The sequence below is a fragment of the Acomys minous genome (assembly GCF_964271855.1).
Source record: "Acomys minous genome assembly, chromosome: 17".
NCBI classification, from domain to species: Eukaryota; Metazoa; Chordata; class Mammalia; order Rodentia; family Muridae; genus Acomys; species Acomys minous.
The window spans coordinates 819,138-891,037 of NC_140500.1; the positions used below are offsets into that span (position 1 = coordinate 819,138).

Genomic DNA, 71,900 nt, shown 5'->3' on the forward strand with positions numbered 1-71,900 from the left:
GAGAAAGTTGCTGAAAAAAACTACCTTGCTTTCTTACAACTTTGTTAATCCATAACAGGTTGCTTAGTTACAAATATATGTGGGTTATTGGGAATAAATTGTTAATCCGTAACAGGTTGCTTAGTTACAAATGTATGTGGGTTATTAGGAATAATTTGTTCTTCACATTTGTTTTCTTTACCTGTAATATGTTTTTCATGTAAAGGTATTGGGGAACATACTGTTTATTCACAATCATTCACTAAAAGAAAAACAGGATAATTACTTTGTGATTTTTATATTGCTTGAAATATTTTTCTGGGATATATAAGCTCTGGGAGGAAAAAAGTTGTTGGACCTTGTCGAAGCTTGCTTCATCCATCAACTCTGTTGTGTGTGTGTGTGCGTGTGTGTGTGTGTGTGTGTGTGTGCGCGCGCACGCGCGTGCGATCATACAATGCTGAAGATCAAAAGACAACTCCATGGAGTTGGTTTTCTCCTTCCACCTTTACTGGGCTCCAGGGATTGAACTCAGGTCATTATGCTTAAAAGTAAGTGAGATACCAGAAGAACTAAAATTGGATTGCTGGGTAATTGGGGCAAAGATTAAGAAATAGGCCTACAGGAGATAATCTGGCCAGCTGCAAAGAGCAGCCCCCACTAGAGATAGCAATGCCTAGTGACTGACCCGAAGGGTCCCACCGGAGATAGAGCTGATAACAGCCCCAGTTTTATGGCCACATTCCTTCCTGCCCACCAGAGATAGCGTTACCTAGCAACCGACCCATCCCATTGGGGAGAAAAGAAGTTAAGCCATGGGTGGACTTGGCGCCCTTTTCTGCTTAAAGGACGTCCAGAGGATAAAAGGACCTCAGATCACGAGCTCGAGGTCACTCCCGAGACCTAGCATTTGGGGAATTGGGTGCAACCCAGTTCAGAGCTGAATTAAAGATTCCTCTTGCATTTTAGAGTGGTTTTGTGTGTTTTCTGGTTCTTTTTTGAGGATCGGTCTGGGCGCAACAGTAAGCACCCTTACCCAATGAACCATCCCCTTCGTCCCCTTATTTTCACTGTTAATAAGACTTCTCTCCTTCCGCTTTAAGCTCTCTTTGGGACTTTTAGTATACTGTACCATTTTCTACCAAATGTTCTCTTTCCCTTGGTCATGGCCCTGAGGCCCCTTCTTATAACAAACCCCATTTCTGAAGGAAAGTCAGCTTCCTTTCCATAACAACCACTGCTGAACTTCTTTTATCTAACGCTCTGTGATGGAAATGGCTCCACCGACCTGTCATTTGACCTTAAGGGAGCAATAAGCAGAGAACTCCCTAATGTCTCAAGAACCTCAGCTTGGCTTGGTCCCTACTGTTCATATTATTGACTCTGATTTCTCATCTGCCCATTAATTTGTTTGGACTCAGTCCTGACCTTTGCCTCTGTAACTTTGACTGTTGGTTAGCTCAAAGCTTGTGATTGGACCAACATGACTCCATCTTAAGATTGGAAGCCATCTTGTTACAAGGTCAAATTAAATTCATTTCTGCTTCCTGTAAAACTTAAATTTCTGGATTATGTCATGTTCCACACCCTTAGTTAGGGTTCCTATTGCTGTAATGAGACACCATAACCATGGCAACTCTTATCAGGAAAACATTTAATTGGGGCTGGCTTACAGTTAGGTCAGAGGTTTAGTTCATTACATTAAGCCAGAGGTTTTGGGACAGAGGCAGGATAGCCTGGTCCAAGAGGCCCCTGCCCTTCTCTTCTGACCAGGAGCCAGTGTTTTCAAAAGCCTGCACAAAACACTGGGCAAAGCCAGCTCCTAGTTCCAGATTCTAAAGTGACCACTGGACCAAGACTCACCTACAGAGCCCTGAACTCACCAAATAAGGCTATAACCCTAGTACCTCGCCTTTACAGCACAGCTCCCCCAATCAGCCCAACCTTTCACCTTCACTATGCTCTCCTGTGCGGTCGGTGAACCTGCCCAAGAGCTGCCCCAATAAACCTTCCTTTTTACTATGAATTCGGGTCAGTTTGATTTAGTATGTCAGTGGAGACGCCATTCAATCATCATAGAGGAAAGCGTAGCGGCGTGCAAGCAGACATGATTCTGGAGAGGTACCTGAGAGTTCTACATCTAAATCGGCAGGCAGCGGGAAGAGAGTGACACTGCTCCTGAGACCTCAAAGATTACTTGCTCTGGCCAGGCTACACTTCCAATAGTGGCAATCCCTGTGACTCTATAGGGGCCATTTTTATTCAAACAACCACAGTCCACTCCCTGGCCCCTAGGCTTGTAGCCATGTCTTTTTCTTTCTTTCTTTCTTTCTTTCTTTCTTTCTTTCTTTCTTTCTTTCTTTTTTGTAGCCATATCGTAATACAAAATGCATTTAATACAACTTCAAAAACCCATAGTCTTTAACAGGCTCAACTTTGTTTTAAAAGCCCAAAATTCTCTTCAGAGACTCATCGCAGTCTCATAACTATAAGCCCAACTGTAAAATCAAAATAAAGCAGATCACACATTTCCAAGATACAATGGTACAGAATATGCATTACCATTGGAACAGGGAGGAAACAGCACAGTGAGGAAAAAATGGACCAAAGCAAGACCTAAACCTAGCAGGGCAAACTCCAAGCTCTGCATCTCCACGTCTGATGCCAAAGCATTCTTCAGGTCTCGACCTCCTTTCAGCTTTGTTGACTGCAACACACTTCTCTCCTGAGCTGGTTCCACTCCATAACGACTTTCCTCAGCAGGTCTTCCATGGTTCCGGCATCTCCAACATTTTGAGGTCTCTGAAGAAACCAGATGAGGCCTAAGACCCTCCATTAAAGCTAGGTAGGCCAAAGTCTGTAAAATTCCAATGCTACAGACTGCCCCACCTGCCCCTCCCTACAAGAAACTAAGATGGTTAAAAACAGCCTCACATATCCCTCCGGTAGCCTCACCTGCTCCTCTCTGCCAGGAAAAACCACAAATGTTAACAGCCCAGGCCACCTGTCAAGGTGCAAAGTCCCAAGTCAAAAACAAAAACAAAAACACTGTGGCACTCACCTGTTCTGAATTTACCAACCAGTTTAAAGGTCTACTTTGTCCCGCCAATCCTGAAGTGTGTAACTGCTGTTGTCTAAGCTGCCGAGTCCGGATGTATAAAAACCCGCCAAATTTGCTGTTTGGCACCGCCTCCCCTCAGGTGCAGCGCATTGGATCAATCAAGCCTCTTTTGCGTCGAACTGGTCTCCGTGTCTCTCAGTTGGAACCTCCCACTAGGAGTATCCTTCCTCGGGTCTACAGTCTCCAAGACAACACAAGCTTCACACAGTGGCCTCTCTGGGCCTTCATGCAGGGACTCCCCTGCCACATGCCTGGCCTCAGAGGCTTTCCTTAGCCATGGAGGAAGACTCCACAACTCTAAAGCCAGAACCATGTGGGCAAAGCTGCTAAATCCTGATGCTTGTTGGGGCTAGGACATGGTGCCTTGTTTAATTACATCTTCGTCAGCTTTCTGTGTTCGATGGTTTCCTTCACTTCCTAATCTTGGCTGCCTTGGAACTTGATCTATAGACCAGGCTGTCCACAACTCAGAGAGATGCCTACCTCTACCTCCTGAGTTCTGGGATTAAAGGCCTTTACCACCACGACCCCCTTAAAAAAACCTAAGCTTAATCCCTTTTCACAAGTTGGAAGTTTAGTTAGGTGGGGTCTTGTCCCATGGTCACCACTCTTGGTTCCACTCGGCATCAGGTTCTTTTTAGCCCATTTATCTCCTTGTGAAAGAGAGAATTTTTAATTAGCATTAAAACAACCAGAACAGCAGAGCTCTCAGTTCTCTGACTCATTAAGAGTGCAGGTCAGCAGGTATGCAAGCCCAAGGCTCCAGATGATAAGTCACAAAGAATGCAGAACTAGGAGACAAAGGCCTATTGAGTGTTCCAGGGACCGGCTGGCTGTAAAAGATAGGGAGGATACACAAGGACAAATTCCTGAGAGAAACAGGTACCTGACATTGTCGAGTGAGTAATGAGCCAAGACCCCTCATCCGATCTTATGGTGTTTGCCTAATTCCCCCTTTAGGCCTGCACACAATGTTCCTGGTTTGAGTTTAACCAGACATTTTGTTAGCTCAGATAAACATCCGCCCTCGGGGTTCTGAGAGAAACAGGAACCAAGGACTGTTCCCGTGAGATTAAGTCTGACCTTACCCCAGATCTGCTTACACAATTTGCTGATGTTCGAAACAACCAATCATGTGTGGCCGCGCCAAAACTTCCCGCTCCACCACTCCACCCCACCCCCCGACCTTTGCCCACATAAACCCCAAGCCCCTGGGCTTCTTGGTCGACCCCTCTGTCCCCTGCGTGAGATACGTGTCGACCCGGAGCTCCGCCAATAAACTGCCTCAGGTGTTTACAGCAAGATGGTCGTTTGTGTGTCTTTGGGTGCGCGTCATCCCGAGGCTTGAGTGAGGGTCTCCCTTCCGGGGTCTTTCACTTGAATACAGGACTTAGCTCCATTCCACTTCCTGGTGCCCCCTTTTTCCTCAAATTGTACATTATGTACTTATTCTTGTTCAGCTTGCTCCTTTCCATTGCAGACCTACGTAAGAGTCAACACTAGTAACCATGTGACAAGCATGGCAGCAAGCAGGCAGTCATGGTTCTGGATTGGCAGGCAGCAAGAAGAGTGACACTGGGCCTGGCTTGACCTTCTGAAACCCCAAAGCCCACCTAACCCTGTGACTTACTTCCTCCAGCCAGGAATGTCACTCCCTATGAGTCGGTGGGGGCCATCTTCATTCAGACCACCACACAAGGCCTTGACCCATTTTGCGAAATTTGACATATCCCGCACCCCATTAATTTGACTCACATTCTGACCTTACCCTTATAAGATACTTGGTAAAGAAATCTTAAGTTGTTATCAGCTTCTGTATTTTTACTTAACAAATTCTTACATTGCCAAGTTCCTTTGAAAATCCAACCTTCAGTTGGGAACTAACAGCCAGACCCTGGTACACACACCATGGCTTCCTGTAGACTTCTGGCAGGGTTAGTTATGTAACTCTCATACACACAAGATACAATATCAAGATTCTTTTGTGGGTACTGGAGAGATGACTCAGTGGTTAAGGGCACTGACTGCTCTTCCAAAGGACCCGGGTTCAATTCCCAGCACAACCACCTGGCAGCTCACAACTGCCTGTAACTGCAAGATCTGGCACGCTCACATAGGCATACATGCAGACAAAACACCAATGCACATAAAAAAAGGTAAATAAATTTTTTTTATTTTCTTTTGCATGCCTGTTAAGTTTACCAACTGCCTCTGGGCCTTGATACAATTCCTTTAGACTTTAAATCCTTGGTAGCCTGAAAACTCATATTTATAGCTGTAGCCAGTGCTGAGCTAGAACTTAGTGAACTCCTGTCACGTGACTCCCAGGGCAACCAGCTCTATTCACCCCAGTAACACAGCAAAGAAAGGACACTATGCGAGCCCAGCTGTCAGGGAGCACAGGCGACTCAGTGACAAGCTATACATAGAGGGGTCTCCTCCCAGCAAGGATTCGTCACCTGTATGTCCTCAGAGGGGGGCAGCCTCACGAGCCTGCCTCTTGTTCCAGGTGGGAATGTTAAGAGGCCCAGCGTAGATAGTAACACATGTGACGCTTCAAGATGACATCAACCACGCCCAACCCAGAGAAAGGGGCCTAACAGCAGCTATAGAAGCAGAGTCTAGGCAGAATTGGAGTAGCCTAGCCACATTCTAAGTACCTGGCAAGTTCCTAAAACATGCTTTATGTTTTAAAAACTCGTGTGTGTGTAGTTGTTTGAGTTTCAGTTGTTCTCTTTAGCTTTTTTCTGTGTCAAGGTGTCTGTGTCCTGGGCACTACATTTAGGCGTCACATCCATGCACATATACACGGAGACCATAGGCGGTTGGTGTATCAGCCTCCACATTTTTGGTTAAGACATGGCCTCTCATTGAACCTGAAGCTCATCATTTTTCCTTGAACTACCAGAATATGCCATCTCCACCCCTCAACAATGGGTTAGAGGCACATGCAGCCATGCTGTCTTTTATTTGGGCACTAGGGGTTTGAACCCAGGTCCTCTTGCTTTCTTACCAAGCTCCCCTCTTGCCACGAAGGCGCCTCCTCAGCCCCTTTCTCCTTTGTTTTATCATACAGACAGCCATGTAACCAAAGCTGGCCTCAAACTCAAGATCTTGTTTCAGACTGAGCTACACAACAGTGTATCTAGTTTTTTCTCCCCCCAACTTTCAACAACTACAAATTGACACTGTGCAGAAAGGCAAAAAAACAACAACAGTAAATGACTAGCAGATCATGAGAAAAGGCCAGATGTTATGAAATATATATATATATGATATATATAGTCCCAGCACTCAGAATGCTTAAGCAAGAGGACTGTCAGTTCAAAAAAAAAAAAAAAAAAAAAAAAAAAAAAAAAAAAAGCAAAACTAGTTGTTTTGGAGGTTTTAGCTGTTCTTTTTAGCTTTTTTTTTTTTTCTTTTTTTTGAGTCGGGGTGTATTTCCTATGTACTCCACAAACAGAAGCCAAAGCCATGGCTCAGGGGATAATGGCACTTGAAGCCAACTCTGACAACCTTAGCACTCACACAGTAGGAGAACAAACTCCCTAACCCTGTGCTCTGAGCTCCGTAGGCCATCACACGGGTGGGTGCATGCACATAAGCTCCGTAGGCCATCACACGGGTGGGTACATGCACATAAACTCCGTAGGCCATCACACGGGTGGGTACATGCACATAAGCGCAACATTTCTTAAGGCAAACAAACATTTTAAAAAAGGAGCAACCAGACATAAAGAGTTAAAGATGAGCTACACAGTTAGTTCCAGGTCAGCAAGGTCTGAGTGAAACTCTGAAGGAAAGAGGGAGGCAGGGAGGAATAAGAGGAGGAAATGAGTGCATAATGGTGAAAGAACTGTTTTCTTTTCCACGTTTAAGATAGTGACACCTACATGTTGAGGTTAAATGAAACAAGGACCAAGCAATAAATTGACATAGCACTTGACAAACTAAATCAAGCCAAAAATCCCCACAAACACTGAACATTTCTTTTATCCTATAGCTAATGGAGCCCTTTTGTGGTGGTGGTGCTGTGGTTAGAACCCATGGCTTTACACACACTAGGCAAGCGCTTTGTCTATGACCCAAATCCTCGGGCCACTTGAGCACTTCTTTATGTACTTACTGGCCCATGTTGTCCCGGTTAGTAGTCACCAAGACAGAACATGGACTCCTAATGTCCAGATCACAGAACAGGGTCAGATATGACTCAGTTGTAACTACATATTTCAAAAGTTTGCTTCCAACAGCTTCAGGAGCTTCGGGGCCCAAAAGCCTGAGAGTGGAAGGAAATCGGACACAACTTTACTTTCCAAGGATATGTGTTCCAACATGGGGATAGGCTCACTTACTGAACACTCACAACGTTAACTCACTTAACAAATTCCAGGTTGGCTAGGGCTACACAGTGAGACACTGTCTTAACAAGACAATCACACACAAAAACAAAAAGATTAACTCCCCCTCCCCAACTTTATGTGCAGAAGCAAAGGAGGGATTAGGCATATTAGAGCCCTAACAGGCCACTTACCGTGGCACTCACTACTCATGAACCTAACCTAGGAACCCTTAGCAGGTGAGAAAAATGTAACAATGAAGATTTCGGGGGTGGGGTGCTTGAGACAGGGTCTCTCTGTGTAGCCTTGGCTGTCCTGGACTCACTTTGTAGACCAGGCTGGCCTCAAACTCACAGCCATCCTCCTGCCTCTGCCTCCCAAGGGCTGGGATTAAAGGCATGTGCCACCACACCAGGCCTACAATGAAGATGAAAACCCGGCCAACTGCAACAAAATGATGGAACCAGAATGTTTAATGAGTTAAGCCAGGCACTTAAACAAGTAGCACATGTGCAAAGTTCTAAAAAGCCAAACAATATTCTTAGAATAGCAATTGCTTAAGACTGCTTGACGGGAGGAAGATGGATTTGATCAGTACGCATGTGGAATATCTCAGCATAGCCAAAATGCAGATTCATCTTAATATTTTAACATTTTCTCTTTTCCCTATAAATTTCAACATGTTTTTGTTTTGCTAAGAATCTGTCAGGGGCAGGAGAGATGGCTCAGAGGTTAAGAGCACTGATTGCTCTTCTAGAGGTCCTGAGTTCAATTCCCAGCAACCACATGGTGGCTCACAACCATCTATGAGATCTGATGCCCTCTTCCGGCCTGCAGGTGTACATGCAGGCAGAGCACTGTATATGTAATAAAATAATACATTTTAAAAAGATCTGTCATATTAGAGAAGGAATATTCTAAATAACTACTGCCCAGAATTGCAAACATGGGAATTAACAGATCTCTTACTAATAGTCAACACAAGAATTATTCTCTTTCATTTTTTCTTGAAATTGCTTCAAACTTCAATTTGCTACAAAAACATCCATTGGCACTTAACAAATCAGGTTCTAAACTTAACATGTAAAAGTCACTTTTAAAATATTAACAATTAAACAACAATGCTAACAACAGCAATGTAACTGTTAAAAACAGGATTTTAAAAATTAACCTTATGGAGAAATGGCTCTACAGTTAAGAGCACTTGCTGTCAGGGGACCCAACTTCAGGTCCCAGGACCCACACCTGGCATCTCACAGCTGCCTATAATTCCAGGTCTAAGGGAGTCTAATCATCCTCTGACCTCTGCAGGGACTGGCAAACACGTGCACATTCACAAGTGGCCACATAGTTGGCTCAGCAGTTAAGAATCTTTGTTGCTGTTGCAGAAGGCCCAGGTTCAACTTACAGCACCCACCTAGCAACTCAGAACCCCCAGCTGACTGCAGACCCAGGGGCTCTAAAACCTCTTACAACCGCAAGTACCAGGGATCTACATGGCGCCCTTACATACATGCAAAAGTAACACGGTTAAGACTGAGGAATGGTGGAGAATGTTTTGCTTCTGCATCTCTTCAGGGCTAATAACTTATTTACTACAGCTGTGCTCATGTCTGCTTGTCCAGTCTTTCTGTGGCTGCTGTACATTAAGAACGTTTGGCTTCATACGCACCTCTTTCTCTTGACTGGAGCAGGATCTTACTCCCTAGTCCAGACTATCTTTGAAGCAGGAGTGATCTTCCTGCCTCTGCCTTCCAGATACATACTTTTTCCAAAGAGAAAAAGTGTATTAGCATTTTCAGATAATCATGTATATGCCTTGCATAAAAAGCTGGTATATAAAGAAAAAAGCTGGTATGCAGGTATTTCCTACAAGATTGGTGGCAATATGGAAGATGAATGTACAAGGAATTTTCTGCATAATTCTATTAAACTACCTTCCACTTTCAATGTATTTCTTAAGTAAAATTTATGTACACAACATTAGGACTTAAAAAAAAAAAAGAACCAGGACTAGGGGTGTGGTTAAGTAGCAGAGCACTTAGCATGCGTAAGGTCTAGAATTCCATTTCCACGACTGCAAGAGAGAAGAGTTTTCTAAAAATAACCAGTGCTCTCCCAGAAGTAAACGCTGTGTCCCCTGCAGCTCAGGGCCTTAACATTCCTTAGAGTGTGCCATCGTGCCTAACATACCCACACGTCTATTAGTGAGAGTAAGAAACCAAAGAGAAATGGAACCACGAAGATTTAAGCTGTAGTTCTTTAAAAAATAAATGTTTATTTCAAGTATGAAAAGTAATGTCAAGACATCTTCCAAAAACTCCATTCAGTTTAACAAAAGTATAAAACAAGACTTCTGAGAAAACCCTTTACAGCAAGGTACAAAATACTTAGGAATATACTTTGACATTCACAGTGGACATTTTCTGAAAAATAAATTTTGCTAATGTGCTTAAAAACAAAAATATATTTACAGCCCCAGTCCTTAGCTAATGAAGAGTTACCTCAGGACAGCAGCTTCTCAAAGAAAGACTTAAATAAGCCACCTCATGGTTTTCAGTTGCTGCTGCTGTTTTGTTCTTCGAGAGAGAGTTTGATGTCGCCTAAACTGACCTCACTGGACTCACTCTGCTGCCAAAAGTGACCTTGATTCTTGATCCTCTTGTCCGTCTGTCATATGTGAGGATAACATGTGCACCACTGTGCCAGCAAGACTTAAAACAGCAACCATGTTCCAACAATGTAGCACACACTTTGCACTTCCCAGAGAAAGGCAACCTGTTTCTTTTGCCTGCTCACCAGTAGCTAATCCAGCATTTCAGTCAGACAGTATCAGTGAAAGATATAACATAAGCTGTAACTGAACTCCTTGGCTGAGAAATCCAAATGTAATAGTCCTGAGATGCTTCCAGCAAGGGAGCCTGAGAAGAAAACGCTAGGGGTTTCCTGGTGGCAGACGCAGGGCACTGTACCCTTCGACTATTTAACTGGGCTGCTGCCCAGGCTGCGGCTTCTCTTCTCCAGGTACATCTTTTTGTAGGTCCGGAACATGACGTCTGAGTCCTTCACCGGGTTTTGTAGTGTTTCAAACTCACTGGCACTCAAGCTTCTCTTAGAGAGTCTGGAATCAGCACGATCTAAGAAAACAAAAACGACACTTAATGTGCAATACAACAAATACATAATCAAACTGAGACGGGAAATGTACAGGATTTATTCGTGGGGACGGAAAGCAGAGCTAGACAGCTGTAACAGCAGCAGCGCCCACAATCTCCGCACGTTCAAGGACGAGGAACTTCAGCTCAAGGCCAGTCTGAGTTACAGGGCAACAGCTTGGCTGGAGGAGCTGGAGACAGAGTTCGGTGGTGGCCACCTGAGGCAGGTGGATCTGAGTTTGAGGCCAGCCTAGTTAACAAAGGAATCCATCCATACCAGCCAAGACAACACAGTGAGACCTTGTGTCAAAAAAAAAAAAAAAAACCCAAAAAACAAACAAAAAAAAAAAGGTGGGGGGGGGGGAGAGCAAGAGATAAGTTAGGTTCCCAGCACCTACACTGTGACACTGCACCCATATGCACAGAGCACAATTAAAAACAAAAACAAGCTGGGCGGTGGTGGCACACGCCTTTAATCCCAGCACTTGGGAGACAGAGGCAGGGTGATCTCTGTGAGCTTGAGGTCAGCCTGGTCTACAGAGTTCCAGGACAGCCAGGGCTACACAGAGAAATCCCATCTCAGAAAACAATCAAATACATGCATGCACCCACACATATACATACAAACAAATAAAACCAAACAAAGTGGAGAAAATACAGAAAGGTGGCGAGGGTACATGACCATAGCCTAGCACTTAAAAGGTGAAGATAAGATGATCAAGAGTTCAAGGCCAGCCTGGGCTATTTAAGACACCATCTTTAAGAAAAAAACAAAAAGTAAGCAATAAAGGCTATGGCCATTTCCAAACAGTGACTGGGAGCTTTGCGTCTCCAGCTGCCCGGCATTTAGAGGCCTTCTCCCTCCTCCCGTCACCACACTGTCTGAGCCTGCTTTAGCCATTCCTTTAACTGGCTGGCACTGGTGCCAAACCCACAACGTCGAGAATGTGAACCAAGCACTAGACCTCCTGGGCTATATATCCAGCCCATTTTATGTTCCTTCTTTGAGACAGGACTTTGTTCTATAACCCAGGCTGGTCTCTCTATAATCCTCCTGCCTCATCCCCTCAAGTACAGGGGGTTACTAGCAGGTGGATCTCTATGAATTCGAGGCCAGCCTGGTCTACAAAGCAAGTTGGAGGACAGCCAGGGCTACACACAGAGAAACCTTGTCTACAAAATAACCAAACAAATAAACAAAAAACTCATTCTGGAGCTAGAGATGACTCAGTGATTGAGAGTGCAAACCACTTTTGTAGTGGACACAAGATCTATTCCCAGCACCCATGTTGGTGGCTCAAAACTATCTATAAATCCAGCTCCAAGGGATCTCACACCTCTGATGGCACTCATGTGTATAGACCCAGAGACCCACTAATTTAAAATAATACACTAATTAAAAATCTTTTAAATCTAAGTATCTTTTTAAAAATATCCTATCGTTGCTCCTGGTAAAGCTGTTTGTTTCCAATTTCAAGACTCTGAAACTATCTTTGCCTTTTAAACTAAGACACAGCTCCTCCTCTCTACCTTCTAACTGTCAATGCAGAAGCCAAGATGGGGCTCACGCATGCACTGTGGTTATGCAGACAGTGAAGTCCGGTTCACATGGTCCCTGCCAACATGCACAGAACTCTGTGTTCTACTCTCAGCAGCACAAACCGTCAAGAAGTGGGCACAAAAGTAAGAGTGTGAGAACTTCATGGTGAGTACGTGCTAGCCCAACCTCACCATGAGGTCAGCTGCTGAGCCCAAGCACCAGCAAACAAACCAAAGCTTCCAGCATAACTAGCTTTTTGTCCTTGAAAATACCTCGCTATCCTCAGGGAAACCGAAGGAAGAGAGCAGGTTCAAGACCCTCGTCTAGTAATGTAATAAGCCAGACGACAAGTGGGAATGTCCTTGCCTACCTTGCTTAGGGAACTGAATGAAGGAGCCTGCAAATCACCAAACGGAGGCTGGCAGGATTACGCGAGGCCATTGCAGCCTGCCCCAGATCCCAGGAAAGGGCTTACCCACAATTACATATACTATTCTTATTTACATGTCACTTGATAGAATGTCAAAGTTGAGATCAGCTCAGATCCAGAAAATTCAATACTTTTATCTGTCCCTACTCGGGGAAAAGACTCCCTTACCTAATGCACTGTGGTAGTATTACTTTCCTGTTAAAAGGAACTAGACCCTGGCTTCCTACTCCATTCTAAAAGAGAAAACAGACAAACACTAAGTGGCTAAAAAAAAGAATATGAACAAACCATGCCTTGTGATAATATTGTAATTATACCCATGTTATATACAAGCTGGCAACTTAAAAGACAAAACAAAAAAGGAAACAAATGGTGTTTACCTGTTTCTTGACTTGATTCAAGCATCTTTGTCCTTGTAGGGGTGCATTTTAACCAGTCTTCTTTTGTACTTTTTATTCCTGAAACTGTTTAAATATTTGTTTTCAGATATATAGCCTCTATTTCTCCTCTTTTAGCATAATGAGAAAAATTTATATAATACAAGTCATGGGGTAGCTTATATGATACACCCTCTGTATATAACCGTCTTTATTACAAGGGCTTAAGGAAGTTGAATATTTTACAATCTTTTAGGTTTTAGTTTTATTGTTTTAAGACAGGGTCTCATTATGTAATTCTAGCAGGCCTGGAGCTTACTATGTAAACCAAGCTGGTGTGAAATTCACAGAGAGCCTCTGCCTCCCAAGTATTGGAGTTAAAAGTGTGTGCCACTGCCAGGCGTGGTGGTGCACACCTCTAATCCTAGCACTAGGGAAGAAAAGGCAGGCGGCTCTCGGTGAGTTCAAGGCCAGCCTGGTATACAGAGCAAGTCCAAGACAGCCAGGTCTACAAGAGAAACCCTATCTTGAGGAAGAAAGAAAAAAAGAAAGAAAAAGAATAAAGAAAGTGTGTGTCACCATGGGTAGCCTTGTAATCAGACATTTTAAACAAAATGTTCACATTCTATACCTAACACCTTACACAAAGAAACACCATTTGAGGGCTAGAGAAGTGGCTCAGAAGAGCATAGTCTGCTCTTCCAAAGGTCCTGAGTTCAATTCTCAGCAACCACATGGTGTCTCACAACCATCTATAATGAGATCTGGGGGCTGGAGACATGGCTCAGAGGTTAAGTGTACTGACTGCACCTCCGAAGGTCCTGAGTTCAATTCCCAGCAACCACATGGTGGCTCACAAGCATCTATAACATGATCTCATGCCCTCTTCTGGCCTGTAGGTGTACATGCAGGCAGAGCATTGTATGCATAATAAATAAATATTATAATGAGATCTGGTGCCCTTTTCTGGCCTGCTATCACACATGCAGGCAGAATACTGTATAAATAAATAAATAAATATTTTTTTAAATTAAAAAAAAAAGAAACACCATTTATGATAGAGCTTCATTCACCTCAAAAGATAAACAAAAAGTCACATAAACTAAAACTTCAACTAAAATTCTATGTTTTTCCACTCTGTATTAGCTGTGGTACCCACAACCTCCAACCTTCTCTTGTGACCACAGCTGCTCATCCATTTTCCCCTTTAGTTGCCACCCATGACTCACAATTGCTACTCTGGCTTTTTTTTTTTTTTTTTTTTTTTAAAGTTACTGATTTTAGTTTTTGAGAGGAGGTAGCATAGCCATGTCTGGCCTTTAACGCCCTGGACTCTTCTGCCTCCAGCATTCCACATGTACTACTGTCTAGTCATCATTCAGACTTTCATGACTAATTTGAGATTAATTTGTCCCAAGTAATTAGAGCTTCCACGGGCCTTCTATTTTATAGGTAGATTAGATGTTACCATTTTAACTTTGGGGTTAACACCTTCATCCTCAGTTTCAAAAATGGAAACAAACTAACCAGACATTAACAAGTACATTACCTCCCAACATTTGGAACAAAGTTTCACATGCAGGTTGCTTTGAAATTACAGCTGGGCGGTGGTGGTAGCCCACGCCTTTAATCCCAGCACTTGGGAGGCAGAGACAGGAGGATCTCTGTGAGTTTGAGGCTAGCCTGGTCTACAGAAGGACTTCCAGGACAGCTAGAGCTATTATACAGAGAAACCCTGTCTCAAAAAGCAAAACAAAACAATACAAGGAGCTGGAGAGATGGCTCAGAGTTTAAGAACACTGTTCTTTCAGAGGTCCTGAGTTCAATTCCTAGCACCCACATGGTGGCTCCCAACCATCTAGAATGTGATCTAATGCCATTTTCTATCATGGAGGCAGAGCACTGTATACATAATAAGTCAATCAATGTTAAAAAGAAAAAGAAAAGAAATTACAAGTACAAAGGGAAACTAAAACCAAGACTACGGCTGCAGCCAAGGTTCTGTGGTAAAGTGACCATCAATACCACAAGACCCAAAACTTCTTGAAATAAATTACACAGGACACTCTTAAAACTTTTACCAAAAGAAATGCTTTTCACCATGTAGTTTCTTAGGGACTAGATAGTTGTATTCAGGAAATAGTCAGTTTAGTTACTTGCCAGTACTAATTTATTAAATTTAAAACAAAGGGCAACGAACATCAAACAAATGCTACCCAACGAACACTGACCCGCTGTCATCCCAAGCCATCCCACTCACCCACGCCCAGGGTTACACCTCTGCAGCGCTTCCCATCCCACTCACCCACGCCCAGGGTTACACCTCTGCAGCGCTTCCCATCCCACTCACCCACGCCCAGGGCTACACCTCTGCAACGCTTCCCATCCCACTCACCCACGCCCAGGGCTACACCTCTGCAGCGCTTCTCATCCCACTCACCCACGCCCAGGGCTACACCTCTGCAGCGCTTCCCATCCCACTCACCCACGCCCAGGGCTACACCTCTGCAGCGCTTCCCATCCCACTCACCCACGCCCAGGGTTACACCTCTGCAGCGCTTCCCATCCCACTCACCCACGCCCAGGGCTACACCTCTGCAGCGCTTCCCATCCCACTCACCCACGCCCAGGGTTACACCTCTGCAGCGCTTCCCATCCCACTCACCCACGCCCAGGGTTACACCTCTGCAGCGCTTCCCATCCCACTCACCCACGCCCAGGGCTACACCTCTGCAGCGCTTCCCATCCCACTCACCCACGCTCAGGGCTACACCTCTGCAGCGCTTCCCGCGGAACTATGGCGCCTGTGCCTACTGCTCTACTACTTGGGAGAGGGAGGACAAAAGGATCGGTTAAAACCAAGCATAACGACAAAGTGGTTTAACGCCAACCTGGACCATGTGTGACTGTGCCCCCCCCCCCCCCACACACACACACCAAAAAGGAAGAAAACCATACTGGACCTTGCAGAGGTGCTTGCTCCTTCCCAGGCCCAGGCTTTGGTGCATCCTGCTTGTCAACAGAGCTTGTATTCCTCAGTATCACATCCGGACATAACTTAAACTCCAACATACTGGGCTTGTCTGTGTCTTTCGTCCTGGGAACACATGCCGTACTCTTCTTTCCCTCTTTACTAAGCTTCTTGAATCCGCCATCCAACTTGGTGAGGCATATGCTTTCCCGTTCTATACATTTGAACGCAACTCGATTCAGGTACTGTTTCTTTTGTTCCTTTGCCTGGCTGGACTCACTACTTATCGAGCTTTCTAACTTTTTTTTATCGATACAGGTTTTGTCAGACTTCTTCCAACCAAGTTTCCCTTTACTTGACACAGCATGTGTCCTGGACTCCTCAGCATGGTGGGTCTTCACACTTCTACCATGGCTGGTGGAACTGTGCTCTGGTTCTTTTGAGGCCTCTGCACTGACTCTCTGGCCCTCAACTACCTTGACGGAGCTTGCTGGTGCCGAATGCTTACTGGACTTCAAGTGTTCGGAGTCACCTGGCACATTTTCTACACACGTGTTTTTGGAAGCCTTATTCCCGGGTACATGTTTGTCTTTCTTGCGTTGTAAATACTCCTGCACAGTTATAACTCTAGCACTCTTGGAGCAGCTACCCTTTGAGTCTAAGGGCTCAGAACTCGGCACTGTCTTTTCTTTAACACTGGCTCTTTCCTTTGGGTCTTCTGTCAGAGTACTACACAACTTGAGTGTGCCCCCAGCATTTCTGTCCTGCTCCTGTTTCTCGTATTTCTTCTTTTTTATATACATATCTGGACTAATCACGTGGTCCCTCTTTCTTTTTTCAAAATATTTCAGCCTAGAGCCACCTGCTTTGAATTTGAATTTCTTCTTTTCTGGTGACACTGACTGTGTTAGAGAGTTATTCCTCCTGCACGGATCTTTATTTGGCAAAAGTCTTACATGTGCTTTTACTGGACCTGAGTCTTGAGACATGTGTTTTTTCTGTTGGCTTTCCTGAGACACTTGTTTAGAAAATGACGGCGTATTTTTATCAGAGTTGGAAGTTATCACATGAAATATTTTGGGGGTTGCTGTTTTATTGCTTTTTGAGGGATTTGGTGTGTCACATTTAGGTGAAACATTTGTTAGCTTTTGCTCCGTTTTCTGTGAGCTGACATGCTCTATTTTTAAAGTACCCGGTCTATCCTTATAGCAGTTAATTAAAAAATCACAGTTTAATTCCTGTTCCACCCTTGGTGAACTGCTGTCTTCTGTTTTGGATGTTTTTATTTTTTCCCCATGCATTTCAGAAAAATGGCCTTTCTCGGGCGCTTCGGCTAAGGGAGTGTTTGAGTTATTAGAAACAGGATTGATTTCAAAAACAGTAATTCCACTATCACAGGACTGCTCTTTTTGTTTGCAACTGTTAAGGTCTGAAGAACACTGGTCTTTCCTTTCCTTTTCCGTGGAACCGCAACGGCACTGTGGCACGCCTTCATAAACCATAGACAGCCAGCCCAAGGCACAGCAATGAATGGTGTCCTTCTCTAGGTCCAGCTCTCCAGGGTCAGGGTTTTCTTCTCTGAGGGCCTGAGAGTCACACGGGCTCTTTGCTCCCTCAATACCTTTTTTATTCTCAGGTTCTTCTGATGTGCCTAAGTCGCAAGCCTGATCCTCTTCAGGAAATAATTCTTTGATTTGTTCAGAGTTTAATACTGTAATTTTTATTTGGTCAGTGCTATCACAAGACATGTTACCAGTTTTAATACTAGTTTGATTTTCTAAGATTTCGCGTGTCTTTTGTTGGTCCACAGAAACTTTATGTCTGGGAACAGTTTCAATGCCATAAGGGAACTCTCTTAAAAGTTCTGACAGCTGGTCATGGAGGTATGAGACAGGTTCATTTTCGTCATGAACGTCACTTACTGTAGGAAGACTGGAGGCCATAACAGTTTCCTGAGGGTGAGTGTCCTGCTGCACAGCAGCTGATGTGCACACATCCTTGGCTGTGCTTTCCTTGCCACCAGGGTGCTCCTTGCAGCTTTCCTCTAGAATTTCCCGGTTTGCTTCGGCATAGCCACACGATGCTGGCTCTAGGGGCTGCGGCGGCTCTGGCTGCTCAGTGACTTCATGAGGAGCTTCTGTTAGCTGCACACACTTATCTTTCTGAAAACTAAAGTCTTTATTTTCAGTGGTGTCGTCTACTTGTTCTTGTTGACTATTAATTACCTGATTAGGTGATGGTTTCAGGGGCTCATTTTGTACACAGCTGAATATCTCTGCTATCTGGGAATTGTAAGATACATCACCTTCTGCAAGAGAACAGATACTTTCGATCTGTAACATGGGCTCGCTCACAGCAGTGCTGTCCCTTAGGTTAGGCAGAGCTTCAGCACCCAGGGAAGGTTTTCCTAGGCTGCTATCAACCACACCTGGATCGCCCTGTGTTGGCTTGTGCACAGAAACCTCAGCTGATATGGCACTACTTGCTAACGCTCCTGTACCATCAAAAGGCAAAGCAGTTTCTGCCTGCTGGTCTTGTAAGCTACAAACACTACCTTCCTTAACAACTGGATACACAGTTTCAGGTAAAACTTGAGCTGCTAACTCTTTCCCAGATAAGGCACTGGTATCTGTAAGAACTAACGGTGACACCACAGCAATCTGAAGCTCTGTTGCTTTTACAACAGCTACACCTGAAGAGTCGTAACTCGGTGTGAGAACTGGCAACACTGTTTGTGATGAGCTCATCATTCTCTGAGGATTCCCAACACCCAAACAAAAAGCTCTAACTTCATTTGTGGCGCCCGAACTGCCAACTGCTACAGCACTGGCTCTTGATGTGTCACAATCTTTTTCTTCTACAGGTTTGGGAACGTTTTCTCCTGTGGTTTTTGGAGGTTGGTTTTTCCAAAGAGAAAGACATGTTGCTAGCAATTCCCTGGAGCAGTGGTTGTCACTTTTAGCAGACATTTCTCTTGTTGAAAATTCAGAAGGCTGAGTTGGTTCAATGTAAGAAGTATTGGCTGTTTTACTACAACCAGCTGCCATCAAAAGACTTTTATTAATTTTAATTTTTCTTGCGAGTTCTGAAAACTTCTTTTTGATTTCTACAAGTGATTCAATATCTCTCACCAGCTTTTCTTTTGTGATGTTTGTGTCTATTGCTTGATTTGTATTTGGATTGTATGAATATTTTCTTTTCTCTTGATTATTTTGAAGAAAAGTCTGAATACCATCCCCAGAAGAGCTAACAGATTCATTGTAAGACGGTTTGGTATTTATTTTTAACTCGCAGAATTTTCCAATGGTGTTGATTTTTTCGTTAGCGTTCTGCTGCCACTGCTGTTTAAAGCCTCTGTAAGGATCTTTCTTTTTTTCAGGTGAGTGCATTTCTGAACTCTGAGGAACTTCCAGAGGTAACTGTTTATTAACTAGCCGAGAATTCTGCGCATGTGGGCTTCCATACCGACAGCTGTGAGGAAGGGCAGAGAGTCCTTTGTTGGTTTCTGCAGCACACTGATATGACGACACAGGTACAGGGTGCTTTGTTTGTAAGGCCTGTGTGTAAGTTGAAAGTTGACTATTTTTGACTTGTAATGATGTAGTAGACGGTACAAAGGTTTGTGGTAAGTAAGGGCATTGCTTTGGAGGAGGCCTGTATTCCGGGTAAGTGAGTTCATTGGATGTGTACTGTGTCCAGGCAACCAGTTGATCTGGTTGATTGACAGAGTGGTTAAGTCCTTGGTTTCCTTGATAATTTCCTTGATATGTTACAGGAACTTTTAAAGAATTTGAAGGAGTCATTTGTAGCTGCCCAGAATAGCTATCTAATGGGACAAGCTGACTCTGTGGTGCATGCATATAAGGCATATTAGTCCCTCCACCAGGATTATGGGATGTGCCTGCTTCTGTATGAGAAGGCATAAAACTCCTCACTGATGGGTTCAGCCAGCCATTTGGCATAGCTCCTGAAGACACTGTTTGCAAATTGTGGTTTTGTTGTTGGGGTCCTTTAACATTTGCACACGTGACTCTTTGCAGTGAGGACTGTGGGGCCACGGCTGTCCTATTATGCACATTAGAAACAGAGCTCTGAGGAGACAGATAACTTCTGCCATTCAGAGGTGGCTGTGAAGCGGAGTTTGAATTAGACGGATACATGCACGCCTCCTGGTTAATGGCAGGGTGGCTGAAAGAGCTTTGAGCAGCTGTGGGCGTCATTAAAAACTGCTGCAGGATGGACTGGCTTTTAGAATATGCCGGGGCTTTGGCAGCACTCTCTGGCTTTACATTCCAATTCATAGTTGATCTGATTTAGTAGCAGTATTATACAGTCTGTGCTTCTGAATGTCACAAATCTGTAAGAAATACAAATAAAGATTGTTTATTAAAAGCTTTTCTCTCCACCCCTGCCCCCCTTTAAAAAAAAAAAAAAAAGACAGTCTGTAGCCCAGACTGGATTCAAACTTGTAGCGATCACTCTGCCTAGACAGAATTTCAAAGAAAAATAGAAGCAAACCGTGTCCCCGGTAACTGCAGAAGAACCTCACGTCAATGACTGCACCCTAACCTGGAAAGAGAGTTAGTAATGAAGGCTGCAAGAGTAACTGAGGCAAGCGCCAAGATCCATGAAACCTGCAGATTCACGCTCAGCAGCGACCTTGTAACATGTAAGTGGCACTTTTTGATTTTACTTTTTACTTTTTGAGGTATAGGTGATGGACTCCAGAGCCTCAAGCATGCAAAGTGGGTGTGTATGTGTGTGTGTGTGTGTGTGTGTGTGTGTGTGTGTGGAGAGGGAGGGAGGGAGGGAGGGAGGGAGAGAGACAGAGAGAGAGAGAGACAGAGAGCGAACGCCTATTTTTACTTACTTTGATAATTTCTGTATTCTACGCAACCCATACTAGTTGTAAGTCAAGGCTTACAGTAAAATTTCTTATTGCACATCCTCAACACATAATTCTTTTGGAGTACACTATTATCTTTCCATAAAAACATTCATAAATAAAGCTTCCCACTCCACTCTCAACTACTCAAGAAGCTAAGCAGGATATAAATATGTCTGGATAATGTGGTGAGACCCTACCTAAAAAGTGAAACAAGACCTGAACCACCTAAGACAAATGGGACCAAACACACTCTCCTGCTTGTCTGTTTCCTTAACACACACAGGCTGGTTAGCATAGTTCACTAACAACGTATCCACCTGCATAGCATTCCACTTATGGCTCTACCACTCCTGACATTTATTTGAGCCAGGACTGGCTGTGCAGGTCTGTAATCCCAGCACTCAAGAAGCAAGTTTACAGCCTACCAAGGCTAGACAGTGAGTTCAAAGCCTCCCAAGGGAACTCAGCAGAAAGCTCAAACTGTGAGGGTCCAGATGAGCTGCAGTTCCTTTCTCAAGCACAAACCCTGCCTGAGTGTGGCTACATGACCTCTGAAAGCTGCAGGCATGAGATAATGTCTAAGCAGGAACGTCCTCCAGCACATACGAGACCACAAGAACAGAGAAGTGTGAAAGAGGAACTCAGAAACCAGGAGAAAGAAGTCTATCTTTAGTAAACAGCTGAACTGCCATAGGAGCAACTGTGGAAAACTGAACACTCTTCAAGTGCAGCCAGTCGCAGTCCTGTGTCTGTCTACACTGCCCTCCCCTCCAGGACCCTGGGTTAGGCTGTGCTAGCCGAGCCATAAAAGAAAGAACGAATGGAGAAAGAGAGAAAGAAAGAAGGGGAGGGGTGGACTGCCCTGTGGTCTTTGTCCCTCGTACAAAACATTAACTACATCGCCTGCAATTCCCTGAGTGACAGGAGCACCTTCTCTTTTTTTGCTCACATCTGAGTTTAGATGCTGAGAAGATGACCCAGGAGGCACTCAGCACTCTCAGCCCTACCCACAGCTTCAGAAAGAGCAGGAAGAGCCAGTTTAACTCTGCAAACACCAGTACTGACAGATTTGACACAGGAGGTGCTGAGAGGGTAGTGTGCTCTGACTAGAGATGGGAACCCCACCTACCCTTTAAAAAGGGCTTTCCAGAACTACCTCGTCCTTCACAAGATACCCTTCAAATTTACCTATCAGTCATCAGAAGTGCATGATTTTCAGGAATGCGATCTGGGACTGTCTTGCCAAACTGAGCCTTTTACCTGCTAGAATTAGAGGAAACAGGATTGAACGGAAAGGCAGGCTACCCAGAAGCCATGTGCACAAAAACCAGAGAAGTCGGCAGGGAGAAAGTCAAAACTTTGGGAGGAGATGTACACTTAAAATCTGGATTCCAGGCTGCAGAGATGAGAGTGTTGGCCGAACATTTCACTATGTCACATATAGAACAAAATGTTATCAGTATTTTACCACTGCCCCAGTTATGGACAGAGCTCCCAATATCCTGCACATACAGATTTGAGACAAGATCTATTTATATTTAGCCTTATCGAATCTTAAACTTGTGGTCATCCTCCTGCCTCTCTACGCAAGTGTGCTGGAATTACAAAGCATGTTGAATCATGATGGGCCCCTATGTTGGAGGCTAAAGGATGGAAGCCTTTGGCCAGCTGGCCTATCTGAAACGGCCATGCCTGGCTTGTACAGGGTGCTGGGGTCTTCTTAACTAGCCAACATTCACACCCTGTGCATCTTGTTGTTCCATAGGAGCATGTGCGGGTTGGATGAGAGTGGTTCACATAGGCTCATGTATTTGAGTACTTAGTACCCACACTTGGTAGAACTGTTTGGAAAGGATTAGGAAATGTAACCTTGTTAGGTTGTGTCACTGGGGGTGGTGGTGATTAGTGGGGATGTGGTTAATGCAGGTGGCTTTTGAAACCACACCCTTCCCAGTTAGCTCTGCCAAGATATAAGCTCTCAGCTACTGCTCCAGCACCAAGCCTGCCTGTCTACCGCCACGTTCCCTGCCAAGATGGTCACAGACTCACCCTCTGAAACTGTAAGCCCTCAATAAACTGTTTCTTCTTAAACTATCCTAGTCATGCTGTACAGAGAAATAAAAAAGTACTAAGACAGTACAAGTTGGTTTTTTTAGTCAAAACATTGAATTTTCTTAAAATGTATCTACTAAAATATATTTTACATATTCAGGGGCATAGTATAATTTGATACATGTTATCAATGCAGAATGAGGCAGTAAGCACTTCCACCCGTATAAATACAAGCCATTATTTTGGAGGGAGATTTTAATCTTGTTACTTTTAAATTTTCATAAAAATTGCTAAAAGATGATGTTTATTAAATATTGGGTGTGGTGGCATACGCCTTTAATCCCAGTACTTGGGAGGCAGAGGCAGGCAGATCGCTGTGAGTTCGAGGCCAGCTTCGAGGTCTACAAAGTGAGTCCAAGACGCCAAGGTTCACACAGAGAAACCCTATCTCAAAAAAACAAGAAAAAAGAAAGAAAGAAAGAAGCTGGGCAAAATGGAGGTGCCTGAATTCATAGCACCTGGAAGGAAGGCTAAGGTAGGTGGATCATGAATGCCACGTCAATATGGGCTGCACAGCAAAGCTGTCTCAAAAAACAAACAAGAGCTAAGGAGACCGCTCAGTGGGTGTTAGGGTTAGCTCTACTTGTCAACTTCTCTCAATGAAAAATTGTCTATATTAGGATGGCCTGTGGACACCTGCACACATTAAATAAATCTAAAAATAAAAAGTAAATTTTAAAAAAAGAATAGGATAATAGGCTGTGCGGTGTTAACAGCTGCTTTTGCTTCTGTAAATCCTGCCTATTGCTGTGGGAAGGGAATCAGATGGTCTTTTTATTGCAGTAGGGCAGGAAAGTAAGCAACCAAGGGAGTAAAAGCGTTCCTGCCTAGCGTGGACCCTGTGGACAGCTGTAGCACACACCTTTCTGATGTCCACTTTTGAGCACCTTAACCCGCTTTCTGGTCAGCATGCTGTCAGCTCTAAGGCTGCTGTCTTTCTGCTGGCAGTAATAAGTTCATTTATTCTAAATTGAATTGTGTCTAAGTATTTGGTCTTTCCCAGTGGACTTGAATACTACAGTTTTATCACAGCAATAGGAAGAAACTAGAACAGGCACATGAAAGGCATAAAGTTCATCTTGGAGAGCCCGCACTCCACATCAGACACTGTCCAGCAGACACCAGTGTCTACTGAGTGTCATCAGAAGCCTCCGAACATTTAAGAAAAACCCATTTAATAATAGTGATGATGATGATGAGGAGGAGGAGGAGGAGGAGGAGGAGGAAACCAGAAATGAAGACACAGCAAAGATCAAGATTCACGAATGAGCAGCTATGTAAACAAGAGATAAGAACAGGGGGTGTGGGGGGGGCACAGGGGGGACGGGTCATGGGGGGACGGGTCATGGGGGGACGGGTCATGACGACACGGTTCAGCAGTTAAGAACTAAGTGGTCTTCAGAGGAGCCGGGTTCAATTCCCAGCACTCATACGGTGGCTCACAACCACCTATAACAACTCCAGTCCCAAGAGATCCAATGAGCGCTTCTGGCCTGAGGGTACTAGGCACACACACGATGCACAGCCATACATGATGAAGACAAACACCCGCCTACATAGAGTGAATTAATTTTTAAAATAATGGACAGACGGAAAATTCAGCCAAGCTTGTCTGTTTAGCTCATTTTTCCTGGCCTCCTGGGCACTCTTTCCTCCTGGTTTTGGGGCAGGATCGCCTGTGTAAAGGCTGACACTACTGTCCTAAGAGACAGGTCAGAGACACTGTTGTGGCCGGTTCTTACAAAGAAACAGAGGGCAGAGGACTGAACGGCATCTCCAGTCTGTGGCTGGCTTCATAAAAGTGGGGTTTAGAAACAGGAGGATGAGAACAGTAGAGAGACTTACATCAGAGGGCCTTCAGCTCCTTTTCTTCAAAGGACTCAGCCAGCCAAGAGCTATACTTTGAAGCTCTGGGTTCTGAGTCCCCGTAGGAAAGGACTAGTTAACACACCAAAAGTCTTCAAACTGCCAGTGACTTTGTTTTCTCTTTGTCTGGGTGCAGCGCGACAAACCCTGAGTCCCTGGCAGCGCGTGCAGGGCCCTTGCTCATGGCCCTTAACTCCTAGGGCAGACACTAAGCTTCTCCTGCACAGACACTCTTGGCTTTCCAGCCTCTGTTCCTTAACAAGCTTTCATGGTACAAATATGAAGTTTGTACAAGCAGTACATACACCAAGGTGGTTAAGATGAAAGCGAGTACTTCTAATTCCTAATAAAAGCGTGCATGTGAGCGCGCGCGCGCGCGCACACACACACACACACACACACACACACACACACACATATACACACATCCCTATCCCTGATAAAAATCAAAATTACAAATGCCAACAATTCATGGTAATGTCACTTTTCAAGTATTCTCAAAGTATGATTAAGTTGTCTGGCCTTCTATATCCTTAACCACGGGCTGGGGGGCCTTTGTATAATTAATTTTCCAGAATTTTATATAAAAACACAACTCTAGTTAATTAACAGTTAACGTTTCAGATTTTTATATGTACTAACAACTGCAGTGGGCAAAGTAGTATATATCCATAATCCCAGCATCAGAAGCTGGAGAAAGGTCACAGCTTTGAGGCCAGTTTCACCTATACAGCAAGAGCCTGTCAAGAAAAACAGATGAACAAAGGAACAAGTAAGAATTGCACTTGGATGCTGTTAACTACGTTACGCTTTTTAACATATTAACAAGGTAAGCAGTTCCCCACTATCAGTGGCACCTGGTTATCCTGGCTGGAACAGGTAGGTATCTCTATAATCAGACAACAAAATACAATCATATAGAAACTGCAAGTTTAACCAAGGATTAAAAATAAGAGAAACTGTCAGTACTGACTCTGCCATGTTTCCAGGCCCTGAACACATAGTGACAGTCTGCCCAGCACTTACTTTGTATTAGGCATTCTAAATAATCTAGAAAGAAGTTCACAGGAGGATGTAATAATCTAGAAAGAAGTTCACAGGAGGATGTGCAGAACTTACACACAGATACAGATGTAAGCATCCTCTGCTTTTGGTACCTCAAGGAGTCTTGGTTTAGACCCAGAGCTGAGAATGGAGCACAATGGTAGAACACAGAAGGCACAGTTCCACAACAATCCACAAAGCTAAGGATTGGTCAGTCAAAACATGAGCTATTGAAAAGCCAACAGGGAAGTGGGTCTTTCTTTCTTTCTTTTTTTTTTTTTTTCTTTAATTTTTTTTTGGGTCTTTCTTATACCAGATGAAGAGGAGGGTTGTAAAGTCCTATCAACAGGAACTAGGGAGGCAGAATAACACTCTGTGGCTGTCTCTCCAAGGCTTATTCTTGGGGTTCTAAGTGAGCTCAGTGACCCCACAATCCTCGCAAGGTATACAAGAAGTGGGTGGCCTAAGCTGTGTTGATCATCAGTAAGAGCAAATCATTATGTCAACTCTTCAAAAAATCTTTTGAAGAAACCAACTACAATACAAATTCTATTCAGAAGCGTGGGCCACTCAATCATATAAGTTAATGTCAGTTAGCAACAGACTGCGTATATACCATGCAGTGTGGCTTTACTCAATGCTGTGCCCATTACAGCTGTATTGGGCTATACCTTATTACTGGCATTAAACTTTAGAGAAAACACATATAGAATTTTGCCCAACATCTTGTTTTGGTATTTATCCAAAGGAACATGACCCACTAGACAGGTGGAGACCTTTTTAAAGATATTTATTTGTGTTTGTGTCTATGCAATATATGCACAGGTAGCCTTGGGTCAGAGGAAAGTGTGAAATCCTCTGCAACTGAAATTGCAGGATCATGCAAAGCTGCCCAATATGGATGCCAGGAACCAAACTCAGGTCCTCTGAAGTACAGCAACTGCTCTTGGCTACTGAGCCGTCTCTCTAGCCATGAGTAACTTTTTTGAGAGAAGCTCTCATTCTGTAGCTGAGCCTAGCCTCAAAGTCAAAGAAATCCTCCTGTCCCAAGTGTGGGGATCCTCCCTAAGGTACTAGGATTAAAGACAAGCACCACTATGCCTAATTGGTGGTATTAAATATCTATAAAGTCTTAACAACTACCTCCAAGTATACTGTGTGGTGGGGAAATATACGCCTTCAGGGACAATATTCCTACCAGCACTTGGGAGAGAGAGGCAAGAGGATCCAAGCTTAAGGCCATCTTGAGTCACCCTTTCTCAAAAAGAGAAACAGACCGACAGAGGCAGTCAACTGACTCTGATAGAATACAAAACTGAATCAGACATACAAAATTTTAAGCATACCTCCTTACAAGGAACAGGCTGATTCTGCCTCTTAGGGTAGACAGAACTCCTTGTGCACAACTGAACAATTCCTGTTAAGAGGTCCAAATGGTTTCAAAGAGACGCCTGATGGGATTGTTTTCCCTGTTATTTATAAGTCAATACAGCCCATGCTCCAGGATCTACCCTGGTTATTCAGATTCTGCTCAGTTAGCTGATTACAAGAACTTCAACACAGGCTTTCCATGAGCCTGGGAGGGAGAACCTAGCTCTTACAATCTGAGGGCAGCAGTTAATGATGGAAAAAAACTTAAGCATCTTTTCTTTCCCATTACCCAGACTCTACCTTCTTGACAGCCTAGACACGCTGGGTCACAGTGTGATTCAGAAGTCATGCAGGGTACTGTCGTGGCACTAGGAGACCACAGACAACCATGGCGATTAAAGCAAGCTTGATATTTTTATTCATTACTAGATTACCAAGGGTTTGGTAATCAGCAAAATGAACTTAGAGTAGCTAATGAATGACAGGAAGAACCCCCAGAATTTCCATTTTTCACCTTTTAAGATTTGCAGAGCTGAAGCCAGTGAAATGTCTCAGAAAGCAAAGGAGCTTACTACCAACTAAACAGAAAGATACTGAGCTCCATCCATAGGGCTCACATGGTAGGAAGCAAGTTGTCATCTGGTCTGTAGATGTTCAATTTGGGTATTCAGATGTGTACTCCCACCTCCATGTACAATATATATATACATATATATATATATATATACATATATACATGTATACACACACACACACACACACAAGTTTTTAAATGTTTTAAGATAATTTGGAAGAATAAGATAGGCATCATGATATTACCCACTTCTAAGCTGAGGCAGGAGATTCACAAGTTTGAGACCAGTCTAGGCTATATAGTAATTTCCAAGCCAATAAGACAACATAGTTGAGAAAACGATAGAGAGGACATTAAAAGGCTGGGGTTGGAAAGATAGGAAGAACTGAAGCCTCAAGTCACCCCATGATAATAAGAGTCAGACAGGCAAGCATCCACATCTGGATGTGAAGATATCCAGAGTGGAAATACCCATTACTCTATGTAAACTGCCCTAAAGCAGCTCCTCAGCAAGACAAACTGTGAGACTCAGTCATTATTCTGCTGTATAGAGATACCATGACCAAGGCAACTCGTAAAAGAAAGCATTTAATTGTGGCTTGATTGGTTTCAGACGGTCAGTCCACTGCCATGTCAGGGAGCACGGTGGCAAGGATGGTCCTAGAACAGAAGCTAAGAGCTACATCCTGACCCGAAAGCAGAGAGGAACAGAGGAGAGCCAGAGACTGGGCCAGTGACACACCTCCTCCACGGACCCCCTCCTAATACTCCTCAAATACTGCCACCCCTGGTGACATCAAATATATGAGCCTATGGAGGCGGTGATGCTTGAGTAAGCTCAAAGCATCACAAGCACACTATACTAGCTTTCTCAATAGTCATTTTGCCAGAATACCTTGTCTCTTCATTTCAATAGCCTGGAGTGGAGAAACAACAGAAAAGAGGTACCAGTTACTCAAGGGCGTTCCTCTCACACCCGGCACACAAAGGGAGTTCCTAGTCTCTCCAGGATCAATTCTCCTCACAGAAGAGAACCATAAAAGTCTGGCTGGGATAGAAGGAATGGAAATCACTCAGTTGCCAATTCCAAAATTTAAGCCACTCTACTCACTGCTATGTGTTGTGTGCCAGAAGCACTCATGGAAAGCCAAAGGGAACTAGCTCTGTGTCCTTGCACAGGGGCAGGCTTGACAAAGTCTGGGGCAGGACAGGGCCAGAGGGCCTCAAGGGAGTTAAAGTTTCAGTTCCTGGAAAAAAGGCATCCCCCCTGAAGAAGACTGAGGCTATAGTCTCAAGGACACTGAGTTCTCAAGATATCCTGTATCTTTGTGCAGCACGGCTTGATTAGCTGCCAGATGACAGTCATCCCACTGTGTGATTGCTTTCTGCTAACTGTCCCACCTTCCCCATGTATAACATATGTACGATGCTGTTCTTTGCTGGGCCTGGTGCTGCACACCTGTAATCCCCACACTTGCTGGGGCAGAGGCACGTGGATCTCTGTGAGTTTGAGGCCAGCCTGGTCTGGCTCCAGGACACCCAAGACTACTACAAAGAGAAACCCTGTCTTGAAAAAAAAAAGTTCTTCTTAATAAACTTGGTTGGCATAAACCTCCAGCCTTCAACATTCCTGTGTTCTTTACTTCTCAATGTCTTCATCTTCCCTCTCAGGAACCTGTCACTGAAAAACAAACTGCTGACTCAGATCAGGCATGTAGAATTTAAGTACACAGACCTGTCAGGGTTCATGCAGTTGGTCTTTGGTGGTATAGTGAATGGTAAATTTCCGTCATGATGCCTAGCCCAAGCTGGTCTAGAACTAATTACGTAGCAGAGGCTGACCTCGTACTTGTGACCAACAGACCTCAGAGTAAGAGTCATGGTGCTACTAGCCCATGCCAACATGGTCAGCTAAAAGAACAAAAGCCAAAGACCATGCATGCTTGCAGTGTTTTGCGACAAGGTCTTGTTCTGTAGCTCTGGTTAGCATTAACCTGGAACTCGCACTATAGACCAGTCTGGCCTTAAACTCAGAGCTCAACCTGACTCTGCCTCTCAAGTAGTGGGATTAGAGGTGTGCATGGTCACATGGTGGAGCAACATATCACATTCAAACCTTAACAATTAGGCAAAAAGCTGCTCACGAGGAAATGTTTAGGCTCAGATGGCTTCAGTATTTACATGAAATCTTTAAAGGTTTAAATTAAACTCAGGATGTACTATAAAACACAGAGAAAAAAAAACCCCACCTGGACAAATTCTCTGTCGCCAATAGTATCATGTACAAAATGAAGACCATCTCTCACAAATACAGATATAAAAACCCCTCAAGAAATATTAATGCAGCCGGGTGAGGTGATACATGCCTATAATCCCAGCACTTGGGAAGGCAGAGGTAGGCAGATCTCTATGAATTCTAGGACAGCCACGGCTACACAGAGAAACCCGGTCTCAAAAAACAAAACAACAACAAAAACAAATGGCAAAACCTCAGTTTGAGCTGGGCCTGGTGGCTCTAACTTGGAAGATGGAGGCAGGTGGATCATCCTAAACTGTATAGTGAGTGAGTTTAAGGCCAGCCCTCGCTATATGCCACCTTGTCTCAAAAATGAACAAGTAAACTACTTTGGCTAGGTTAATAATAAAAGATTAATAATAAACACGAGATAAATAATAAAACTAGCAGGTGTGGTAACATGCCTCTATTCTTACCACTCTAAATACAGAATCAGGAAGCTCCCTCTTGAGGATATTCTGTGCTATACAGACAGCCATTATTATGTCAAGAAAAGAATGAATGAAAAAGGGAAAACAGCAAATGCATTTCTGTATCATTAAGTCAGAAACTAGAACTTATTCCATCCACATCCAAGACAACATTAAGGAACCAGGGACAGGGGCCCCCACCTAATCCCAGTGCTCAGGAAGCAGGGGCAGCCTGGTCTACATACTGAGTCCAGGACAGCCAGAGACTCTTAAGTCAACAAAGAAAGAAAAGAAAAACTACCAACAAAATCTTGCAGAAGACCCAAGCTCCTAGCACCCTTATCAGGCAGCTCATAACCACCTTTAATTCCAGCTGCAGGGATCTGATGCCCTCTACCAGACTCCAAGGGCACCTGCATTCACATAAATACACCTTTCCTTACAAACCTTTTTAAAACCTTACTACATTACTAACAACTAAACCACCAATCACATTGACATAAGTGTTATGAGCAGACTGCCTACATCAATCTAAATTAACTCTAAGTAACTAGCAAGGTCAATCAAAAATTGTTCAAGTTATTTTAACTCATTGTTCCTCTTTTTTAAAAAAATCAGGAAAAAAAAAAACCTGGGCTGGAGATGGCTCAGTGGTTAAGAGCAGTGTCTGCTCTTCCAGAGGTCCTGAGTTCAATTCCCAGCAACCACACAGTGGCTCACAACCATCTGTAATGTGATCTGATGTCCTCTTCTGGCACACAGGTGTACATGCAGGCAGAACACTCATATACAAATAAATATTTTTAAATCAATCATTTCCTTTGAAGCAACATTTGTTTGATTTCTAATTCAACCTGATTCTCCCAATTGATACACTTTATTTTGTATGTAAATAAAAAGCTTAGTTTAGCCTCATCTGTAATTTTTTGGTCTAAAACTGGCCAAGGGCCCAAGGCAGAAAATAGCATAGCTCAAAGATAGTTTTCATTTCTTTAGATCCAGTTGTTGGATAGTTCTAACCTCACTTGAGAGGTGCACCTCTCTAGGCCAGCTCTAACCACACCCTTCCTTACAAGCTCATTTAGCATACTGCTAAAGCCCACTGTCCTTCCCTATGTAAGACAAGACCCCCTCCCCTGTGCACCCGCCATAGCAAGCATAGCAGCAGTAACGCTATCTTGCAAGGCAAGACTAGAATAATAGGTTCCCGGGATAAGATGAGGCCTGGGGCCCAGAGATAAAAGAAACAGTTTGTCCTTGTCAAACAGGGTATTTATGGTCGGCCATCTGGCCCAGGGAACGGGTAAACTCCCCTGTTCCCAGAGCCCATTTGATGACCGGGCCATAACCTCACTTCATGTCAAACGAGATATTTATGGTCGGCCATCTGGCCCAGGGAACGGGTAAACTCCCCTGTTCCCAGAGCCCATTTGATGACCGGGCCATAACCTCACTTCATGTCAAACGAGATATTTATGGTCGGCCATCTGGCCCAGGGAACGGGTAAACTCCCCTGTTCCTAGAGCCCATCTGATGACCGGACCATAACCTCGCCTCATTTAAATTTACCAATCAGAGCCCTGTAACTATGCTTCTCGCTTCTGCACCCGCACTTCCCGCTAAAATCCCTATAAAAGACCCCCCGAAAGACTCGCTCGGCGCGCCAGCCTCTCCAGAGACTGAGACGCCCGGGTACCCGACCCCCTGCAATAAAGCCTCTTGCGTGTTGCAACCGAAACCTTGGTCTCGCTGGTTCTTGGTGGGGGTCTCCACGTTAAGACCACCGTGCTGGGGGTCTTACACCTACATCATTAGCCTGACTGTGGCCATTTTTGTTTCAGGACCACCTGCAATAGCTGCTGACATTGCGCTGACCATCCTGAGACACTTTCCACCCAAGTACGAGTCAATTGTCGGCTTTGCCTTTATAAACTGACTCTAGAAAGCATTCAGGGTCATAGTCTCAACTACAGAGTCTGTGTTCCTGATCAATCAGTCTTTAAGTGTGAGTTCAACAAACCATCCATATATGCCTGAGATAGGTGTCTCAGTGGTTTGTGTGGCTATTCCTGGACCCTAAAAGAATTTTAAGCACTGTATACCTGCCTTAAAAAAAATAAAAAATTTAAAAAATCAGAATTCAAGGTCTTCAGGGTTTTTTTTAAGTTTGCATTTCTCCCTCCCGCCCCCCCCCCCCCCACCGTCCTCCCTCTCTCTCTCTCTCTCGTTTTTTGAGACAGGGTTTTTCTGTGTAGCCTGAACTCACTTTGTAGACCAGGCTGGCCACAAACTCACAGCAATTTGCCTGCCTCTACCTCCCAAGTGCTGGGATTAAAAGCAAATGCCACCACCTCCCGGCCTAGTTTGCATTTCTATAGTCAGGTTTGGTACAAATTCTTGTTTTACCTCAAACTAAATGCTTCCTACTGTTTTACATGGATTAGTTTCCAAAGAAAAAGAGAAGACTGCTAAGACCAAAACTCTTGAAGTTCACTTTTAGTAAAGTTTAACAAGAGGACAATTCCCTAAACAGCTCAGTTCCTAAAATCAAAGCACTGATAATGTACAAGGCATAAGGAACCAATCAAACAGGTAAAAGGGGAAAACTAGAGCAAGATTACTGTAGCCAAGCAATTCACTAACAACAAGTATGGAGGAGGGTCTCGCAGAGCAAAGTTAATCCTGACATTCAGGAAGACCAGAGGATCAGGAGTTGTTGGACCCTCACGTCCAACTCGGGAAGGGGGTCGTCGCGAGAGACCACTGGAAACACACAACGCACTGATGCAAAAGCAAAGGTTTATTTCTGACGTGTCAAGGTCCCTCAGCACTTGAGAGGCGAAGGACCCCGACCAGCTGGTACAGGTTAGTTTAAAGGCAAAAACCACAAAGCAGGTGGGGCTGCTTATCCTGTTAAACCATATGGGCATTAGGACATCTGTCATTGGGAGACCTCTTGTGGGAACTTGGGTGTGGATCCCTACAGCAGCTGCTGGGGTCAGAAGTTTAGGCTCTAGGCAAGCAAGGTTGGGCAAGCAAACAAGCATCCTATATCTTATAATTTTACAGTTTCTCAGAGTGAAGGTCCTCCACAGTGTGGGGGGGGGGGACTGCTACCGAAAGCTAGCCTAGGTTACAAGATGAGTTTAATATGAGTCTGTTCATTTATTTTGAATTTAAATTAGCAAGTTGAATTGCCTATGAGACAGTGTAGCTTTAAAATGTCTAAGGCCATAAAAAATAAACTTCCTCTATCCTAAACTCTATTAAGCAGTTACTATGTGCCAGGAGCTATTTTAAGAGTGTTCTAATTGGTTGGCTGGCTGGTTGGTTTTGTTTGGGGATGGTTTTTCTGGACAGAGTCTGATATATAAACTAGGCTGGCCTGGAACTGTGCTGGAATAAAGGCTGCAGCATCACACACGGCCTAATAATGAAGCTTGTAACTTACCACAGTCCCAAAATGTAGGTTATCCCATTTTACAGATGAGCAAGCTGAAGCAGGAAAGTAAAATTCTCAGATTTTACAGTGAGTAGTGAAGCCAAGTGAAGGCACCAAGCAAGGCCTGGACCCAGGTAACATACCTGCAGAAGCCACAGGCCTGTTAGCAGAAGAGGCTTTCTAACAAAGCATTACGCTCATGGTCTGGAACCCCAGAGGTCAGTGACCACTGAAAGGCATGATTCAACAGCGAAAGAGTTCTTGTGGTCCTGGAAGATGACCTGAGTTCAGGTCCCAGCACGGTACATACAACTGCCTGTAACTCCAGTTCCAGGGAACCCTTCTGGGCTCCACACCCCAAACACACGAAGTCACTTACATGTGGGCAAAACATGTATGCTTATAAAATAAAGCAAATCTTCAAAAAATATTTAAAAATAATAAACAGTCCCTGGTACTACATTCCTATCAACAGTAAGAGCTAGCCTCTGCCTCGGTAACTTTAATTTACCACCTGACATAATATCTACCAGGGCAGTAATCTGTCCCAGAGGCCCATCTCCAACAGTGCCAAAATTATAAAAATAAAATGAAGTGAAAAGAAATTTTTAAAAAATCTCTAGCCTCTATTTCACAAAGGCAAAAATAATAATAATAATTGTTAAGTACCATATCAACAACATTCTTTCTTAAGCTTTGTCATCAAATCCAGAGTCCCACCGTTCTGTAAGGGGTTAGTTTGGTTTTGGTTTGTTTTTTTGTTTTTCTTTTTTTTGGGGGGGGGGAGTTGAGTCTTTCATTAAATAGTATTGGCTAAACTGGAATTTGCTATGTAGACCAGGCTAGCCTTGAACTCAAGACATCTGCCTGCCTTGGTCTCCCACATGCTGGAATTACAGGCATGCAAATCATACCAGGCCAAGTTTGTAGGTTTAACAGTGCTGGTTCGATAATATTCTTTATTCCAAAATAAATCACTCCAAGGTATAATGTGAAATCATTCAGCAGCGTGACTTTTAAAAGTGGCAGTCTTATCTGTAAATAAAATTTTACCTTTTAGTCTCTTCCACAAGGAGTATGTTCACGCACTTGATCCTAAGAAAAGCAAGGAACATTTTTAAGATTAAAATCTATTTTCCTTAAAGTGGTACTGAGAACATACTAAATCTGCTGAATTGGTATTAGGTGTGCCAAAACCGAAACTATCCGAAGAACCAAGCTGGTCTCAAAATAGTCCTTGCAACTAGAACCCGAGCGCGCCCCCAAGCCCTATTGTCCTACAATTCCAAAGCAAGAACAGTTCTTTAGCAATTTTACTGGATTGATAAAAGGGGACTTGACTGGCGCTGAAGTGAGCAGTAACTACGACCTTAGCATACCTGCATTTTAACAAGAAGCAAACTTAAGATTCCCCTTAAACAACGCATTTAGCAGACAACTTAAATCCCCACCCAAGTTCTGTAGGTGGCCTACTGAATGCACGCCAAGCTCATGCACTTCACCTGTTTTTCCATTTTTCTAGGAAGGTCCTCAAAAGTACCACAAATGCAAGCTGCTTCCGAGATGCTGGGGGCCGCGGCGCTCACCCAGGCCTGGGCGCCTGAGGGCGGAGCGCACGGCAACGCCGCTGGGTCGCAGGGGCGGATGCGCGGCGGAAAGCGAGCCAGAAAGGAACCGAAGAGCAAAACAAAGCTCCGCTTCTGCCTCCGAGACGGGAAGGACGGCGCAGCGGCAACAAGCCCGCCTGCTGGCCACCTCCGGCCGACAACCGCAGCCGCGCCCGACCCTACCGCGCTGCGAGCGCAGCTGCGCCGGGACCCCAGCCACGCGCCCCGACCCGCGGGCGCAGAACAAAAGTCGCTGGGCGGCCGCCTTGCGGTCCCGCGGGTGCTCGCTCGCCCAGAGCTCAGACCGAGGCCTCCGCCGAGCGCGGACCCGGCGGAGCTTTGGTGGCGGCCTGGGCCGGGGCGGATCCAGCTGGCTCCGCGCTCCGCCCACGGGCGCCGGCGCCACGGCCCGGGTCCTAGTGCCGGACGGGCAGCTGCTCCTTCTGAAGTCTGAGAGGAGAGAGAAGCCTGGCCCTGCACCAAGAATTTGCAGAGAATCACCTGGAGTGAAAAGCCGAGCTCTGGCGGAAATATTCCAGATTCGATCGGTTTGGATGGGGCTGAAACTGCATTTCAGACAAGTTGCAATTCTGTGGATGGTATTCTCATAACCAATGATCTCCAGGTGGGACAGCATCATCTTCTATAAAGTACATGAAGAAATTTGCACCCTCTGCTGTGTTTAGTGGCACGCACCTTTAATCCCAAGCACCTGGGAGGAAGAAGCAGGTGGATCTGTTATGCCCAAATCACGAAACCGTCTTAGACCTCCAGAGAACAGCCAGGTGCAATTCACACAGGGTCTTTTTATTGAGCAAACTCCGGAGCAAGGGCTGTCCGTTCCCCAAGAGCTGAGGAAGGTGGCAGCGCCCCCTCCTTAAGGTACAGGGTTTATACAGGCAAAAAAAACCCACAAACCCAAGCCTTGGCATTACGTAATTGGGTAAGGGATATAGGGGAAGCGGGCCTTAGCGCTGATAAGGTTTGCGGCAGAGGGCCTTTGAGCTGTGCTGCAGGGGGATCTTATCCAAATTTTCCATCTGCTATAGCCGTTACATTGTAGGATTTTCACATAATTGGGTAAGGGGATAAAGGGGAAGTCGGCCTTGAGCTGATAAGGTACAGGGCAGAGGGGCTTTTGTTTAGCTCTCAGATCTTTGTGAGTGAATGAGTCCAGCCTAGCCAACATAGGATCCTACAGAGAGACCTTATTTTGTAATGCCCAAGTCGTGAAACCCCTAAAGACCACCAGGGACCAGCGGGATGCAAATCACAGAGTCTCATTTATTGATCAAGATCAAGCTCAGAGCCAGGGCCATTAGCCCCCTCATGAGTAGGGAAGATGGCGGCCCCTAGCATAGGGGGGGACAGGGTTTGTGAGGGAAAAAACTGCAGGCGTTGCTGATACATGATAGGTTAGAGAGGTACAGGAATGTTGCCCTTTAAGCTGAGGGGCGGGAGGATCAGGGCCAGACCGCAGGGGGACATTTTTTGTTTATTCTGGTCACTGTGACCTGTCCTACTTAGCTCTGATTGTTTGGCCCCAGGTGCATCCTCCTAGGAACGGTTGCTACCTACAAGTTTGTGGCTCTCCCTGGAAACTCATGAGGAACTCCAGGTTGGGGGCCCAGGGGTGGGGGGTGGGGTGGGTGGGAGTGAAGTTCTCAGGTCCTGAACACAAAATGGCGTTGGTTTGGTTTCTACAATCTCAGCCTAAGAAAAGAAAAACACGTAGGAAATGCTGAAGTGTTCTGACAGACCCAAACACGGCACAGGTCCTGCTGCCCACGCCTTCTCTTTTGCTAAACCACTAAACTCATTCGGCCTCCTCGTGCTTGACTCACTCCTGAGGCTGACCACCTAGGTCTAGCTATCAAATGTTCTTATTTGGGTAAACTGACTAACATGTCCAATCAGAACTTACTGACTCGTCCTATCACAAACTTCCCCTGTTCTCTCCTTAAGAACCACTCCTGCAGCCGGGCGTGGTAGCACGCCTTTAAACCCAGCACTCGGGAAGCAGAGGCAGGCGGATCGCTGTAAATTCGAGGCCAGCCTGGACTATAAAGCAAGTCTAGGACAGCCAAGGCTACACAGAGAAAGCCTGTCGGAAAAAAAAAAAAAAGAGCCACTCCTGGAGGGCCACCTGCCGCTGCTCCTGCTGGACTCAGATAGGGGGCAGAGGTCTCAGTTACAACTTGTCGTTGTTAAGTCTGCCACCACTCACCCATAAGATCTGCAAGAGTGTTTCAAGAAAGCAAAAATCCGGCATGCAGGGGTCAGCCACTTGACAGAGCAGCAAGCATGGATGATGTCAGCTCTCAGGCCTTTTTATGGGTAAAGAGGGGAATTCCAGCAAAGAGTTAGGTAATCTAAAACCTGATTGGTGGGCAGAAAGGCAGTCACAGGGGTCAGTTTTTGATTGGCCTATGGCCAGGTGGCAAGTGAACTGCATTCCTGTGTGATGAACGTTGAGCCACAAAGTAAAATACCTAAACCATATAAGGGTGTCAAGCACAGATGGCCAGTCTTGAGATAAGAGTTCTCCACATTCCAGTGGTTATCTCTGGGCTGCCTTTCGGGAAGTTGATTTTTATGGTCTGTTCCCGGAACAGAAGTCTCAGGGTCAGGCCTAGGTCAGGCTTAGTCCTATAATGGAGACCAAGCCCAAAATGGAGTTAACGTCTTCTTTCATCACATACATAATACTTTCCTGAGCCTTTTGAACCTTGGGTCTGAGCTATGCTGCTCAGTGGGGGGGGGGGGGGGGGGGGATCAGAGGACAGGCTTAGCTGCTAAGGTTGTAGCCCACTAGCTGGAGACAGAACTATAGGGAAAGTACACCCTGACCTTGACTGTAACGGAAAACTACCCATCCCTGGTTTGACCTGGAGCGGAGCTCAGAGACTTGGAAATCCCAGGAGACTCGGCGGTTTAACTGCCAAACAATGTTTCTATTTCAAGATACTTTCCAAAATAAGCTCACTGCGCATGCTCCAAAACAACATATAAAAGGCTTCCCCTCAGTTCAGCCCTCCGCGAGTCTTTCTGCTCAGATGTAGCAAACGTTCTGTCCTTCTCCTCCAATAAATCTCTTATGTAAGATTTTGTTCCATGGTGTGACTTTGTTGTATTCCTTGGCTCCTGACTGCCAAGATGCCCTTGTGCCAGAAAAACCCTTACATTGATGTCATAACTTGGAAAGGCCCTCCTGGAGATGCCTGCACTCCGTTTTGGGTCTGAACCACACTGGGACCCTCACTCTTTATCTCCTGCCCACACACCACAGACCCACCTTCTGGTTCACCCATCACTTGGCACCTCAACCACCATGGGTAATTCGGTAAATTTCCACTTTGGTCAGTATGAAATTTCCCTAAGTCTGAGGAAATGACCATTGAGTTTCTGGAACCCCTTTGGTACTCATAGAGGTGAGGGTACGCCTAGCCATGGTCTTGTGGCTAGGGCTGGCCCTCTATCCCTACACACACACAGAGAGAGAGAGAAAGAGAGAGAGAGAGAGAGAGAGAGAGAGAGAGAGAGAGAGAGAGAGAGAGAGAGACCCTCAGAGATGCAATCCTGCAACTTCCTTAGGCTGGACTGGACTATTGTGACCCTTTCATGCCCCCCTCCTCTTTCTGCCTCCCAGGCAAGAGCTACCTGTAATCCCATAGCTTCTCTATGCCCTTGTGGCATTATGACACTTTGGACCAATTCCTTTCCTATGATGAGACCTGAAAAGACAGAAAAGTTGTTTTTCAACCCTGGCCACTTGGTACCTTCCAAGATGGCCTCAGGGCTGTTCTAAAACCACACCCTTGTACCTGTCCCGACCACCTGACAGCACATGATGTCCCAAGCTGAGCTCTTGCCCCCTCAAGGATAAAATAACTAGTAACCAATCATTTTAAAGGTCAACTAACCAGTCATGTTTGTACTAACTGCTGCTTCTGTTAAGAGTATAAAAGACCCAAGCTTTGCTTATTCGTGATGTTCAACTCAATAGAGCTTGGTAGACCCCATCATGATGGATCAATAAAGCATCCCTTGCTGTTTGCATTGGACTGGACTCTCGTGTCTCATTGGGCTCCAGGAAGTAGGACCTAGCCCCCCAGGTCTTACAGACCTTGTTCCTGAGCGTGTTTTTCGTTGCCTTTCAGCAAGCCTTTTTGGATCCTTGTGGAAAGCCCTGATACCAGATGCTGAGTCACACCTGACCCTGTTGAGTTCCACGACAACATAGTAAATGGCTTGGTACTCTTTTGGTCCTCCTTGAGGATACCCACCCCGTGGGACACATCCGTGGGGATGGTGTCACCCAGAGCTTCTCTTCACCCGTTAGAAAAACCTCTATCCTCTCCAACTAGCACCCAACATGTAGAGTCCCAAAACAATTCACTTTTCCAATCAAATTTGGCCTAAATATCCCTTAGATAACAAATAAAAATGGCCGCCTATCTACACCCTGGGTGCCAATATTCTTCAGATGAGGGAACTGGGAAGAGATTCCCCATGCCCTATGATCTCTACCCTAAGTCCTCTCTCTGTTCTTCCTGTCTCCCCAATTCATCCTAGCTGTGAAGCATGAATCACTTCTGATGCAGCCGACAACCCTCAGCTCCTTCCTCTGCGTCCTCCAGTCTCTCCTCCTCCCTCTCCAGCAACAGGCCAGCCGAATCATCTCTCTGTGGCACCCACTTTTAGCCCACAGGCAGCCTTCAGCCCTCATGCTGCCTGTTCCTGCTCCACCATGGGACCTCCTTAGCCTGCCCATACCCAGCCTAACCTAGCCCTGTAATACTTACCTTTTAAAATTAATCTAATATTTGTACCAATAAGGACTCAGGAGGAGCAAACTGAGATAAAAACCTGCTAGCTCAGCAAGGTTACTTTATTATCTGAACTATATACAAAATATTTGCAAGCCTGATTCTACCAACTCAGATGCTAGCCCTTTAGAAATCTTTCTGGGCTGGAGAGATGGCTTAGAGTTTAAGAGCACGGACTGCTCTTCAAGAGGTCCTGAGTTCAATTCCCAGTAACCACATGGTGGCTGACAACCATCTATAATGTAATCTGATGCCCTCTTCTGGCATACAGGCATACATGCAAATAGAGTGCTTATATAGGTAAAATAAATAAATAAATCTTTTTAAAAAAGAAAAAAAAAGAAAGAAATCTTTCTGTATTCTTTTAATTAGCTAGTCTACCTTTCTCTTGAGCTCCTCCAAACCCAAGAGGGCTCCTTAGCTCTCTTTCCTGGAATACTGGTTTACTTGTGTCATGCAAGCTGATTCTCTGCTGTTCCTGCAAACCCAGAGAGAAAATCCCTACCGCTTACCCAGAGCTCCTTCCGTGAGGCCTCTTCCAAGCCAAAGGAAAAAGAGCTCTCAGGGGCCCAATTGCTGTATAGACTCTCCTGTGCCTCCTCTACACCCTCGGCAGGCTGAACTCTATCACCTTGGGGAGGGGGTGGGGTAGAGTGGGGGGTGGGAGGGGGGGAGGCAGTGGGGGGGGCTCCAAGCCAAGTCAGTAGGAGCTGAACTATGTCATCTTTGAGGTGGGACAGCTCAAGGCAACCCAGCTGACTTTGCCTCAGGTCACAGAGCAAAGACCACAAGACCCCTCCCAAGCAACTCTCCTTAAAATAGGCAGGAACTTTCCAATCTTTAGCATTCTTGTCTGTGGAGGCTTCGGAGGCACACCCAAGCTGCACCTCTTCAGGACATACCTAGCTGCATCTGCCATCTAGTTAAGTTTTTATATTTTGCTAATAGCTAGGCTTTCTATGTATGATAATCAAATATCCTGCAACATAGCCCCAGTTCCTTCCCCCCCCCCCCTTCCTCCCTCTCTCCCTAATAGAAAAGCAGTTGGGATCTTATTCTGCTAACCAATCTACTTTCATTAACAAGTTCCAGTATATCAGCCAGACGGGGTGGCACATGCAGATCTCTGGGAGTTCGAGGCCAGCCTATTTTACAAATTGATTCCAGGACAGCCAGGGCTACACACAGAAAAACCCTGTCTTGAAAAAACCAAAAATAATAATAATAATAATAATAATAATAATTATTATTATTATTATTATTATTATTATTATTATATCACCCAACCTTACAACCTCATTTTCCATGACATTCAAACAATTCTCACTAACAACTTTCTCCCCTAGAAGCACATGCTGAAAAGATAGAAAAGTTGTTTTTCAACCCTGACCACTCTGTACCTTCCGAGACAGCCTCAGGACTGTTCTATACTTTCTGAGAAAAACCACACCCTCATACTTGTTCCGACCAATCATTTTAAAGGTCAACTAACCAATCATGTTTGTACTAACTACTGCTTCTGTTAAGAATATAAAAGACCAAGCCGGGCGTGGTGGCGCACGCCTTTAATCCCAGCACTCGGGAGGCAGAGGCAGGCGGATTGCTGTGAGTTCGAGGCCAGCCTGGTCTACAAAGCGAGGACAGGACAGCCAAGGCTACACAGAGAAACCCTGTCTCAAAAAAACAAAAACAAAAAAACAAACAAAAGAATATAAAAGACCCAAGCTTTGCTTATTCTGGGTATCCAGCTCAATAGAGCTTGGTAGACCCCATCACGATGGATCAATAAAGCATCCCTTGCTGTTTGCATCGGACTGGACTCTGAGACCTAGCCCCAGGCTTACAATTCACCAAACTAAGGCTGCTCACCCAGTCAGGGCTAAGGCAGTCCCCAACTGGGACCTCAGAAGGAATTACAATACTCTAAGGTGGGGGTATTCTAGCTAGGGATCAATGTATAAATTGCCTCCTGGCTGGTCTCTGTTAGGCTATCCTTAAAGCAATAAATTATGAAGAATCTAAGAGGTTTTCCAGGACAAACATAAAAGTGCCTATCAGTTCCTAGTAAAGGCCCCTCTACAATATACCAATCTGGACCCCAAGACAACACAAAACCTACCTCTCTCAGAATTTCCCTGACGTTAGAGCCAAACTTAAGTTCCTAGAGAGGGGATCCCTGACTCCACAGGTAGAAATCTTAGCAGTGGCCTTTAAGGTCTACTATGGATGAGACTAAAAAGCCCCACAACAAAAATACCTGATGTTGGTTAAGACTTTTTGACTAGCCATAGCAACTGCTGAGGCTCTCTCATCTCCCAAAGCCTGAGAGGATCTGGGTAGCCAGAAAAGTCACTGGCCAGGCCTGCCTGACTCCTCATAAACCACTGTAGAAGAATTTTAATCCAGCAACATAGCTGCTCTGATAATATTTAAAGACCTTCTAGGTCTGTTTGATTTGGCTGAAGTGCAGACATTACATACACCTTTAATCCCTCTGGCTAGAATACAGACACATCCTTAGTATACACTTTTAATCCCAAACAATGACCGAGGGACAAACGAAGTGACAATTCTGAGAATGGCTGGACAGAATGGGGTACACCCAGCTCTCTTAAGAACAGCACAGGAAATAGAGGCTATTTAAGAGAGCATTGGGGTAGGCAGTGAAGTGGAGTTGAAGTCAGTTCATCAGTTGAGTCAGACGGTTGGGTGTCAGTTGAGAGTCAGTGCAGTGGAGTTGAGTTCACGGCAGTTCAGCTGGTAACAGTTCCGTTCGTGGAGTTCAGAGGCAGTTTCTACTGAGACAGGTTGCAGAAAGACACCTGAGAAGGAGCCCGAAGATTAGAACAGATTGCTAGAATTAGTTTGAGGCCAAGCAGAGCAACACAGTGAGAGGCTGAGAGAAGCCAGTCTGGATCAGTCAAGTAGGAGAGGAGTTTGAGCTAGAACAGGTGGCTTGAACCAGCCAGCCAGAGTTCAGAAAGAGCTAGAAAGAGTGAGCTCATTCAGCAGTGAGCCTCTGAGATGACAATTTCATCTAGAAAGTAAGAGTTACTTTTACAAACCACCTTTACTATTGTCTGTCTTACTAAGGATTTCTGTTGCTGTGAAGAGACACCTTGACCATGGCAACTTTTTTTTGTTTTGTTTTAGTTTTGGTTTTGGTTTTGGTTTTGGTTTTTCAAGACAGATTTTCTCTGTGTAGCCTTGGCTATCCTGGGCTCATTTTGTAGACCAGACTGGCCTAAAACTCACATCAATCTGCCTGCCTTTGCCTCCCAAATGCTGGGATTAAACACGTATGCTATCACCGCCTGACTGACCACAGCAACTTTTACTTTCTTTTTTTATTTTTTGGCTTTTCAAGGCAGGATCTCTCTGTGTTAGCTTTGGCTATCCTGGACTCGATTTGTAGATCAGGCTGGCTGTGAACTCACAGCGATCCACCTGCCTCTGACTCCCAAGTGCTGGGATTAAAGCTGTGCGCACCACACCCGGCCATGGCAACTTTTATAAAGAAACATTTAACTGGAGCTGGCTTACAGAGGGTTAGTTCATTCTCATAGTGTGAAGCATGATGTTGTTCAGGCAGTCATAGTGCTGAAAAGAGAGAGTGACACTGGGTTCGGCTTGAGGATCTGAAACCTTAAACCCCACCCCCAGTGACACACTTCCTCCAAACTGGTCACGTCAACTCCAAGGCCACACCTCTAATAGTGCTATTTCTATGAGTCTATGAGGGTCATTTTCATTCAGACCACCACAGTGTCCAAGGTGCCATCAAAAGGGACACTGAGCTGTTGGCTGCCCCCATGTCCCTCATGGTGTGGAGATATCAGACCCAAGAAGGCCTGCAGCTGACCTCTTAGGCATGGCTGTGGATGACTGAAGGGGCCTTGGCTTCCTTGCCTGACCACTGCCATCTCTGGCCGGGAAGCCTAGTTAGTCATAGCAGTAATGGGGCACCCCGTCTCCTTCCTTGTGGACAGTGGGGTTACCTACATAGTCCTGAGGAGTTTTAGGGACCTACATCTTACCAACTTCACCAAACTCCATCACTTATTTGTATCTCTAGAGGTGTCCCCCTTACTGACTTCTGTCCCATCCGCTTGCTGGTGGTGGACTTCCTAGCCGAGGTGGAAGCCACTCGTCAGCTTGACCCCAAGCTCACCAGCCATTCCCCTCCTCCTTCTCCTCCACACAACCTGAAATATCTTTCCCCTTGCCAAACTCCCAGGTGCATCCCTGAGTATGGAACACCCAAAACCCCTCCCTAGCCAAGCATCATCCCCTCTTAGCCTTGTCCAGGGCAAAAGTGAGAACGTCTCCCACCCACCTGGTTCTGGTTGTTTGGAAAAGTTTGTCTGTGAATCTTGTGGCCAATATGGAAAGTAAAGATGGAAATGGGCCAGGGTCCGTTGAATGTATACTTCATGGTGGCCACCCCGTGTTGTCTTTTGAGAGTGTGAGCATTCTGAGTTCCATGTTGGTTGGTTTTGTTTCTGCCTTCTCTGCTGCAGCCACACTAATGCCACTTGCCATGGCTGCGTTGACAGCCAAGGCTCAGAATTCATCTATGGGTTTTCTGGTCACCGGATTCTGTTTAGCAGGGACTTGAATGTCTTTTTAGTGTGGATGATATTTAAGTTGTCTTATGTTGTTCCTCTTTATTGGAAAGCTAGCTCTGGAGGTGGGTTATAAACTCTTCCCTCCTCTAGACCCAAGCATGTTTGTCCAAAGGTTTTTTCCAAAATCTCTGTTCTGTGTTAGGAGGGCCACCTGGCTGTGACAGAGAAATGAGAGGGTTTTAAAGGGACTTGCTTTGCAATGGCTGTGCTCAGTGCTTAGTATGAAGCACTCACCTCTGTTGGGGTGACTTTTTGTGTATCATGTGAAGATTGTCTTTTTTTTTTTTTATTCAAGTGCTGATTTCTATGGGACTTTAGTATTGTTCTGCATCATGTTTTGTAAACACTCCTCCAACACCTTCTGAATAGTTTAATAAAGAGCCAAATGACCTATAGCAAAAGGCAGGAAAGGAAAGTGGGACTTCCAGGGAGCCATGGGAATTCTGAGAAAGAATCTGAGATGGAAAGAGTCTCCAGCCAGACTCAGAGGAAGACACAGGTGCTGGAACTGAGGAAAGGTAATGAACCACTTGGAAGATCTTAGATTAGTATAAACGGGTTAATTTAAGTTAAGAGCTATTTGGGGAACAAGTCTAAGCTAAGGCCAAACTTTCATTGCCATAGACTGTCTCCGTCAGGTATAGGTTCTTGGGTACAGGAGTTTCGAAGTGTTGGTGGGCAAAGATTGGCAAAATGACAAACAGACAAACTCAGGGGGAGTTTGAATCTGAGTGTATTTTACAGGCAAGCAATCTAGATTTTTATACACATTTTTTGAAACAGGAAGTACTTTGTGGTCACATTTTTTTTTTAATGGAGTAGTTTCAAGAGAGTCAGTGAAGCAATCAGGCATACACAGTACAAAGTACAGAGTGCAAAGTAATAGTGTCGTCATCATTTTTAAGTTATTAACTTGGTATCAGTATGCATGTGCCCTCTTTATCAAAGGTCAATGTTCTCTCATTATGTAAAACATCTGTGTGCCAAGACAGTTTTTTCTTAGTTTTTTTTTTTTTAATATGAGTGCCACTATCTGGAGCTTTCTTAAACACTTTATTTGTAAGTCATAATATAAATTATTAACTGATGATTAATTCTCAGCCATATTTCTTTTAACAAGTGAAGCAGAACTTGGTGGTGAACTCCGGGCCTGAATGATCCTTGGCTGCAGTCCCATGTTAGGGAGTTTCATGGAAATGGTCATCATGTTTGAAAAGTTCTGATGTAAGAGCAGGTTAGGAGAAAAAGTAAAGACAGAATATGCCAACACAATGAGTAAAAAGAAGGCTGCAGTCAGTTACTCCTGGCAGGAACATCAGACCAGTTTCAGGAGGTTCTCCCTGGGCAGAGGTCGTTGCCTTGGGTTGTGCAGTAACACTTGTCACACAGACTCCACTGGAGGGGTTGTGACATTTCATAATTATTAAAAGGTCTCCATTTCATTACTGGGAGCTGGCAGTCTTAAGATAGTCTGGCTATATTTAACTACCAAAGGTTATACATTTCTCTGGCAAATGATTAGATGGAAAATGTGTAAATCTTAGGGTATAATAAAGTGCCTAAAAATGTGAAAGCTAGTGTTTTACGGTATGTAAATACAAGTTGTAAATGTATAAGAAAATAATTGGGCTGGAGAGATGGCTCAGTGGTTAAGAGTACCACCTGCTCTTCCAAAGGTCCTGAGTTCAATTCCCAGCAACCACATGGTGGCTCACAACCATCTATAATGTAACCTGGTGCCCCCTTCTGGACTACAGGTGAACAAGCAGACAACAATGTATACATATTAATAAAATAAATCTAAAAAAGAAAAAAAGAAAAAGAAAACAATCTAAGGTAATTAAAACTGTTTCAGGTTTTTCCCTCTCTGTTTTGAAGGTGTAGAGTTTTAATATTGATCAATGGAGTTCTGATAATCTGATAAAACACTACTATTTTCAGTCACAAGCTCAAGATCTTAGCTTTTCTTTCTTTCTTTCTTTCTTTCTTTCTTTCTTTCTTTTTTTTTCCTGAGACAGTTTCCCTGTGTACCCCTGGCTGTCCTGGACTCACTTTGTAGGCTAGGCTGGTTAGAGATATCCACCTGCCTCTGTAGGCTGGTCTCGAACTTAAAGAGATCCACCTGCCTCTGCCTCCGCAGTGCTTCTCATCATGCTAAAAACATCTGTGACTGATCTATATGTTTAGCTCTCTGAACAAAGAAAAAACTATTCATGCTTTTTAACCCAAAGCTCTTGCTAAGACTTGAAGGTATGAACCTGTTAGCTGCTTTTTCTACAATGAATTTCAGTAGAGATTGCAAACATTGGCAATGCTAATATATCTAAAACTTTTATCTCTTCTTATAAGCAAAGCTCCAGGTAAGCCTCAGGTAGTAAAGGAGTCATAAAACTTGGGTAGTGGTCCTCACTCTCATTTGGTAGGATTAACAATGTGCCCTAAAGAAAGAAGGTTTAGTGACCAGTTTAATAAACATTAAATTCTTGTCTTTTCTATAAAATACTGTAAAACAAACTCTGTACCTGCACCCTCCCAAACTACTGAACTCACAGGTTCTCGGACTAATTTTAGTGAGAAGTCTAATCTGTACTCTATGCCTCTTCATTTTCTGTGTGAACTAAACAAAAGCTAGCTTCCCTGAACAAAAGCCCCCTGCCCCGTGCTTCAGTAGTGTTAGCAGCTTAAGGCCAACTTCCCCCTTATCCCCTTACCAAACTGTGTGAAAGACCCACAATGTGTCAGCTATGGCAGATGAAAAATTTAGATAAAGTCCCCTTGAAGACTAGCTTCCTCTATACCCCTTACCCAATTACATAATGCCAAGGCTGGGGAAAGCCCCGCTTGCAGTTTCTGCCTTTATAAGCCTTGTATCCTAAGGAGAGGAGGCTGCCCATCTTCCTCAGCCTCTGGGGAACAGATGGTCTTTGCTCCAGAGCTTGATAAGTAAAAGACCCTGTGTAAATTACATCTGGCTGGTCTCTGGAGGTCTAAGAGGGGTTCGTGACTTGGACATTTCAGTTCAGGAATGTATGCCCAGCCAGATATAACTGTTGTAGAGTTCCTACCAGAGAAAACCACTCAGAAACAGTCTATGAGCCAATTGAAAAGATTTATTCTAGCCAGCTAGTGACTGCACCTGGATATTTTGGCTCCAAGTGCAATGCTAAGCCTTTCTCAGAATCCATAACTGAAGCAAGAAAACTATATTCTGACTAGAATGTGTGTGTGTGTGTGTGTGTGTGTGTGTGTGTGTGTGTGTGTGTGTGTAGGAATTCTGATAGAGTTATTGTATCTAGGGTAAACAGAATATAATAGCTGTTTTTCACTGTAGTTAGGGTAAATATCAGAATGAACAGTTATTTTCTAGAAGTCCTTAGACCTTGGAGAAATCACTGTGGAAAGCAAGGGTTCCTTTCTGTGATCTACAGAGTTGCTTTGCTAAAGGAACTTTACAGCCTTGGCATGACTTTGGTCACAAGACAATACTAGCACACCTGGAGTGTCTTGCATTATTGGGTACTGTAAATGGTATGCAATAAGGACTACAGTCACAGAGGTGTGATGTTCATGAAACATATAGATTAGATCAGGGACACTGGCATGAGGAATTTGTTTTACTCAGAAAACAACCTCTGTATAACAATCAATAAATATGCTTTTTTACAGCTATTTGAGATTCAGCCCAGAGAGGCTAGACCTCCCGGCTGCCTAATTCATCTTTGTTTTTTTTGTTGCTGTTGTTTTTGTTTTTTGTTTTGTTTGTTTTGTTTTGTTCAAGACAGGGTCTCTCTGTGTAGCCTTGGCTGTCCTGGACTTGCTTTGTAGACCGGGCTGGCCTTGAACTCACAGCAATCCACCTGCCTCTGCCTCCCAAGTGCTGGGATTAAAGGCATGTGCCACCATGCCGGGCTTTAATTCATTTTTGAGTGGCTCTCTTTCTTTGATTGTTGTGTTGGACACTATTAGGAGGTGTAGCCATTTTGGAGTAGGTGTGGCCTCATTGGAGGAAGTGTGTCACTATGGGGGGTGGGTTCTGGGGTCTCCTGTGCTTAAGCTTCCCAGTGTGGAATCCAGTCTCCTTCTGCTGCCTTCAGATCAAGATGTGGAACTCTTAGCTCCTCCAGCACCATGTCCGCCTGCATTCTGTTATGTCATGTAGAAGAGTTTTAATTCATAACATGGCTACTCTGGCAAGAGATCATATCCAGAGACCTTCTAGGATCTGGCTAGAATACAAACACACCTTTAATTTAGGAGACAGAGGCAAGCAGATCTGTGTTCAAGGCCAGCCTGGTATAGAGCAAGTATCAGGTAAAGAAAAGCTTAAATCCAAGTGTGGTGGTACATGCCTTTAATCCCAAACAATGAAGGTAAAGTTTGTTTGTAGAAGGAAGCACCCATGTTTGAAAATGGTGTTTAATTGAGTGGCAGAAAAGGTGATGAATCAAAGAAAGATTTGATGGTATAGGATACGCCCAACTCTCATGACAAGAAAGAGGAAAGGGAAGCGACTTAAGGGGCAATGCAGAGAGAGAGAGAGAGAGAGAGAGAGAGAGAGAGAGAAGAAGAAGAAGGAGGAGGAGGAGGAGGAGGAGGAGGAAGAGGAGGAGGAGGAGGAGGAGGAGGCAGTTGTACTGGTGCAGTAACAGAGAGGCAGGTTGCAGAGAGAGAACAAGCTAGACTCAGGTGAAAACCAAACGAACCAGAGGCTGAGAAGGAGGCAGAAGATTAGAGCAGATTGCTGGAGTTAATTTGAGGCCAAGCAGAGCAATTCAGGGGCCAAAAGAAAAGCCAGATTGAATAAGTCAGCTGGGAGAGGAGTTTGAGCCAGAACAGCTGAGTTGACCCAGCCAGCCCAGAGCACAATAAGAGCAAGAAAGGGTGAGCTGATTAAGCAGTACATCTCAGAGGCTGAAAACATTCAAGGCTGGGTTAGATGAATGGAGGCTAGAAGCTTCCAGGACTAGGCCTGGGCTAGCACAAGGAGGCAGTAATCCTCTGAGACAACAATTGAAACAGGTGAGTAAAACTTCCTTTTACATTGACAATAACGGACTAAACCCCTGAAATTGTAAGCCATCCAAAATTAAATGTGTTCTTTTATAAGTGTTGCCATGATCAAAGTGTCTCCCTAACTAAGACAATTGTCCCTTGTGACTCTTGAACACTGTCATATACATACAAAGGGGGTTTATTAGAATGACTTACAGGCTGAGGTCCAACTAACACAGCAATGGTTGGCTGTGAACAGAAAGTTCAAAAATCCAATTGTTGTTCAGTCCATAAGGCCGGATGTCTCAAACGGTCTTCAGTACATTCTAGAATCCTGAAGAAGTAGGCTCTGATGCCAGTATCTGGATTACAGGCATATCTTCCTTCCTCAAAAATCAAGATTAAAAAGGGATTTTTCCCACTTCAAATAAAGCAAAAATCCTTCATAGTTGTGTCCTCCATTTTAGGATTTTAGTTAATTCCAGACATAGTCAAGCTGACGACAAGAACAATTCCCTTCCCAAGGTGGCAAGTTAAACAAATTTACAAAAGCCAAAATATGCAAAATGAGGTCAAGTTGACTTCTGCAAAAAGCCCACCTTCTTTAGTTGTTTTTCTTCCTGGAATTGTTTTTTTGAAACTTCTCCATTTCAGCCAGGAGTAGTGATACACACCTTTAATCCCAGCACTCTAGAGGCAGAGGTAGGCAGATCACTGTGAGTTTGAGACCAGCCTGGTCTGCAAAGAGAGTTCCAGGGCTACTACACAGAGAAACCTTGTCTTGGGCATGGGGGGTGTCTCCATTTCAGTTACTGGCACTTTATTCAGCAAGACAAAGTTTGTTGGTGGTACCAAAATGAAGTTTGCATAGTCAATTTACAGCCCTTTTCACATTCCTCACTGGTTCTCTGGGCGTGCAAGTGGTGGACTAATCCTGGGAAAGAGGATTATATTGTCCACTTAGGACAAGAAGTATTACCAAACTGAGTCTTTTCTGATAGCAAATCATACTGTTAAGGGTCTAAAGGCCAAGTGTTAAGGCCATAAGGAAGAGGATTAAGAGGCCAGTGATGGCAGAGACCAGTGTGCTCAGCAAAGGCAACCAGGAAAATAGGGATTGATACCAATTATCAGACTCACTGTTCATTTCCCTCTCCTTTAGATTACTTCTGACCATTGCTAAGCCTTCCCTGATGTTTCTAGACTGATTAGCATAGAAACAAGTTTCTCCTAAACTCATGCAAAGGCCTCTCTGCTTCATAAAAAGGTCTAGCCCCCTTCAGTTTTGTCAGACTACATCTGAGAGGGAGTCAGCTTGGCTCTCTAGCCTGGAAACACAATTCTCCAAATGGCCTAGATTTAAGTCGATGTGGGAACTGAGTTCCCTAAAGTTTTAGTTCCCAATAGTCAAGGTTGAGGTGCCTATGGTAGCTGCATTGGCTATTCCTGTCCCTGTGAGGATCCGGACCAGAATTGGAGCTTGTTTAACCCTTGTTAACACTGACTCAAGGCCAATATGAGCTCTCCCCTCTCCCCTGTCTATAGTTGAGGATGTAATGTCTACAATGGAGTGTAACACATATGGGGGATAACAGATCAGTATACATAGAGGGGGGTAGGCATTCCAGTGAGACAAAGGAAGCACAGTTAGTCAAATCATTAGTATAAGAAACCCAGGTAGTCTCAGAGGCATTAAAGAATATGCAGTCCTCAGGCCAGCATTTGTCTGCTTGGCGTTTGAACAGACATTGTTATAGAGTGAGGAAGCAAGGTTACAAGGTGAAGACATGATATGGATGCCTTCTTGCAGATCTTCTAACTTTAGGCTGTTTCCATTCACAACTGGCAGAGTCCTCAACTGGAGAGCATGTGTGGTTAGACCCGCTCCTACACAGAAAGAGGGCAGTGGATCCAGTCTTAGCAAGCAGTCCTGCCTTCATTCTGTGTCAGAAGTGTTCAAACAGGCCTTTCATAACACATGTATCCAGGAAGGAGAGGCTTTGACTGAAATGGAGTGTGAGTCTAGGCTCTCTGGTGGTTCAGGCAAACATGGCAAGTGGGGCAGGATCTCTAGAGTTTTGCTTCTCTTTGGGGATTGGGAGGAACATACCAGAATTGGACCCAATGGGAGTCACTCTCCTGGGTGGACATTTTTTCTGGAGAGTAAATGAATCCTCCTGGGTCCTTTCCAGTGGCATAAATCCAGGTTCCCCATCTTCTCCCTGTGACCCAGCAGTGGGCACCTATCCGAGTACAGGCCTTGATCTTGATGATCATGGGGTTATGTCTTTTACTGTTAGAGGGCTTAAGGGGGTTCCTCCATTTCTATCTGGATATAGGGGGTTTATGTCCCCAGGGACATTCTGTTCCATAACCCCAGGCAGCATAGTGATAATTGCCATTTCCTGGATAGAAAGATGGATGATTTGCAGATACCCATAGAACTAGGAGTCTTCAAGTTCCCTCTTCAGGGCACCAGAACCATGACCCATCCTCTTAGACCCCCTTTCATCCTAGCCCCCTAAAAAGGCATGGTCATGAGGTACAAAGATTCACCAGGAAAGTGGGTCGGCCATCCAAAGTCAGGTTGAGAAGAATGTTTCCATTTTCTGTTCGTCTCAGTTTCCGAATCCAAACTTCTAGATCACGGAGGCCATAGGCCCATCCCCCAGGGAAAGGACAAAAGAAATGTGATGCCCACACTTAAGGATCTCAGGTCAACCTTATCTTTAGGGGTCGGAGATACTTGTGGCAGTCCATCAGTCACTGCTCCTCATGGCCTCCTTCAGTCGGGAGTAAATGATCCAGGGGTGAGCAGCTACTTTGACAGTGGCTGGGTTTGTCACAGTGACTGTGCAAAGTCTCTTCTAGACAGGTTCCAAGATATGGGCAGGGATTCTCTTTATCCAAACAAAATCTCTTGGTTGGAACTGGTGGGCACATTCAGAGGTAAGAAGTAGCAGAATTTCCTTCTCGGACTAGCTAATGGCCCGGAGAGCTTCCTGCACAGACTTGAGAACAGAGCAATTTACACATTTCTGCCTGGATGTATCTTGGAATTTGGGGAGGACAGGAGGTGGCTTCCCAACCACAATTTTTAAAGGAGTAAGCCCCTCCCAGTAAGAAGGAGTACATGGAGCCCTGAGCAGGGCAAAGGACAGGAGGTTGGACCAATTTTTTCTCATTTCCAAGACTAATTTTGTCAGAATACCTTTAAGAGTTCTATTCATTGTTTCTACCTTGTTGCAGGATATTTGATCCCATTGTAATCCCTGAGATTGTAAAGTGTAAATCCCTGTTTCTCGTGTGCATTGAGTCCTAATACACACCTTTAATCCAAGAAAGTTCTGTTTATTGTACACAGGTGATTATGGTGTGACTCAGCCCTAGCACACACCTTTAATCCAAGAGCTTTCTGTACACAGGATTGAATACAGTTAACCCTAGGTCAAGAGGCAGAAACAAGAAACCAGCTGACTGAGCTGGGCGTGGTGGCGCACGCCTTTAATCCCAGCACTCGGGAGGCAGAGGCAGGCGGATCGCTGTGAGTTCGAGGCCAACCTGGTCTACAAAGTGAGTCCAGGACAGCCAAGGCTACACAGAGAAACCCTGTCTCGAAAAACCAAAAAGAAAAAGAAAAAGAAAAAAGAAACCAACTGACAGGGATTAAAGAGTAGGAGGGACTCTGAGTTGAAGGGTATGTAAGACAGCTTATAGAATTAAGTAGAAGGGGCGTTTGAGCTCTTCGCTTCTGACTTTGGAGCTCTAGAAGCCTATATGCACAAAGTAATTTCCAATTCATATTTAATACCTTTGTCAGACATTGAGATACCTTGACTGTTTTAAAACAGGACCACTGTCTGGTGCAGCCATATCTGATGGAGACGTTGAAAGTCATGAAGCCAGCACAGCTGTTTGAAGATTCAACAAAGCTGAGCTGCCAGGTGCAACATCATTGTACCATCTTCTGGTTTTGGTTTTGATCTCCCCACATGTTGCATGCTTTGGGGGCTTTCAATATCTGTGCAATGTGCAGATATTGGATTAATAGACATTTTTAATGAACCATTTATGCCTTTCCCAAAGAGTACTGCTCAAAAGCTTCCCCGGGAGAGTCCTGAGTATACCACCTCTCCCAGTTTTAGGGGAAATCAGCTTATATGACTCTACTGGAGGTTGAGATGCACATAAAGATGCCAGGGACCTCTTTATGAGGCTCTGGCTCCAAGATATTCTTGAAACACCTGCCCCTGTGCAAGATAATCAGATTAAAATAAATTTAAAAGGGTCACTAAGGTTTGGTGGACGAGAAGAGTTGATGGTAGATCAACTTACAAGCCTCTTCCTACTATATGCTCAGGCATTTAAGGCTGGGGGCTGCATACGGTGTGCCTCTGAGGAAAAGATACAGCATCAAAGTTAGATTGACTGGAGTTATCTCTGGCCTACACAGGTGCTTACACTGATGGACAAATAATGGTGTGGAAAAATGATAAAAGAATGAGGTATCAGGACCTCCCTTTCTTAGAAAAGCTACCTTGTGCAGAACTACTGTGATGTCACATGACCAAGGAACAAAAGAATACCAAGATTAGACATATAAATAAATTCTACGAAGACATAAAATATAAACAGTGTGTGGTGCCAGAAATGGAATAATAACCCTAACACCTTTGGCCTGAATATTGGGGGGGGGGCAGTATTGACAATTGGTACTCTGATCACTAAAAGTTAATAATACACCACTCAGGACATGGTGATCTGCCTGGGCTGGATTGGAGGGTTTCTTCCTATTTAGCGCCTTTGAAACAGTAAGAGCTGCCAGCCTGAGAACGGGCTATTATTTATCATATATCCTTGCTTTGGCCAAAACTTGCCTCTAGATTATTAAAACTTGGGGTTGCGGAGTTAGTAAGGGAAATTACTAATGATAACTAAACTTATGATCCCAGACATGCAAGAGGAAATTAAACACGTGTCCGGGGTGTCCTGGACTTGCTTTGTAGACCAGGTTGGCCTTGAACTCACAGCTATCCAACTGCCTCTGCCTCCCGAGTGCTGGGATTTAAAAGCATGTGCCACCACACCCAGCTTGTCCCTTACCCTTTACCTCCTCTCTCTGAAACCTGTGAACTGCTGGGACAGGCTTTTGGTGACTATCAGACCCTAAAGCTAGGGGAAGTCCAAGCCTTGGGATTAACTCCTGAAAACATTCCTCTGTAACTACTGGGGCAATTTCTGTGCAGGTGTGTGTGTGTGTGTGTGTGTGTGCGCGCACGCGAGTTGTGTCCTGGCCTGCAGGACAAATCGAACCAGGGTTCACCCGAAAGAGGGAGTAGGGATTGAAAGTGGGGTAAAGAGACGGGAGAAATAACAAGTCAAGTCTGGAAATTTTTGCTCAAGACTCCCTTTAATGGGGATGAGTAAAACTTTCTATAGCAAGGTCAACAGGATCCAGTCTAATCCCTCTCTTCCTAGCCCCCAGGCAAGAATACAATCCCCTGAGTAGCTCCCTGTAGGAACCTCCTTAATCCTCTGGGTGGTGCCCAGTAGGAACTTCCATGTTTCTTTCAAAGGTAAATAACCCCAAGATAACCTAGAACACAACATGTCCTTCAGCAAGGGTCAGCAACTCAAAGGTCACAGCTTGCAGACTAAACACGGGGATTTCTAACACGGCAGAATTCAGCACGGCTCCCCACAGGAGGGTAGGATTCCTCCCATCCTGAGACGTCCACAAACACCAGAAGGTACTTAGAAACAGAAGGCCTGAGTTCAGTGAAGTCCAATTCCCAATTCCCAGGCCCATTTTCTCAAGGTTGGATCCTTTACGTGGTCTTTGCCCCTCATTAGGGCTTACCAGAGCACAGGTGGCACATTTAGAAGTGGTGTTTTTAATTAGTCTCTCCAAAATTTGAAATAAAACCTTTGTCTGAGAAGTTCAGCAGTTTTTGTGGTCCCTAGGTGAGTGGCCTGGTGGAAAACTGTAACCAGACATTTTCTCAGACTTATAGGGAAGGAGGGGTCTGCTGCCAGCAGTGCCCACCATCTTTGTTCATCTTGTAGAGTCAGTTCCTGTTTTGCTGAGCCAATCTCACCTGGAATGTATTCTGGACAGTCTAATAAACTGGGCTCCGTCAGAGCTCCCTAGTGTTGCAGAGGCCCCACTGATTCTAAGAGCGTCTCCCAGGAAGCCAACTCAGCCTCTGTCATCTGGAGAGTCCCCCTGTTGGCAGTCTTTGCAACAATGGCCACCATTTTAGGCTACCAGAGAGCCTCCACTAAAAGTAAGATTTCTTCTCTTTTTTTATTTCATTTCCTACTAAGGTAAGTAATCCTTTCTCCCTCTATAGAGACATGAGCCATGGTGACTGCATACCGGCTATCAGTAGTGATAAACTTGTCTTTCCCCAGAAGAGTGCTTGAGTCAATGCAAAAAAATTCAGCTGGCTGAGCTGAGGTTCCTCTGTTTAGAGCTTGTGTCCAACTAGTGTACCTTGGGTCACCACTGCTGTGCCTGTAAACCTGATTCTGCCTGGGACAAAGCTGCTCTTGTCTATGAACGACATCTTATCTGATATTGTCAATAGGACATCTATCAGATTAACCCTGGACTGGATCAGGTCAGTCACCTTAAGGCAGGTTGTGCACGGTCATCGGCCAGCTGGAGACTGGCAGGAAAGAAACAGTTTTCCCAGAACAGCCTCAAACATAGTTTACAGGGACCTGTTTGTTTGTTTGTTTGTTTTTTGAGACAAGGTTTCTCTGTGTAGCCCTGGCTGTCCTGGAACTCACTCTGTAGAATAGGCTGGCCTCAAATTCAGAGATTCATCTGCCTCTGCCTCCCAAGTACTGGGATTAAAGGCATACATTACCACCTTCACCCCACCGCATGCCCTGGACCTGGCTAGACAGTATTCCCTGATTGATACTGGTTTGTTTATTTGTTTACTTTGGTTTGGTTTTTTTGAGACAGAGTTTTCTCTGTGTAGCCCTGGCTTTTTGGCATATTCTCAGTAGACCAAGCTATCCTTAAACTCGGATACAGGGAGGTTTTAAAAGCAAAGAACACAGAAAAATTACATCCTGGTTGGCAATTGCAGAGGGACATAAAGCAAGCAAGCACTTTAACACAGTGGTTCTCAACCTTCCTAATGCTGTGACCCTTTAATACAGTTCCTTATGTTGTGGTGACCCCCAACCATAAAATTATTTTCATTGCTACTTCATAAGCGTAATTTTGCTACTGTTATGAATCATAATTGTTTTAGTTCAAGAATAGCTGCACAAACCACTCAGACAGCAATCTCAGTCAGATATGGATGGTTTATTGAACGCAAACCAAGATTGATTATGACCAGTGACATAGTAGGCTAGGGACTCAAACTATGATGCTGGTCTGCCTTTACAGCAGGCTTTTTATAGGAAAACCAAGCGTAGAAGGCAGAGGAGAGGGCAGTGATACATTTTGGCTAATTAGACCAAGTATTATCAGCTAACCTTTAAGCTGATTGGATGGGGTGAAATATAGGGAAACTTAAGGACTTTCCAGTTCCCTTTCTTGAGGGTTTGGGGCTTCGCAGCTCCTTACCATTCCCATGAGAAAGGATCATAGCTGGCATTATGGTTTAGCTCAAGCAGAACATATATTTATCATCTCTGTCATTCTTGTATTCTAAGCAGCAAGTATTGAATTGTAAGCTAGGGAAGGCAAAATGGCTGTTCTTATGTTAAGTAGCAAGACCCAGGTATGCCTAGATGGGGCTCAACAAAAATGTAAATATTTTTGGAGACAGAGTTTTGCCAAAGGAATTGTGACCTTCAGGTTGAGAACCACTGGTTTAACAGATGAAAAATAAAAATAAAAAATAAAACCTATGTAGTTAGCCTGGGGCATTTCAACTCAAAGTTTCTAGAACAGGGTTGGGTACTTTTCCATGGGACTTTTCAGAGCAGGGGTATAAAACAGGGTGTCAGTTGACACAAGATGAAGGAATCTTTGCCCTATCACAGCAGTGTGTGGGGCCAGGCGTGATAGCACATACCTTTAATCCCAGCACTCAGGAGGCAAGAGACAGATTGATGGATGTGAGTTCAAGGCTAGTCTGGTCTACAAAGCAAGTCCAGGACAGCCAGGGCTACACAGAGAGACCCTGTCTTGAAAAATAAAAATAAAAACAAAAACAAACAACACTGTGTAGGAAGTAGAGACCTTCTTCAATGAGAAGCTATGTGGCCTTGTCCCTAGAAATTCCCCAACCATAAGCTCAGCTGTCCCCAACTGCCAGGTACACTTTCAAGATTAGCTAGAACTGCTTGTTAGCAAAATAACTTGAGTCAGAGCTGACCACCCTGTTCTACCATCCCCACCTCCACCCCCCAGCCCATGAGCTAATTGCAGTTTTTACCTTTATAAACTGACTGTGGGAAACAGGTCAGTGTCACAGTAAGACTCCCAAGTCCTTTCTGTGGCCCTGGTTGCAATCAGCTTGGAAAAGGCGTTCAATAAACCGGCACTATCACACTGAGATTGGTGTTCCAGTGGTTTGTGTGGCAGCTCTTGTACTACAGCATTTGGAGGCCCCAGTGAGATTGTCTAACACCGTCGTCATCGACTACGCCTCAGTTTGATAAGTGAACACCACCAAATAGTCGGCTCCTCAGTAAGGAGATAAATTTTTCTTGGTTTCTGTTTTGTTTCTGGTACAGTCTAGACCCTTGGTGACTGCCCCGGCCCGCCGGGGTTCGACTAATGCTCGGTAGGAGAATTTTCCTGTAGAGGGACAGAACACAAGACACAAAGAAGGGGGCAAGTCTGCATTCTGATCAAACCCTGTTTATTGAAAACTTTCACAGAGTTTATATAGGCACAGAGGCATGGGTATTTGCGTAAGCAAGGGAAACCATGGATACCTAACTCTAGAATGCTCCAGTAGGTGTCTACCTTTACAGCTGCTATAATTGCAGAGAGAGAAATTCCAGGAAAGTTGTGAAGGATCTGGTTAGTCAGGAAAAAGCTCCCGGAACTGTTGCTCACAGGCAGCTGGCCTTTAATCTGATTTTATCAGTAGTCTCACCAGAAAAGGAGTAGCACGGGGGTCTAGAATGACCAGCCCCCACAATAAACCACAACAGGTGTGTAACTGCCGAACCACGACAAGGTCAGCTGATTTCTGGTAATTGGCAGACTGTTGGAGAAATAGGAACCTAGGCTCTGACAAGATGGCTGAACTTTGGCCATGTAGCCCGTCCCCTACAGGTGACTAGAAAAATGCTGGATGTGGTGTTAATTTTTGAGTCTGGAGATGGAGGACACTCCATTTCTCCATCTAGTATAAAGGGGAGAATTACAGTCCACTGCTTCGAACACGGGTGGGATGCTCACCTGAGAGTCCCCAACACACGGCGCTCTGTCTTTGAAACTTGGTGTTGTCGGTGTCTGTCCATGTCTAAGTCAGTGTATGTCTGTAGTTTTCTTGAATTGCTTGAATGTGGCTCTATGTTTCATATTCTGAGGAAAAGCCTAACTTCATATGCTGGCTACTCACCCCCTTTAGTTTTAACTCATTTCAAGGATATAAAAAAAAAATGGAGCTGAACTGATAATCTGCCTCTGCTCTTGGAGCCCTGCACCTGCAGTGGAGAGTGCCCTGCCTGGATCAAACTGACAGCAAGCCACGTCCTGCTACGGGACCTCCAGGCGAGTTCAAGCCAGGCAGTGCTGGCCAGCTCAACAGTGTTGGAAGGAAGGGGACAGCTGAATGCATTGGAGCCCACATGACAACTGTACTGAGGTGGCCATAGCAAGTGACACCACCCTGCAAGGCTGGGACATGTAGAATACGAGCCAGATAAACTTTGTAGGGAACATGGGGGGGCAGCTGGCATGTGGCCTTGAATTCAGTGCCAGCGAGCGGTACTATCTCTGTGGAGATGACTACAGTGTGAAACTCTGGGACGCACAGAATGTCGCCTAGGGGACCACTCCCACTGGGTGGGGAGTTTGTGCTATGATCACTCTTATGACCAGCTGGTGGATAATGATGATGTCATTGACACCACCCCACCAGGAGCAGCATGCTTAGAGCAGTACAGATCCCTTGCTATCTTTGAGGAACAAGAAGACAGTGTGCATCCATGGCTCTTTGCTTCCCTGCGTTGTGACTTGAGGATAGTTTTCACCGGAGTCCTCAGGGCACTGAAGTACTACATACAGCTCGAGTGGGCCGTGGCATTCCTAGTGGGTCGTGGCATTCCTAGTGAGCCGTGGCACTCCTAGTGGGCTGTGGCATTCCTAGTGGCTCAGAACACTGCTGGGTGGTCCTTGGCAGATTCCCAGAAATCTGCAGCTTTGAGGTAATTCTCTTTGTACACAAATACCTCTGTGGGAGAGCCAACATTGCTTCTACAGGAGCTCTAGGGGAAATAGCTGAACTTTGGCCAGAAGCCCACCTGAAGCTACAACACAATGCTCAGCGTGAGGGGGAGCCATGCTGGACACAGCTGGTGTTCCCATGGGAATCTCTGGCTGCCCAGAGTCTGCTGCATTTCTGTTTTCTGGTCTAAGAAACAGAAATGTTGGGGGTTTAAAATTTCACCAATGTGTGTATATGATCTTATTATCTCATTCCCCCCCCCCCTCTGTCCTATTACAACTGAAAAAGAGTACATGGGGATGCAAAAAGGACTCTTGGTCCTTAGGGTGTGGCAGCTCTCTGAAGCTCTTCCAGAAACCAGAGTGCAGTCTCTAGTCTTCCACGTTTCACCTGCTCTCACTGTGCCTATCTTTCCATAGCCCTTTGTTATCTCTGCTGTTTGTATACCCAGTCACTCCAAACCTCTTCATCTGCTCCCACCTGTTATCAGTTCAGCCAACTCTACTCATGATAAGTCTTATGAGTAAAGTTGGGTATGACGGTGCACACCTTTAATCCTGGCACTCAGAGAACAGAGGCAAATGGGTGTCTGTGAGTTCAGAGCCATTCTGGTCTACACAGCAAGTTCCAGGCCAGACATAGACACATGATAAGATCCTAACTCAAAAGAATAATAAGACTAAAAGTAGACAAGAAAGTGTGAGTAAGAATAATTGAATTTTCATGAATCACAACACAGATTCTAGTTCCAGTCACAAGCTTTTTAGAGCCACTGGGAGAAGTGCTTTCTCCATTCCCTTGGTGAGAATGGATGTAGAGTGAGCAGGGCTACGTGGTTCCCTGAAGTTTTTCTTAAGTGATGTCCTCCAAGGCTGATACAAATTGTCTAGGGTAGTCATGGCTGGAACAAGGCTTTCTAAGAAGCAGTACTGGTTGTGGTGGTCCCCTAGAGAGGTTGGGGTGTTCCAGAAGTAGTCAGGGTACCAAATAAAGGGCTGCTTGCCTGACAGTTGCCAGTTCAAGGTTTCAAACACACAGGAAGATTCTGTAAGCTGCCATTCAGATAAATGTATGGCCCAACTCGTGCCAATTTCATCATTCAACGAACCTGTACAAGGTGCTTACACTGTAGACTTAATGGGCTCCAGAGATTGCTCAGTGGTTTAGAGCACTGGCTGCTGGTTGCAGGATATTTGATCACATTGTGAACCTCAAGGTTGTGAACTGGAAAAACCTGTTTCTTATTGTGGTGTGTCTCCGCCCTAGCACACATCTTTAACCTATGACCTTTCTGTAACCAACCCAAGAGACTTCTGTTTCTTGTAAACAAGTAGTTGAGGTGTGGCTCAGCCCTAGCACACACCTTTAACTCAAGAGCTTTCTGTAAACAAGGGCTAAATAAAGTCAACTATAGGTCAAGAGTCAGAGCAAGCAAGGGATTTTTCCTTCTGGGACTTGAGCTGAGTAGAAAGGTCAGCTGGGTGCTTTCTCTGCCTCTCTGAGCTAGCAGGTTTTCACCCCAACATCTGGCTCCTGAGTCTGTATTGGCTGCTCTTGTAGAAGACCTTACCTAGGTTACCTAGTTTCCAGCACCTGCATGGCAGCATACTGTAAGACCCCCAGCACGGCGGTCTTAACGTGGAGACCCCCACCAAGAACCAGCAAGACCAAGGTTTCGGTTGCAACACGCAAGAGGCTTTATTGCAGGGGGTCGGGTACCCGGGCGTCTCAGTCTCTGGAGAGGCTGGCGCGCCGAGCGAGTCTTTCGGGGGTCTTTTATAGGGATTTTAGCGGGAAGCGCGGGTACAGAAGCGAGAAGCATAGTTACAGGGCTCTGATTGGTAAATTTAAATGAGGCGAGGTTATGGCCTGGTCATCAGATGGGCTCTGGGAACAGGGGAGTTTACCCGTTCTCTGGGCCAGGTGGCCGACCATAAATATCTTGTTTGACATGAGGTGAGGTTATGGCCCGGTCATCAGATGGGCTCTGGGAACAGGGGAGTTTACCTGTTCCCTGGGCCAGATGGCCGACCATAAATATCCTGTTTGACAAGGACAAACTGTTTCTGTTATTTCAGCATGTTTCCATTTCTCTCCTCTGGGCCCCAGGCCTCATTTTATCCCGGGAACCCATTATTTTAGTCTTGCCTTGCAAGATAGCGTTACTGCTGCTATGCTTGCTATGGCGGGTGCACAGGGGAGGGGGTCTTACACATACAACTGACTGTAACAGTTTCAGGGCCTTTAATGCTGCTTCTCACTTCTGAAGGCTCCTACACACATACATACACTTGGGCACACTTTTTTTTTTTAATACTTTAGGAAAGCTCAACACCAAAGTAACGTTCTTAGTGGCACATAGTACCTAGCCACTAACAACATTACATGTAGTGTAAATGCTGGGTTCAATTTCCAAACCCAAATCTATTTCAGGCTGAGTATAATCACAGAAATCTGTAAAGGCGTATGAACATGTTACAGGGCCTTGAAGTTCTTCTGTGCCTCACAAGAATTCAAGCTAACTAAACACGACACAAAGAAAGATGGAGAAAGCAAGGTTTAGCAGCTAACAGTACACATGCAAAAGACCTGCCAACAAAATCTGTGGTTCAGTTCAGTTTGTTTGTTTTTGAGATAGTGTCTTACTATACAGATCAGGCTGACCTGGAATTCACAGGAATCCTCCTGCTTCCACCTCCCAAGTGGCGGGATTGAAGATGTGTAACAATACACCAAATGACAGAGGCCTTTTAATCTATGCTGCCTACTTGTGTGTGTGTGTGTGTGTGTGTGTACACGCAGGTGTAGTGTAGTGTAGTGTAGTGTAGTGTTAGCTGTCCCAGAATTCACTCTATAGATCAGACTGGGCTCCAACTCACAGAACTCCACCTGCCTCTGCCTCCTGAGATTAAAGGGGTGTGCCACCGCTGCCCAGCCTGCGCGCTCAGTTCTGCGTCATTCTCTGCTTCTCCGTTGGTAGGTTTATGATGCTTCCTGCCCTCTGCAGGCTGACTTACAACCTGCTTGAACTAGAAGCTGTTTACTCCCTTTTGAGGTTCTTTGGGTTCTTGTGGTTGATCTCTTAACTGTCTGTCAGTTGACACCCTGTTGCATCAGGGTGAAACTTCTGATACTTTAAAATTGAGGCCTTACTGTGAAGCCGAGGCCAGGGTTTTGCAATAGCTTATCAACAGGTAAAAACTGGAATAGGGCTTGCGCTGTGAGGCAGGCTCTTCTCCCAGTGTTGTGCTCGTGCCTCATTTCTACTTAGTAAGAAATCAGAAGTGGCCAGGTACAGTGGTACATGCCTGTAATCCTGACACTTGGAGATGGAAACAGGAAGATCTGGAGTTCAAGGTCTTTGCCTGCTACAGAGTATTTTCCAAGGCAGCTTGGGCTATGTCAAACCTTGTTGGGGAGGGGTTGGATATATATATTCCTGAGTTCAATTCCCAGCAACCACGTGATAGCTCACAACCATCTATACTGGGATCTGATGCTCTCTTCTGGCATGCAGGTGTACGTGCAGGCAGAACACTCATATAAATGCAATAAGTAAATAAATCTTTAAAAAAAAAAAAAAAGGATGGCTCCGAGAATAAAAAGATTTCCAGGCCTGACAACCTGAGTTCAGTCACTGGGACCTATACAGTAGAAACAGAAAACCCAAGTCCTGCAGATTGTCCTCTGACCTACACACGCCCGTGCACACACACACACACACACACACACACACACACACACACACACACATAAATATAAAAACAAACAAAAAGAACCATTGCTTTAAAAATAAATTAAAAAGCAAGAATCAGTCAGACAGCTTAGTTGAAAAGGATGCCTTGTTGTCAAGCCTGAAAATCTGTGTCAGGTACCTGAGAACCGCACAGTAATAGAGGAGATGGTTTGTTTGGCTCACACTTTCACATCATAGTCCGTCACTGAAGGAAGTCAGGATGGAGGGTCCAGGAAGCAATATCAATATTGAACCAAGGTACCAATATCAAATCACTGATTACCGTGTCTGGGAGAGAAGAGAAAGCTCCTTGTCCTCCTTTGTGGAGTCCAGCTTGTCCCAAGGACAGCTAGCTTATGTTTAAAGATAATAAAAAGTCCAGCTTGACTCAAGGTCTCAGCCTGTGCCCAGGGTCCAAGGGCAACCAGCTGTGTCTAAAACTATTCCACTGCTCCTGAAATGTGCTAACCCCTCCCTGATAGCCTGCTAAATTCTGCTGTTGCAAAAAGACATAAAAAAGCACTTGCTCCTGCTTTTTGAGGTCTGCAGTTTGAAAGAGATGGGCAGCCCTAGACGTGTCAGCTCAATAAAATTCCTGTGTATTGCATCGACATTGGACTCCGTTTCTCTCTGGGGACTCCGGGTATAGACTAGAGATCTCTCTGGAGGTCTCAGTCTTACAAGGACAGGAACTTAAACAGGGCAGGGACCCAGAAGCGGGAGCTGATGCTTGGTGGACGGATGATGCCTACGAGCTGGCTTCTTCTGGCTTGCTCAACCTGCTTACTTTAAGTACCCAGGGCCGCCAGCCTAGGGTTGGCACCACCCACAATGGGTTAGGCCCTCCTACATCAATCACTAAGAAATACACTACAGGCTTGCCTACAGCAAGATTTTAAGGATGTATTTTCTTAATTGAGGTCTCTTCTCCAGGAGCTCCAGCTTGTGTCAAATTGACAAAACTAGCAGCACAGTTATTCTATTTTTATTTTGTCAACGTGACACAAGCTGGTGTCATCTGAACAAAGGGCACCTTGATTGAGAAAATGTCCCATCAGGTTGGCCTGTAGACAAGCCTGTGGGACATTTTCTTAATGATGGTTGCAGAAGGGTCCAGCTCACTGTGGACAGTGCCACTCCTGGGCTGGTGGTCCTGGAGCAAGAACAAATTAAGCAGAAACCAATGCTTAAAGGATCTAGCTCAATCCTAGGCCAGCTAACCAATTATTGACAAATAAATTTCCTGTGGAGAGCTGCGAGGTGCCGCGCCTTAACACGGCGCAGACTTCCGCCTTCCGCCATCCCGACGGCGAGCGCTCTCGAAGATAAACAAGTCCTCATATGGCAAAAGGCTGTGCAAGGGTAACTGGTGATCTGATGACGAGCTGTCCTGCTCTGACGAGGACCTATGAGGAGGTGGTACCTGGCATGAGCTGATTGGCCCTTGAGTTGTACTTAAGCTTGGCCCTTCCCTTCTTCGGGGCCATTCCCACTGAGCTTAATCCTGAGTAAAGATCTCGAGAAGAAGTCTGGTTGTTGGTGTCTTATTTCCTCTGGACGGTACGGCGCCGACAATTTCCGTCTCTCTCTCTCTCTCTCTCTCTCTCTCTCTCTCTCTCTCTCTCTCTTTGGTTTTTCTTTTTTTGAGACAGGGTCTCTCTATGTTAGCCTTGGCTGTCCTGGACTCGCTTTGTAGACCAGGCTGCCCTCGAACTCACAGTGATCCACCTGCCTCTGCCTCCTGAGTGCTGGGATTAAAGGCATGCGCCAGCATGCCCGGCTCTTTTTTGTTTTGGTTTGGTTTGGGTTTTGGTTTTTCTAGACAGGGTTTCTCTGTGTAGCCTTGGCTGTCCTGGACTCAATTTGTAGGCCAGGCTGGCCTCAAACTCACAGCAATCCACCTGCCTCTGCCTTCCAAGTGCTGGGATTAAAGGCATGCACCACCACCACCTGGCTTGTAAATGTCTCTTTTTAAAGTTGAGGACCTCTCTAGAAATGAAATAGCTTATGCAGAATTGAAAAGGCCCCTGGTTACAACAAATAGACTCTCTGGCCTGGGTGGGGACCTAAAATTCCTGTTGTGCCAGTTCAGTCATTTTGGCTAAGGACCTACTCCTAGGAAGGCAGCCTTAAGCTATGCTAAAGAGACAGGTGGGGTAACTGGTCCTTTAGCAGACACCTGGTTTCTCCCATCCCCAGATCCCTACCTCTAGTGCAGAAGCTTGGTTAGGACCTTAAGTCGGCCAGCTTTTCTGAATTATTTCCTTTACTTCATTTCACCTGTTTTCTAAGCGTAACCCTTTGGACTCCTCTGCCCCCCCTGCCTACCCCCCAAATATTTTGGGCTTCCTTACTCTCTCTCTCCTGCTCCCTCCCTCCCTGCTGTGTGGCTGCTTCCCTTCTCCTCCGGTCTCCTCTAGGCAGCTACTGAGGTTTTCTAGCTTGTGGGCTCTGTGTTTTTTCTTTTAAACTCTGACAAATGTCTTTGAGTTTCCATTCACGTTTATTCTTAAATTCTTTCACTAATGAGACTAGAAACCACAAAGGGGTCTGTAGGCTTCGCTTCACCTTTTCCAAACCTACTTTATTTGCAGTTCTTTAAGGCTTATACCTCCCTTCCAACCCACCTACCCTAGAACAGCCAAACAACACCAAGACCAAGAAAGCCACAGCATCCTGTTTTTGGCATGTACATAAATCCTCTCAGAGTCTGTTCAAGGATGTGTTTCAGCTGGCAAAAAACAATCCCCAAAGTGGTTCAACTTCTAAGTGGATAAACATCACCTGTTCTCTCACAAGTCTGTTCCTCATCCCACACTTGGGATTAAAACAAAAACATGTTTATATCTACTACAGGGGTTCTTGATTCCCCTGTCTTATATGAAACACACCAGAGATGGCCACTCAGACACAGCTTATGGCCAATTAAATTTTTTTATTCCAACCAGCTGGTGCTACACTCAGGTATTTGGACATAAGTGTAGCACCAAGTGGGCAGAGAACAGGGTTTGGAAGGCAGCTGCGGGGGCAGGTGGGTGGGGCATAAGCAAGCAATTTAACAGAAATTAAGATAAATGGTTAGCCAGAGGTGGGTTCTGCACAAGCCCGCAGTTTAGCTAAGGCATCTTGACCTTGGGTTCCTAGAATAGAGTTGGGTGACTTTCCATGTGACTCTCCATTGTAAGGCTTTCTCAGCCTAAGCCTGGGAACATGACCCAGACGAGCTTGGGAACGTGACCCAGAAAGAATGAAGGCCAGTTCCAGTTCCTGGAATCAGATCGACCAATTTTGGTAAACAATTTTCAGAAAAACCCATCTGGAAATTCCCCAACATCCCTCCCTGCCAAAAATAGCCCAACAAGACCAACGGCCCCTGCAATAGCCAATAACATTTAAACACGTACCCCTAGCAACTGCCAGAGCCAATCCAAGCACTGGAACACTCAGCCCCTCCTAACCTTGTGGTTTTAGCCTTTAAAACTAGCCTGTAACAGTGACTCGGGGTTCCTCCGCCTCTCGAGTGCTGAGGTTCCCTGACGTGTCAGCAATAAACCTTGTGCTTTTGCATCAGCGCTGTGGTCCTGGAGTGGTCTCTCACAACGACCCCCTACCCGAGTGGACTCTAGGGTCCAACACCATCAAGGAGATAAAATTTCAGTCAAACCTGCAGTGGCTTGAAATTGAGGAACTTTTGCAATGTTTTGCCCTGTCACAGTTTCAAAATGAAAAGAGATCAAGGGCCAAGTCTTTTTTTTTCAGGGGGGAGGGGGAGGGCGTTCAAGACAGGGTTTCTCTGTGTATTCCTGGCTGTCCTAGACTTGCTTTGTACACCAGGCTGGCCTTGAACTTGTGGAGATCAGCCTGCCTCTGCCTCCCAAGTGCTGGGATTAAAGGCATGTGCCACCACCGCCCAGCTTCAAGGACCAAGTCTTGACGACTTCCCATGTTGGATGGAAAAGGAGAAGGTTTAAAGACACTGGAACAAGCAGGCAGGTAGGGAAATAACACCATAAAGCATGATTCTGCCAGATAGGCAAGAAGGCCCCAGGCAACAAATACTCCAAAACAAACAAATAAGCAAACAAACAAAAACAAAAACAAAAAACCAATTCTGGGCTAGGCATGGTGGTGCATTCTTTAATCCCATTTAATCCCAGCACTCAGGAGGCAGAAGCAGGTGGATTGATGTGAATTCGAGGCCAGCCTGTTCTACAAAGCAAGACCAGGACAGCCAAGGCTAACACAGAGAAACCTTGTCTTGGAAAACAAACAAACAATGGTGTGTACCACCATACCCGGCTAGAGGAATTTTAACACCACTAAATCTTACATAGTGTAAACTACTATGATTTTTGCTTTATTCAACAAGTCGTAGAAATTTCTTCAAGACAGAAAACGCTGCAATGAGCCTTACAGTGGGATAAACCAACCTAACAGGCCAAGACAACCATTTCTCACCTGCAGCTTGAAAAAGGATGCTGTCTTAGGCAAAGTTCCGCTACTGTGAAAAGGCACCACGACCATGGCGACTCTTATAAAGGAAAACATGGAAGTGGGGCTGGCTTACAGTTTCAGACGCTAGTCCATTATCCTCATGGCTTGCAGCATGGCGGCACGCAGGCAGACGTGGTGCTAAGGGAGCTTCAGCATTCTACATCAGATCTGCAACCAGACTTGAGCATTTGGAAACCCCAAAGCCCACCCCCAGTGGCACATTTCCTCCAAGGCCACACCTCCTAATCTCTCTCAAGCCGTTCCCTGACGACTAAACATTCAAATACATGATCCTGTGGGGACCGTTCTTATGCAAACAACCACAGATGGGGAACCTAGTTAGATATGGAGTGTTGGTTCCTACTAGAGTAAGTATAGTTCTTTGCTAAATCTGGAATTTTGAAATTTTTATTTTGGGACTGAAGAAATGGCTCAGTGGATAAGAGCACTTGTTGTCCTCGTAGAGGGACCTAGATTCTTGCTTTGGCTAGGGTTTCTATTGCTGTGGTTAAACACCATAACCAAAACCAACTTGGGAAGAAAAGGGTTATTTCGCTTTATAACTTATAAGTCCTGGAGGCAGGAACTGAAACAGTCATAGAGAAGTGTGTGGAGAGCCACAGATAGCAGCGCCCCCTGCTGCTTCCCCGGTGCAATGCGACCCTTATGTGCATGTGCAATGCACCTTTGAGCGAGCCCCTTATGCCCATGCCTGAAGGCATAGCGTGAGGTGGCGTGATCCGAACACACCACCCAAGAGCGACAACGTAGCAGTCTCTGATAGGACCAGGCACACTATAAAGGTTCTGTGGGAGCTTTTCCTGGGGTCACTCCGGTAGTCAAAGTTCCTGAATAAACTACTGCAAGAAGAGTTCCCGGTATTGGTGTCTTTCCTGCTGGTCGGGGGCGGCATCGACATTTTGGTGGCCCGTACGGGGAATCTCAGAACTTGCGGCAACCAGGGCAGCTAGCTGGTAAGTTCCCGGTCAGTGGGACGTAACTGTTAAGTTCTCAGGCTTTGAGACAATAAAGTTCTGGGACTCGGACAAAATGGGGAATTATATTTTGGGGAAAGTGAAAGAGGAACGGTTTGAAGGGGACAATTCTGGCCCCGAGGACGAAGAATTAGAGGAGTTGGCTGAACAGCTAGATAGCATTATTATACCAAAAAAGAAGGAGACCAAGATAACGCAGCCGTCAGCTCCTGAACTAGAGCCACCTGAATCTCCAGGCGGAATAAGACCCCCGCCCCATATACCAGGGGGAGGTAGGTCTGCCTGTCCTGAGGTATGGAGGCAATTTCATTTGCAAAATGCCCCTCATTGTTACCCAGTTTTTCAGAATGCACAAGGGAATCGTTATCACGAACCCTTGGATTTTAAAATTGTCCAAAGACTGGCTGAGTCTGTTCGTGCTTATGGCACGACCACAGCCTTTGTTATGGCGCAGTTGGAGTCCCTAGGGAGGAGATATTGCATGACACCCTCAGATTGGCAAAATTTAGCACGAGCTTGCCTTTCACCTGGCGCCTATTTAGATTGGAAAGCTTATTACATTGAGTTCTCAGCTGAGCAGGCAGCTGCCAATATAGCTAACGGACAACCAGCAAGGGACCAGGATATACTTATGGGACAGGGATGTTTTGCTAACCAACAGACAGGATATCTGGTGCAAGTTTTTGAGCAAATTAATTTTATTGGCACAAGGGCATGGAAAGCCCTTCCTAAGCGAGGGGAAGTATCTGGAAATCTCACTAAAATTATTCAAGGAGGCAATGAAATATTTGCTGACTTTGTGGCCAGATTAGTTGATGCTGCTGGAAAGATCTTCGGTGACCCAGATACTGCAATGCCTTTGATAAAACAACTTATTTTTAAGCAATGTACCAAGGAGTGTAGACAAGCCATAAATCCATACAAACAAAAATCTTTAGATGTATGGTTAAAGATCTGCAGAGAGATAGGAGGACCATTATCAAATGCAGTATTGGCTGCAGCCATGATGCAGGCAGCCCAAGGAAGGAATAGAAATGGAATTACTGGTCCTCAAAATTGCTTCAAGTGCAGCAAAGAAGGACATTTCAAACGCCAGTGTCCCAAAGGGATTAATCAGACTAGTCAAAATCCTCCTCCACGTATACCTGGCCTCTGTCCCAAATGCAGGAAAGGAAATCATTGGGCTAATGAATGCCGGTCAGTAAAAGACATTAATGGTCAACCACTAGCAGCAGGATTTGGCTAGAAACAAGAATATGTCAGGATAGAGTTACCCCACAAAAAATTACATTAAGAACTGATAGTTTGAAAACACTTAATGATTTCCAAAAATTGCTGGGGGATATACAATGGCTGCGACCCTACTTAAAACTCACTAATTCCCAATTACAACCACTGTATGATATTTTGCCTGGGGATCCTGCCTTAACTTCCCCTAGAATTCTTACCGCTGAGGCGAGAGCGGCCTTATCCCTTGTTGAGGATGGATTAATTACTGCAAGTCTTACCAGATGGAATCCCAATATAGCATTCCAATTATTAATCTTGCCCTCATATAGACAACCTACGGGTGTGTTATGGCAATCGGCACCTTTATCATGGATTCATCCAAAGATTTCCCCAGGAAAGACACTCAGTCATTATCCTGATGCAGTAGCACAATTGGCCTTTGTAGGTTTACATCAAAGCCTACAATATTTTGGACAATGGCCTGAGAAGCTTATTATACCTTATACAGCTCAACAATTTGAAGTACTTTCTCATACTCTGGATAACTGGGCAATACTTCACTGCAGTTATACCGGTGATATTGATAATCACTACCCCAAAGATACCATTCTCCAGTTTGTCTCAGAGCATCCAGTTATTTTTCCTGTGGTCACATCTAAACAACCATTAAAAAATTGCCCCATATTTTTACTGATGGATCTAAAACAGGGCATGGAGCATATTCAGTTGATGGAGGTCAGCCAGTAATAAAGAAATGTGCCTCTGCTTCACCTCAAATAATTGAATTACAAATTGTCATCACTGTTTTTCAAGAATTCCCACAATCTTTTAATCTTCTCTCTGACTCCAAGCATGTGGTTAATATAGTCAAAGAGTTAGAGTTAACAGGGAAAATTAATATGAAAAGTGTGATTGGAGAATTGATATCCCAATTACAAACCCTCATTTGGAAACGTACTCAACCTTTCTTTATTCAACATATTCGAGCACATACCGGGCTCCCAGGGCCTTTATCAGAAGGTAATGATATAGTGGATAAAGCCACACAGGCCCATTTAATCCTAACTGCTTTGACTAATCTGGATCGAGCCTGTCAATTC

At 45.0% G+C, this 71,900-nt stretch overlaps 2 protein-coding genes across 2 annotated transcripts; both read right to left on the reverse strand.

The window, feature by feature from the left end:
• Positions 1-9,695: 9,695 nt before the first annotated feature.
• Positions 9,696-35,847, reverse strand: RESF1 (retroelement silencing factor 1). The gene is made up of 5 exons (XM_084764850.1): positions 35,416-35,847; positions 34,967-35,008; positions 15,903-20,267; positions 12,943-13,026; positions 9,696-10,574 (listed from the first exon to the last, which is right to left on the reverse strand). Exons 3-5 carry the CDS (start codon positions 20,209-20,211, stop codon positions 10,417-10,419), a joined length of 4,551 nt encoding a protein of 1,516 aa, XP_084620976.1. The 5' UTR covers positions 20,212-20,267; positions 34,967-35,008; positions 35,416-35,847; the 3' UTR covers positions 9,696-10,416.
• LOC311587729 (uncharacterized protein) lies at positions 35,419-38,233 on the reverse strand. Its single transcript, XM_084764869.1, has 2 exons — positions 37,748-38,233; positions 35,419-36,232 (listed from the first exon to the last, which is right to left on the reverse strand). The coding sequence occupies exon 2, from the start codon at positions 36,158-36,160 to the stop codon at positions 35,444-35,446; it is 717 nt and encodes a 238-aa protein (XP_084620995.1). The 5' UTR covers positions 36,161-36,232; positions 37,748-38,233; the 3' UTR covers positions 35,419-35,443.
• Positions 38,234-71,900: the final 33,667 nt, after the last annotated feature.

Bases quoted from the DNA above. Each gene is read 5' to 3' on its own strand.
- LOC311587729 (XM_084764869.1), bottom strand. From the start codon at position 36,160: ATGATGCTGTCCCACCTGGAGATCATTGGTTATGAGAATACCATCCAC.
- RESF1 (XM_084764850.1), bottom strand. From the start codon at position 20,211: ATGAATTGGAATGTAAAGCCAGAGAGTGCTGCCAAAGCCCCGGCATAT. The intron at 13,027-15,902 runs GTCCAGTATGGT...ATATTTAAACAG, and splicing joins GGAGCAAGCACCTCTGCAAG to TTTCAGGAATAAAAAGTACA. The intron at 10,575-12,942 runs GTAAACACCATT...TTGTTTTCTTAG, and splicing joins TGAATCAAGTCAAGAAACAG to ATCGTGCTGATTCCAGACTC.